General features: G+C 43.6%; 1 pseudogene; it reads right to left on the bottom strand.

Moving 5' to 3' along the window:
* Window positions 1-28446: 28446 nt before the first annotated feature.
* LOC115518243 lies at window positions 28447-44778 on the bottom strand (annotated as a pseudogene).
* Window positions 44779-72089: the final 27311 nt, after the last annotated feature.

Here is a 72089-nt window from a genome sequence, read left to right as displayed (position 1 = left end):
CTCCCTTTAGCAACAGACAAGAGGAGTGAGACCACAGAGCCAGTATGGCAGCACGTGGAAATGCGCGTGTGGAGGACATCATGCCAATTGGGTCTACTGGCTGTGATACATGTGGCATTTTTCAGAGGTTGATCTATGAGAGTGAGGAAGCTGGAGGGGACCATGGCCAGGAAAACGTGGGTGAGTTGAAAAGAGGCAAATCGCGCTCAGCATCAACCCCTGAGAGCAGGAGTGGGGAGCAGAGAGATCTTGGGGGAATTTATTAAGTACACGGGGAGTGTTGGGACTGAATTCAGGGCTTTGGGAGGGTTTGGAGCAGTTTCTTTTCCAGAGACATAAAAATGAAAGGTATTGAACTTGGTATTTTTTCAACTTTTCAATCTCATGAAGTCAGAAGCCATCTTTATGCACGTATTCACTTATATGATAAAGGGAATCATTTTTGCTATTCAAAAAGTGCTAATGAGAACTTACATGACCTGTCCTAGAGCTCATACTGCAGAGTTTCAGGACACGGATCAAACATAAGCCTTATTTCCAAAGGTTTTATAATCTCTTTAGGACAAAGCTAACCCACAGAATACGGTAAGATAAAAAATTAACTGCTGGGCAGTTTTATGCTTGTTAAAAAGATTCCAGTAGGGTTGAGAGAAGGCAGGGTGCGCCGTGGGTAGATAATTCTTCAAGACAATGATAATAGAGCTTTTCTGAGCTTCTGTGCCTGCTGATATATTTCTCTATATCATTATGAGCTCCATTACAATCAGCAGTCAAATTATAGTACCGCTAATAGAGATCCATAATAATAAATTCTTTACGATGGTTATAGACTCACTCAGCCTTAGAGCTACACTCCAAAGTAGGACGATTGCCAAGTGTTTTTAGGTCCCTGCTTTATACTCACTGAGACAGTCAAATTCAATACCTCGTCTCCAGCTTTTTATCATGTCAGTAGCAGAACCGGGGAAAAACAAAACAAAACACATGTCCCCACCTCTGATCACTGGCTCTAACGAACCAGCACGAAGAGTGGTATCAGGTCTGAATATGGAAACCAGCCTAGAAAAGTCCCAAGATATCAGAGACGACGAGAACAACCAAGGAAGTGATATATGCGCCTCTTGGATGGAGAACAGACACAGGATTTTCATCTGTAGACCTTTAGACAATAGGGAGGTATGTGGACCATAAAAGGAAAAATTGGAACTGTCTAGAGAAATTGAGATTAAGGTGTGCACATGGGCTTCGATCTCAGCAGGGAGCAATTCTAGGAATGTTTTAGAGATAGCACTAGGCAGACCAGTTGAGGAAGTGGTGTGGGAATTCAGTAATAATTGAGGGCTCAGCTTTCAGACCCAATGACCTGGGAACAAATTACAGAAAAGGCAAAAAAAAAAAAAAAGGAAAGAAAAAAGACATATTTTGTTCTAAAGTAGAACGTATAGCACATACAGGCAGTAAAGACAGAAAACATCGGTGTGTGTTAAAAGTGACTGAGAAGATGAGTTGGGGAGAAATGCAGATTTAAGGAAGGATCATCATCATCAGAGATACAATAGTGTTTGGGGAAAACATGAGGTTAAATATCAAAGTACAAAAGGTGCAACTAAGCTTAGGAGAGCTTGGTATTGAATGGGCTACAAATTTTAGTCCGACTGCTCAGAGAATATGGGGCAGAACAAATTTCTAAGACCCAGAAATGTCAGTTGTTGCCTGTCACACTGTGGTGCGGACAGGTCACGATAATACATGGTTCTTAGATTTATCAGACTGCTTCATCCAGAAGAAGAAAGAGACTCAGAGGCGCCTGTGTGGCTCAGTCAGTTAAGCAGCTGAATCTTGATTTCGGCTCAGGTCATGATCTCACCGTTTGTGAGTTTGAGCCTTGTGCTGGGCTTCAGGCTGGCAGTGTGGAACCTGCTTGGGATTCTGTTTCTCTCCCTTGCTCTCTCTGTCTCTCTCTGCCCCTCCCTTGCTCTCCCTCTCTCTCAAAATAAATAAATAAACTTAAAATAAAAAGATAGACCCTCCAATCTTGAGTTCCTTCCTCCCTTCATAATTCCTTCCTTCCCTTTTCCATTCATTCATTTAACAAATATTTATGGAGTGTCCACTTTGGGTCATTCTCTGTGTTGGCTGTTCAGGGTATGAAGTTAAATAAGGCCCACACAGCCCTCGTCCTTGAGCAGCTCGCGGTGAAGCAGACAAAACAGATGGCTTGGAAAATATGTATTTACAAAATAACGTAATGATGTGTTATAAGAAAAGAAAGTTCATAGGCAATCACACTGTCTTTTGAAAAGGAGCTTCCATTTCATTTTGGAAATTATATGTTGCTTACTCTGCATCAGAGAATTATCCAAATCCTTTATGGTGCTCTTTGGGACTCTGAGGCAAGGGAAGGCTATGTCAGAATCACTCGTCATCATGCAGAGACAGCACAGATGTGCAAAGGGAGATATGAAGCTCGCATCCGAAGGAGAATTTTCGTTGGGGGAACCATTCATTTTTACAGCATTCATCATATTCAGTATTGAGCATCACTGCTGTAGGAATACTGACATTCTTCCTTATCTAGCAGAGCAGCTCCTGCCAGATGGCCTTTCTGTTTTGCACAATGACATATATCATTATCAGACACAAAGGCGAATACTCTGTTGAAAAGGCAGAGATTCGTTCGGTCAATCAATAGGTTATCTTGTTACATTGATATCAAACAAGAAATTTTATTAATTTAGGAATTGGAAAGACATCTTTATATTCAGAGCATTAAATTAAGTTGGAGGTGTTAGGGGGCATTGAGCGGACAACAAAGTACACTTTTAGAATCTTGTTCAAGAGGGGCAAAGACAGGACTTGCAAGAATTCTGGATTATGTTGGAAATCCATACCACGTGAAATCGATGTAAGCGATAGGATCTGATCTATAGTATAAACTGACGATACATGAAGGAATGTGTTATCATGGGGTTTGTCTCTTCTGGTCATGCCTCTAGCTAACTGGCTTTTATCTACACACTTTGTGGTATGAAGAATATGTCACCCATAAGGCCCAAACCAAAAATGATCTAAATATTCTATGAACAGAGGTTGCAGGAATGCCTGCAAAAGGATGTTAAGAACTGAAGCAAATTTCCGGATAATTCAATAGGAAAAATATCCACTTGGCACATCTGGGTATTATAAGGGAGATACAGAGTGGGGGGAGGGCGCCTGGGTGGCTCAGTTGGTTGAGCGTCCGACTCTTGATTTCGGCTCATGGTTCATGGGATCGAACCCCGCGTCACAGAGCCTGCTTGGGATTCTCTGCCACTCATTCTCTCTCTCTCAAAATAAATAAATAACATTAAAAAAAAGAGAAATCCATAGGTATCTTGGGGGGGGGGTCTGTCATTTTCTTCACATGTGCTTCACATTTGCTTATTCTCAGAGAACATTTTGTTTGCCACTTATGCCCAAATTGCTAGCGGGGGCGCATCTGGACAGGCTCCAGAACATTACCCGAAGCTCATGTTTATAGCACTGATACTGTTTTTACTCAGTTTACATTTTAGGGGTGGTGGCTAAGGGAGGTTGTAGTGATGGAGATTATTGAGGGGGAGCTTTGAAGTGCTCTCAGGTTACCCCATGGCACTGCACCTCTCCTCTGGCCAACACTTGGGAGAAACTGAGTACTACAGCTCCGCAGAGAATCTTAACACCATTTGCATATTAAAAGTAGCTGAGGCCTGCTCCATCTCAACTCAGCATTTCTGAAACTTAACTTTACCACAGAAACCAACCTCCCCTCGACTTTGTCTGCCTTCCCAACTCAGGACGACATCCCAAAGAAATGGGGTTTCTAAAAACTCATTTGTTTGCTTGGGCACTCCCAAATGATTTTTCAAAAACTACGTACTCTCTGGTAGAGTTAACATCTAAAATTTTCATCCTGGATTTACAGAAGTACATTCTTGGGGAAGCCTGGATGGCTCAGTTGGTTAAGCATCCAACTCTTGGTTTTGGTTCATGTTGTGATCTCATGGTTTGTGGGATTGAGCTGGTTTTTGGGATCAAGCCTCGCGTCAGGCTCTATGCTGACATTGCGGAGCCTGCTTGGGATTCTCTCTCCCTCTCTGCCCCTCCCTCGATTTCTCTCTCACTCTCAAAATAAATAAATAAACTTAAAAAAAAAAGTAAAGGGGCGCCTGGGTGGCTCAGTCGGTTAAGCGGCCGACTTCAGCTCAGGTCATGATCTCGCGGTCCGTGAGTTCAAGCCCTGAGTCGGGCTCTGTGCTGACGGCTCAGAGCCTGAAGCCTGTTTCAGATTCTGTGTCTCCCTCTCTCTGACCCTCCCCTGTTCATGCTCTGTCTCTCCTTGTCTCAAAAAAATAAATTAAAAAACGTTAAAAAAAAAGTAAAAAAAAAAAAAAAAAAAGAAGTACAGTCTTTGTAACCAGGAGGTAGAAAACATTAAATATGTTATAATTTGAAATAAGATGATAACTGACTGTAATTAAAAGAAATATTTTATGACAGGTTTGAGAAAATAGATTTTAGGTGACTTCCTGAAATGCTGCTTGAATCAGAAAGAATTTGAAAAGAATCCCTGCTTGTGGGTTTCATCTTTAAAAAGTTGATAATTCTAGGAAACATTCCAAGAACATTTGAGTGATCAATATCATTAATCTATACTGCATTGATTATTCTGAAGTCAGAACCTCCCACACAGGTCAAATTTCATTCTATTTTTTTTAATTTTATTTTTTATTTTTAAAAATTTACATCCAAATTAGCATATAGTGCAACAATGATTTCAGGAGTAGATTCCTTAATGCCCCTTACCCATTTAGCCCATCCCCCCTCCCACAACCCCTCCAGTAACCCTCAGTTTGTTCTCCATATTTATGAGTCTCTTCTGTTTTGTTCCCCTCCCTGTTTTTACATTATTTTTCCCTTCCCTTATGTTCATCTGTTTTGCCTCTTAAAGTCCTCATATGAGTGAAGTCATATGATTTTTGTCTCTAATTTCACTTAGCATCATACCCTCCAGTTCCATCCACGTAGTTGCAAATGGCAAGATTTCATTCTTTTTGATTGCCGAGTAATACTCCATTGTATATACATACCACATCTTCTTTATCCATCCATCGATGGACATTTGGGCTCTTTCCACACTTTGGCTATTGTGGGTAGTGCTGCTATAAACATGGGGGTGCATGTGTCCCTTCAAAACAGCACACCTGTATCCCTTGTATAAATGCCTAGTAGTGCAATTGCTGGGTCATAGGGTAGTTCTATTTTTAGTTTCTTGAGGAACCTCCATACTGTTTTCCAGAGTGGCTGCACCAGCTTGCATTCCCACACATTTCATTCTTAACAGAAGGAACTGAGATGACAAGACAGGAAGCCCCTATGTTTAAGGTGACTTGATGAATGATTAGCTCACCATAAAAGATCTGGCTTAAGAGAAGGGTATGTCTTTCTTTTTCAAGTGTGATTTGGGCTATCAGGCAGTTTCAGAAAAGGACGTATAGAACATATAGGACACCAAAAAAAAAAAAAAAAAAAGCATAGAGGACATAGAGGAGATGAAGATCTAGAAACTGATTCCCTTCAGATGGTTTATTTAGCATCTATACCCCCTGGAAAGTCTGTGGGTCTCTAGGGGTGTAAGTGTTGCTTTGTAGACCTCTTGCCTTAGAGCACACTTTTGGGTGCTGTTACCACAGCGTTTGGCAGTAACACCTGAACTGGTCTCTTACAAGTCTCTTTTTGTCCCCTAACCAGTTACTTCCATCCCCACAAAACCTTTTTCTCCATGGAATGAAACAAATGTCTTGACCAGGGCAGGAAGCTTCTCCACAATATGGTCTTTGCTGACCTCACGCTTTCTTTTCCTGCTCCCAGCCCCAGGCCCTAAGAACCCTGAACTCCAGCCCCAGGGATCTCCAGGCTCTTTCTGGAATGTGCATTGCCCTTTCCTGCCTCCGTGTCCTTGTTCTCTTTGTTAGGCACTGTTATTTTCCAGACATCTGCTTCTCCCTACCTATTAAGAAAGAGCTTGACTCACACCTTCAGAAGGGCTGCTCATTCAGTCTCTCTCCCTTCTTGCATTCTCATGTTGTCCTTTGTACCTCCCGCATATCTTCTGTGTCTCTCATTAGCAATATCTGGACAAGTGTTTGTCTTCTGAATTACAGTCAAGTCCCTGAGCAGCCATGACTGTATTCAACTGTATTCAACTGTATTTCTCCTAACACCTAGCACAAGGCTGGTTAAATGTTGGTCAATTGGTCAATTTAAATGGTTTAAACCCATTTCGAATATGAGAAGGGCGTGGAATCTCCAAGAAGGAATGTTTCTCTTCCTTGTGCCTGGGGAGCCCCCTGGCCTTAGGAGTTGGATATTTTGACATACCAGCTGTAGCCTGAGAGACCAAAAGAACAAGATGGCCGTGCCCCCAATCCACCTTAACTGTAATGGCGGCGGTATGCTGGTGATTGCAAGCTGGCTTAGATTTGTGGAATAGCTGTAAAATTTGCAAGGCTACCCACAAATTATACTTATTTGCAAAGGCAAATAAGTATCTCCTTTTCTTAAAAGAAAAAAAAAAGTTTGCATACCCAAAGTGTTTTAGGTAAATGAAGACCTTAGTTTTCCCTAAAGGGCCTAACAAAGAATTTCAGTCCCTATTGTCAGAAATGTCTTTGTGGCAGGTCCCTAATCTTTCTTTTTCAAATTTCCTTCAAAGGATGGTTAAGGAGTCTTTAATTAACTATTAAAACGGGTGTTCTAACACGGAGGACAAGATTTAGAAAATCCCTTTAATTACTGGAACCAGATTTTCTCTTGATTTGTAAATACCAGTTTACTCCTCAACCAAATTAGGCTTTAATTAAACTGGGGGTAGGGGCTTGGGGGCCTGAGTACTGGGAAGTGCCTTAATTTGCATCAGCCCTAGTTTCAATGAAGTTGGTTTAAGGGTGGGGATGAGAGACTCTTACTGTTTATTGTTTAAACTGGAAAATCAGGCAAAATGGGATTTGCTTTCCATACAGGAACTCATGGAAATTAGACACACCCTTGCCACCTCCAATTTATTCAAATGCCATTGCTAGAGGATTACCATGGGGTCTCTCAGTGGTATGAGTTTATGAAGCAGCCCTGTGTTTCTTGCTTGCTTGCTTTTTTTCCTCTGTATACATTAATTAGGCAAAACGAGGCTTATGGTTCTAGTGACAAGGAAAGAAAAACCAGAGCTTGCTCGACACCTCCCTCAATATAATGTTTAACGTTCAATATGGTGCACAGTTTGTTGAGAAAATAAGGTACATGTTTTGTCATTCCCCTTATGGATTTCAGTCAACACATGGAGGTGTTTGAAATGATCTGCTAATCCAGTTTCCTTTCCTTGAACCATCTGGTTCAAATTCTGTCTACCTGCTTGGAGTGCACCAGTCTCGTCTGCATGTACATATAAGGAAGTCACAACTCATTAACAGTTTAGGGAAAATCCCTGTGGAAATATACAACTTTACTATTGTGGTAGGTTTCCTCTTGGGAGAAAATTAGATAGGACTTTGATGTAAACCAAAGACACTTGAGGGTTTTGGGAAGACATGAGTGGTCCTGAAAAAAATTAAACCACTTTAAAAGCTTTTATTTTAAATGGGAATAAAGTTATTAGCTCACTCATACCACAGCTCAACTACCAGTGGTCATGTGAAGTGATGTGCCGAATGTGGTCTTACTAGTTTCATGATGGGCCCCTTGATCGAATTTTCGGAAGGAACATCCAGCAATAATAAAATTAATGGATAATTGGCTAAGTCAATAGACCTACTCAGTCTTCTTGTGGCCCATTTTGGAGGTTGGGAAATCTTAACACCCTTTTTTTCCAGCGCCCTTGAAGCTAGGAATGCCTGTCACATGGATTTGGCCATTGAATTATAAGTCAAAACTTGTTGGGGGCTTCTGGGAAATATTGCTTTCCTGGTAAAAGGGAAAGATATATCAGACCTACTGCCTTCTCTTTCTTAGACCCAAAAAGAAAGACTGAATGCAAACGCGACGTCTACAGTAGAGGCGATCATTTTACGACCGTAAGAGGAAGTCTATAAACATTGCAGACATCAAACAGATTTTGTCAAGACACAAAACCAAAACCAGCAGCCGCTTCCCTCTAGATTTCTTTGTATTTAAACCACCTTGTTGATGACTTGAAGCTGAGTGCCATCAATATAAATCCTACATACTTGCATGTGCCTTGAGAAAGTTCTTCCTAAGCTGAGTGACTCAGCCAACCTTCCCTCCTCCACTGGGGCCTCCAATGGCTTGGGATGTCTAGGTGAGCCTGGAAGGTAGCATCCGGGCCTGAGCACAGAGCCAATGATATAGTGTGGGTTGAAGGAAGAAGTCAAAGACCCAAGAAGAAAGACGAGAGATGATTACCCAGTCTCCACTTTGCACATGAGGAAATGATGCAAGCAAATGTTGCCGTCTAATGATTTTGCACGATGTAAGTTAGATGAAAAGTCAGAACTCCATACAAGTATTTGCAGGTGCCCCCCCTCTACCCCCCACCCTCATTCACTGATTCGCTGCATTTCTCTCTTCCCACGACCTTCCCCAGCACATGGAATCTTCTCAGGAAGTCAGAGCCTTGACATATTTTCTTATTTATCTCCGTGTTTATTTGTCATGGCTAAACTTTGATACTAGTCTACATCCCCTTCTCAATTCCTCCCACCTTTCCGTTTTTTAAAAGCACTTCCCCTCAGCTCCCCTGGTCTCATCTTATACAAAGTTAGTTCAGAGGTACGTGCAAGTTTATAGTGTCTGACATTTTAGCCAGAAATGAAAATCTGTGGCGATGAGGAAATAAAAAGAGAACCCTTAATAGCACACGCAGATGTTGCATTTCCTGATGTGGAAGAGGATATAATATCTAAAAAAAAAAAAAAAAGCTGTCATAAACATTTTTACTTTTCCTGAGCTGGATTTTGCCTTTTTTTTTTTTTTTTTTTTTTTAAGAGCGCTTCTCATTGACTCGATATATGGAATAAAATGGAAAATAAGGCTACAAAAATCTGACTGTGTTCATTTTTTATTTTCCCCTAGAGGTGCGCTGCTTAAGGACAAAGAGACTTTTCTAAGAGGAGTTTTTCCCTGTGTCCTGGAAAAATCCCAGAGACAGACCCCCAATTCAGCAGGTCAAAGGCCCACTTGAGCAGAGGCGCTGCTAGGGCAGGAAATGGTGGATTTCCTCTTCAATAGGAATCCCTCCCAGAGCCCGGCAGGTTTGGGGGAGGGGAGGCAGCTGTTTTGACCACTCAAATTCAGAATTTAAATTGGGAGAGACTGCCCAGAGCTGAGATCCTGTCCCCAGGTCTGTGGAGATGGGAAAATGTGCCGCCTGGTTTTACAAACCCGAGTCAGCCCTGACAGAAACGCCAGGAGGGAAGCCCAGGTGATTCTGCAGAGCCAGGGGCTGAATGCCCCAGAGACGGTGTTTCCCAAAATGCGTGTAGGTGTTGGGTAAGACCCTAAGATCCTAATTAGAGCTCTGCGAAATGAAGTTTCCTTGGGGAAGCACCCCCTTACCTCAACAAGTTTCTCCACTCTTGCGATTTTCTAAGAGAGGATTTAGTGTCCAGGGTCCCCCAAATGGACTTGATGGCAAACTTAACTGCTTCTGTTTTTCTTTTTTGGTGGAGTGGCGAAATATTCCTCAAGAGTAGCAAACGGTTACTACAATGCAGGGAAATGCTTGGGGGTGGGATGGGGGAGAATCTGCTGCGGGGATTCATCTTCCTCCCCCTTCTCACTCTTAACCGGCTACACAGTAATGACAGCTAACCGTATCTGGCCACTTGTACTTAACGTGTTCCTAATCCAGCTCTCCAGTGAAGAAGTAACCAAAGGGCGACAGCGTTTAATATCTGAAGACTCTTCTAAAAGAACTTGGAGACTGAGTACATTGTTCTGCCTCTATTATTGGCAAAGCAAAGTTTACCTTTTTGAAGAAGGAGAACATGGCACTGTTTACACAGGCACAGGAAATTATTGGCAAAGCTGCAGCTGTATTTTTCAGAGCCTCATGAATTACCCATTGCGTTCATGTAGAAAGATGATCCCTTCCCCCTTTTTGTTTGGTCTCGAAACAGACCCTTGGCTAATTCCTTTGTTGGGAGAGAATGAATTTGAAAATGATTGTTCATTTTTTAAAGAAGAAATTACTTTCTTCCTCTTCCTCTTCTTCTTCTTTTTTTTTTTTTTTTTTTTGGCCAGCTGGGATGATCCATGATTAAGATCTCCGTTCTTTTGAATAGCCCTAAAGCACTACCTACGCTGACAGCTTGCAAATCAAATTCTCAGCCCAGAACTTTCTTTTCTGGACTCCCAACCAATCTCTACAACCAGCCAGTGAACAGCCATTCTAGGATGTCCCAGAGACACCACAAATTCACTGTTATTCCGGTTCGCCTCTTCCTGTATCTCTCTCCTGACGAACAGCCCTACTGTCCGTCTACTAACACGGAACGAAACCTGGGATTGGTCCCCCCGCACCCCACCCACTGACTTTCGGCATCCAAATGTCAATCAACTTCAAAACCGTTCTCAAAAATGTTGCCTCTTCTCCACCATCTGTCCCAGACTTTTCTATAATGATCGAGTAAGTGTCAAATCATCTAGTACAAAGCCTGATACAGAATATGTCCTCGCTGTGAGTTTTGTTGTCTTGCCATTTTTTTAAAGGCAAAAAAAATGAAACTATTTTTTTTTCTTGAAAATCTGCGCATAGGCTATGGGAAGACGATGGTTGCCAGTGTGCAGGATGTTTTGTGTGTATGTTCTTTCCTCTTCCTCAGGCAAACCCCTCTCCCTCCACACTGTTTCTCTTTCTCTTGCATCCCCAGGGCAAGACGTTGCTCCTGCCACGTCCCCTCTGCAGAAGTTCAAGGTTCTCTTGTTGTACAGAACCCTCCTTAATTCTGCTCTGCACGCACTTGGGCTATTTTCACTAAGTGACCTAAGAGCAGGTCTCCTCTTGGGGCCTCTGCATATCATTCCTGTTCTGGCCACTGCAGTCTGGCTGCTGTCCTAGCTATTCATATGACACCTGCTAAAGTCAACTCTGGCCTCCTGTTGGCTAAATTCAATGGGAAGTTCGGCCCTTATCAATGTTACTGCATCTGTTGCCATCAAAACTCTTTCAATTCCCTCTCTGAAGCCCTACCTCCTCTTGGCCGCTGTGACATCACTCTGTCCTTGTTCTCTTCCTACCCTTTGGACAGTATCTTCTCACATTTCCTCCCTTTTTCACCCTCTCTAAATATTGATACAAAATCTCACCCATTCTTTGAAACTCAGCTCAATTTCTACTTATTCCAAAAAAACCAAATCCCATTTCTATACTTAGTGATCGTAACTTAATTGTTCTAATATTACTATTATTCTATGTTAATATTATGATAATATTATTTTCAGATGGAATCAGTATCTTTATCTCATTGTATTTATGAATGGCTATTTGTCTCGGGACTGAGGGATTCCCAAGGTGGCCGGGGAGTTGAGGTGGGCAGCTGGTTTACTCATCATTCCATTCCAGCTATGGTCACATTTTCTGTACCAGATATTGCTCTCACTCATGATAACTCATTCTGTATTATTCAGTATAATAATTGAATGTGGGCATTTCAGTTCGATTCAGCAAAACCACGCTGAGCTGTCCACGGAGCGTGAGGCATCGTACCAGGCCTCGAGATGCACAAATGAATGAGGCTCAATCCTTACCCTCAAGGATTTCTTGGTTGGGCTGGAGCTAGTTTGGGTATGAACTACCTAAACTCCAAACTGACTTGGAAATTTAGCCTTGATGACTGCAATATGGCTGGTCTGGTGACCCTTGAAGGTTGGTTGAAGGGGTAATTCACTATGTGGCCCTCTGTTACAAAACTTGGAGCTATGGCGGCTTGAATCTTTGAGGTGATTGTCTTCTGCTCATGCCAGTGAGATTGTTCAGGTGTGCTTTGTGTCCTAACATCTCCTGCTTCTTCATGGGCACAAGGCTGATTTTATTGGCCGGGCTTCCACAGCTACTGGGTTTACCATGCTAGAAAGTTTGGAGAACGTGTCTTCAGATGTCTCTTTCCTAAGCAGCGGAAGAGAGTTTGGACTAGGTGAGATCTACAGTCCCTTTTGACCTTGAAACTCTGTGGTGGTATAAAAACAGCCCAGAGCCAGAGGTCTGAGTCTCAGCCTCACTATTCATGCTGGCCTGTCTGGCTTGTTAGCGTTAATCAGGAAGCAGGTTGCTAAGACAATATTTGAGAGGTAGATTCTACTGGATTAATGTGGAGGTGGGTAGAAGAAAGTATATTTTGAGGAGAACGGTGGTTACAGGGACACAAAAATAAATCTGGCTTAAGCCCCACTTTTTCCTGGAAGAGTTTTTATACTCTACGAACCTTCAGCTTAAGTAGCTACACAGGCCTTTACAAAATACTCTGCACTTAGACTATGAAGAACCTCTGACATAATGGTTTCTTTCTCTCTCCTCCCTCCCCCTCTCTCTCCTTCCCTTTCTCTTCCCCATCACCTGTTTCATAAAATGATATGTATTTGGTTTGTAACGCCCAATGTATTTGAGGTTAGGGACCATGTCTTACGCATTTTTGGGAAATGCCCCTTCTCTCCTAGTACCTAGCCCATGTTAGACACACAGTTTGGGCTTCAAAAGAACTTGATTGGTTGTGTGAAAGTTTCCAAGGATTTTAACTTAAGCCTTCTGTGCTGGGAGGGCAAGGAATGCTCAAGGCCCTCTCTCCTCAGTACAGGTCCCTGAGAAAATTCTTACAGATTACTGGGGTGCTAGAGTTAGGTGATCACAGTGTAGCTTTTCCCAAAACTTGTGGACCACCAAATCCATTGCCACAGTGAACTGAGGTCTTTCGTGGTTGGTTTCCATGAAGAAAAAACCAAGGACAGAAGATGATGACAGACTTTCTTTGGAGTACTAGTGGAGGCTAGCTTCCCATTCTCCCAGGGCAGCAAATACTTCATGTCCCCAACACTGATTGCTACCTCTTGGTTCAGGTACTGTGAACTCTTGGGTCCAAGGATGGCCACAGGAGTAATGGAAGCCTAGCTTTCCAAAATGTCGTGCAAATGAGTGATGTGTAATCCCATTGCTTTATGTTCTTGAAATTACTGAGAAACAGTACTTTATCCACATTTCTGCTACACAGGCTTTCTGGGGGATGATTTGTATCGGAACATGCACAGATCTTACAAGAGAGGGTGGGGGTAAGCAGGCCATTTGGCCTAGGGCCTGAGGCTCAAAAGGGGAGGTCACACTTTGATTTAAAACAAAAAGACTTAATTTTTTTTAAAGAGCAGTTTTAGGTTCACAGCAAAAGTGAGAGGAAGGTACAGAGATTCTCCTGCTCCCGCACACATGCATAACCTCTCCCATTATCAACACCCCTCACCAGAGTGGTGCATTTGTTAGAGATGATGAACCTACAGTGACACATCATTATCACCCAAAGCCCATAGTACATTAGGGTTCATCCTTAGAGTTGTACATTCTATGGGTTTGGACAAATATATGTGTCCCCCACTCTGGTACCATACAGAGTATTTTCACTGCCCTAAATGTCCTTTATGCTCTGCCTATTTATTCACCCCCCTTTCCATTAACTCCTGGCAACCGTTCATCTCTTTACTGTCTCCAAGGCTTTGTTTTTTTGTTTTGTTTTTCCTTTTCCAGAATGATTCCGGTTGGGGTCATATTGTTTGCAGCATTTTCAGATTGCCCTCTTTCACCTGGTGATAGGCATTTAAGTTTCCTTTACGTATCTTTCCATGGCCAGGTAGCTCATTTCGTTTTATCACTGAATAATATTCCATTGTCCGTTTATACTGCTGTTTATTTATCTCTTCACCCCCCAAAGGAGAGCTTAGTTGCTTCCAAGTTTTGACAATTATGAACCAAACTGCCACAAATGTCTATGCCAGTTTTCCGTGCAGCCATAAGCTTTTGATTCCTTTGTATAGAAACCAAAGATCGTGATCGCTGCATCATAGGATAAGAGAATTTTTAGTTTTGTAAGAAACTGCCAAATGGTGTGCCAGGGTGGCTGTACCATTTTGCATTCCCGCCAGCGATGAACGAGAGTTCCTGTGGCTCCACACCCTCACCAGCATTTGGTGTTGTCAGTGTTCTGCATTTTGGTCATTCTAATACATGTGTAGTGGCAGCTCACTGTCACTTTTATTTGCATTTTTCTGATGACATGTGATAGAGACCATCTTTTTATGTGCTTACTCGCCATCTGTGTATGTTCTTTGGTGAGGTGTCTGTTAAGGTCTTTGGCCCGTTTTTAAATCAGGTTGTTTGTTTTCTTATTGTTGAATCCTAAGTGTTCCTTGTATATGTTGTGTAGCAGATTTTTTTTTTTAACGTTTATTTATTTTTGAGACAGAGAGAGACAGAGCGTGAACAGGAGAGGGGCAGAGAGAGATGGAGACACAGAATCTGAAACAGCGTCCAGGCTCTGAACGGTCAGCACAGAGCCCGGCGCGGGGCTCGAACTCACAGACCGTGAGATCATGACCTGAGCCGAAGTCGGACGCTTAACAGACCAAGCCACCCAGGCGCCCCTAGCAGATCTTTATCAGATGGACCTTTTGGAAGCAATTTCTCCCAGTCTGTGGCTTGTCTTTTCCTTCTCTTGATCGTGTCTTTCTCAGAGCAGAAATTGTTAATTTTAATGAAGTTCAGATTAGCAGCTCTCTCATAGATCATGCTTTTGGTGACATACCTGAAACGTCACCAACAAACTCAAGGTTGTCTATTTTCTCCTATGTTATTTTCTAGGAGTTTTATAGTTTTGCATTTAACATCTATGTCTATGATCCATTTTGAGTTGATTTTTGTGAAGGATATAAGGTCTGTATCTGATTCATATTTTTTGCATGTAGATGTCTAGTTGTTCCTATTTTTTCTCCATTTTATTGTTTTTACTTTTGACCTTTTTAGTGGCATACTTGTTCTTGCACGGAGTTGAGGTCGCAACACTATGCAAGATGAATAGTGATGATGAATCTACTTCATCAGTTTGTCTCCCACCCCCACATTAGGTAAACTGAGGGTAGGAAGCCTGCCTTAAGGTTAAGCGTCTTTCAAACTGGAAGCCCTGGGGTTTCGAGAACTTGGGCACTGTCTGGTTCCAGCAGTGAATCTGGAACAAAGATCTAGGAAAGCTTTTCTCCTTGAAGTAAGCCTGGAAAAGCAAAAGCTGGGAGAAACCTTGCCTGAAAGGCAAGCAACTCATACAATAGTAGGCGCAGAAAAATTAGATAGTAACATCCCAATCCTGTGGCCGGAAGGCTCTTAAACAGAGTTCTCTAGATTTCACAGCACCCTATCTTTGCACAATGAGAGATCTGCTTTTAACTTCCACTTTGAGCCAGAAATCCTTTCTTGCTGAAGAGGGATTGAGCTGCCGCCCCCTTCCCTTTGCTACTTAACACATTAAGACAGAAAGTGCTTAGTTGGGGAGCAGGAACTATAACATTATACAGCCACTCCTGAGGTTAACAAGCAACAAAAACTAAGAAATGCATGTGAGTGGAAACTAGAGCCCCTAAGCAGGTGGTGTGCACCAGGCGTCACTGTCACGGTCAACTTGGGAAATACAGAAGAGGCTCCACATTGGACCATTCCTATTTAGCACTGCTTAACACTAGGGAAACCACCCTGGTTAACACGAGGAAGGAGTTTGCTACTGGTTTTGCACTAAAGAGAAATTAAAACTGAAATCCTAAAACCGAGCCATTGCATATCCCTTTTGTTTATGTCAAATACGCCCAAATCTACCGTACCCAAACTATACATAATTCTCGTAGAGAGTGGGTTCTTTTGTTCCCAGCAAAATATTTGGTTGTCCTCCTAAAGTCATGAGTTAATAAAGAACTCAGAGGTAATATTACCTTGTGTCGGATTTGGTCGATCTTCCAGGATGAGGAAAACCAACATCAGAATTCACATTGGGCTAATGTGGCTAATTAGCCATAATGTGGCTAATGTGGGCTAATGCAGAGTTAGCCCAGAGTTTTAAGATGATGGCTATTGTGTTGAATGTTTCGGTGAGCTCAAATCTTCTTTTTCTCTATTACTACCTCTTTGAGTTTTAGTCCCTCTGGTTAGAGAGATAGGAGGGAGGAATTTTTTTTTTCTGGTATAATTATTGAGTCGCATATTTTCCTAATAATAACAAGATTAAGAAATGGTTATTGAACATTTATTATAACTTTGGTACTGTTTTAATTGCTTTACATTTATTAAATCAGTGACTCCTCACCACCACATGAAAAAATATCGTGATTATCCCCGATTTACAGATGGAGAAACTGAGGTGCCAAGAAATTAAGACCTTGCCTGAGGTAACAGCTAGTAAGGAGCAAAGCTAGGATTCAAACACAGGCAATCAGTTGCCTCACTCATGCTGTGTTTCTCTTCAAAGTATTCAGCCTTCCAATAAGACTCTCTAGAATGTTGTAACGACAATTTTGGTCTTGGTCAGTTCTGTCACTGCTAGGTGAGTGGGCTGTCTTTTGTATCCTGATGAGCAAATGAGGAGAGTGGAGAGAAACCAGGGTCTTCTTCCCAATGTGTGCATGCCTCTATTTAAATCCTAGGGCATCTGTGTTGGGCACCTAGTGTTGGATGAGTAGGGACAGAGAATCAACGTCTAGTGATCTGATTTATTTTCCCTTGTCCTATAAGGAATATTCCCAGGGCAAGATGATGTTTATGGTATGAAGGCAAAATGGAAATCAGAAAATGTGAATGTGGTCAAAGTCTGACAAGCAAAATTTGGTAGAATTGGAATTTCATTTTCTTTTTTTTTTTTTTTTTTAAATTTTTTTTTTTTTTTCAGCGTTTTTTATTTATTTTGGGACAGAGAGAGACAGAGCATGAACGGGGGAGGGGCAGAGAGAGAGGGAGACACAGAATCGGAAACAGGCTCCAGGCTCCGAGCCATCAGCCCAGAGCCTGACGCGGGGCTCGAACTCACGGACCGCGAGATCGTGACCTGGCTGAAGTCGGACGCTTAACCGACTGCGCCACCCAGGCGCCCCGGAATTTCATTTTCTATTAAAAATAGATTACCTGATATGAAACATTAATTTGATATGATTTACGGAAAGACTCCTCCCGTACCCATGCTGACAACCCACCCTTTTCCACACAAACAAACGAGCACAACAGACATGAAGGCACATGGACACCGAAACAAGGAGCTAGCCCAAATCCCCCATTAATCTATCTAATAAGCTTTGAGGCTTAAGCAAATGCCCACCCTGTGGTGAAGCCAGCCTTGCCACAACCTAAATAAGCCTGCTCTTCTGACGTTGATATCGCTCTCCAGGTGGCGAATGGCAGCAGAATGCACCAAGCCCTACGGCCCAAAGGGTGGGCTTTCCAACTGGACTCTTGTCAGAGCACAGTAGAGCTGAGGACTGAATTGGTGGGGGACTCAGGCTGACACTGACTTGTTGTTTTTCTGGAAACCGAGGGAAGTTCTGAGACTTTTGATCCTGGCCAGGGATATTTCCACAGAGCCGGAAACCAACTCCCCCCCCCGCCCTGACCTCCTGTCCCCCCCCACCCCCAACTCTTCCTCACTTCCCTTCACTCCCAGTAGAATACCATAGCAAGATTAGAAGCAGATTGTGTGACAGCAAAACGACGAAACCATTTCTCACAAAGGACAATTTCAAAAAAAAAAAAAAAAAATTGAAGACAGCATTGCTTGAAATAATGGTTACATTAAAGTGTATTTTGAATTTAGTATTGACTGTTGCTCAGAAAAACTGCAGTTATGAGTATGCACTTGGGATAGAAGGTGAAATACATACATTTAAGGATGATGATCTCTTCCTTTTGTAGACTCTATGACCTAACGAGTGTGTTCTCATGCATCGTCTCATGTAATCCTCACAAGTGACCTGCGAGGTAGGTGGGACTCATCACTATTCCACCGGCTATCGTTCACTATGATCACCATTTCACAGACAGAAATCTCAGAAGCTGTGACCTTACTAGGGTCCAAAACCTGTAAATGGAGCCTCAAATTCAGATCCATTGCTGTAGTAGCCTGATCTTCCCTACATAGAGCCTTGATGAAGCGCACTGTCGTACAGGTGGTGTTTTTCTAGCTGCTTCCTAAAATTCTTTACACCCCAGAGAAGTCAAAGACCTGTCCTATTGTAGTTTACAGTGTCAGAGGCTTCTTTTGTCATAGAATTTTCGGTGGGGGGGGGGGTGGCTGAGCAGGAGAGCTTTATTTGCCACATTGAATGCTAACCACCGTCCCCCGCCCCCCCCCGTCCCCCACCACCCACTCCCCAGTAATCTTTGGCTAGCAAAAATTGGAGTAGAAGTAATTCTCGACTCATAGTAACATTGCACTCTTAAGCCAGGAACTTGAATAATGGAAGTGAATTAGGTGATTCAATTATACTATTCAGTTAAACGTCAGTAATTATAGTCATCTTTGTCCTTTGTAATCTTCTTAACCTTGTGGTATTTCCTAACTCTGACATTCTTGGTGTGATTCTATCTATCAGCTGGGATGATGACTAATTCCTCTGAGCTATTTTCTGTCTGCTTGTTCTTATTTGTAATGGGGAACTATCTCTTTGTAAATCTGTACCAAAAAGACCAATTATTATTATCACTTTTATAAATGTAGCTTAACGCAGTACCTGGGACATAGCACCCAATACACGGTGGTTATGATAATGAAAAAAATCAAGGTTTGCTCAGGAACCTGCTGAGTGGGTGATTTTTGAAGCCCGACAGTCACAGAACTTGGGAAATCTGGTAAGTTTTTCCAAAGTGGCTACATGAGAAATCCAAGGAAAAGCAGTCAAACCAGTGCTTTGCCAGACCATCTTTTTGTTGGTCCCTTTCATGTTTTCAACTCTTCGGTGAAAAAGACAGATGAGGACTTCCCCAAATTCACAGGCACTTGATACATAACCACATGTTGCAATAACAATGTGAACATTCTTGCTTGATTGGAAGAGCTTTGACACTCTTCCACTCATCATCCCATGTTGATAAAACACATCCTGAAGGACCATTCCAGGATGGCTCTGCTCACTTTAGCTCCTCTCAACTTCAGTTCAGAGAACATTCCCCAGAGATCTGCTCCACCCTCTTGGTCCTGAGCCATCAGGACCAAACATGACAGAAAGTCAAACATTTGATTCCTATGCGCAGGAGTGGAGTCAGTTTTGAGTGCCTAATAAGCTGTAACCTTCCAACTCCCACTGTGTGTGTCCAGTTTCTGAGTGAGACTCCATTTCCTGCATCCTGTCACTACCTGGAGTTTCCTGTAGCTGTACCTCTTTCACCAGAGTAGACAATGATCGGCACAGTTGCATTTTAAGTGCAGGTCAGTGGGATCAATCCCCCAAGGGTACGAAAAATAAGGGGTGCCTTTTCCAAGTTCTAAACAACTGATTTTTTAATAATTTATGTCAGATGAGCATATGTTTATTATTGTCCTTTAATACACATTATGGTTTGACACAGTTGTGTAATACACATTTTAATATTATTGTCTTGAAAAAAAATTTTTTTTAATGTTTATTTATCTTTGAGAGAGAGGGTTAGGGGCAGAGAGAGAGGGAGACACAGAATCCGAAGCAGGCTCCAGGCTCCGAGCTCTCAGCACAGAGCCCCACGTGGGGCTTGAACCCACGAGCCATGAGATCATGACCTGAGCTGAAGTCAGATGCTCAACCGACTGAGCCACCCAGGCGCCCCTGATATTATTGTCTTTTAATTACACATTTCACAAAAACATGGACTTTAGTTCTGAGGACACCCCTCATTATACAGTTGGACCTCAACCCAGGTGGAAACAGATGTTTGTTTCCTAAATTCACAGCAATTCAAAATCATTTGAGCTGGGTGTAGGGCATAAGTTAGAGGGTCCAACCCCTGTGATAACAGCCATTGCTGCATCTATTTTTTTTTCAGATGTCGCTGCATTTAAACAGTAGATTCAAAATAAAAAATGATGGCATAATGATTGCAAACGTGAAGGAACAAGATCACGTGGAGCTTCTGTGTTTATAATTAAAAAAAAAAATTTTTTTTAACATTTATTTTTGAGACAGAGAGAGACAGAGCATGAACGGGGGACGGTCAGAGAGAGAGGGAGACACAGAATCTGAAACAGGATCCAGGCTCGGAGCAGTCAGCACAGAGCCCAACGTGGGGCTCGAACTCACATACCGCAAGATCGTGACCTGAGCCGAAGTCGGACGCTTAAGCAACTGAGCCACCCAGGTGCCCCAGTGTTTATAATTTTAAACAGCGAAGCCCAGTGGGAACTGTGAGATTCATTACTGTAATAGACTGTAAAAGACCAATATGTACTTATGAGTTACTCTGTTTCCAGAAAATATGCTAATGTAAATTAGAAAGTATTAATATTCATGTTTCCCTTTTATATACTTTAGCGTATTTTATTATGATGACTTTTTACAGGCACAATTATACACAGGAAGTTCAATAAAAGAACACTTTCACTACCTTTATTCCTTTTCTGGCCATTGTTATTTTTAGGTTTATTTTGTGATTACTACTAAAAAGAGCTTTTTAGGTGTGCCTGGGTCGGTTAAGCGCTCAACTCTTGATTTTGGCTCGGGTCATCATCTCGAGTTTCATGAGTTTGAGCCCCACATCGAACTCTGCCATGACAACATGGAACTTGCTTTGGATTCAGGGTCTCCTTCTCTCTCTGCCCCTCCCCTGCTCGGGCTCTCCCTCAAAAATAAATAAACATTAAAAAAATAAAAATTAATAAAAATAATTGTTTGGTGTTGAGGGGAGCAAGGGTGTCAAAAATGATCTCCTCGCTGTGTCAGATACTCTACCTACAGCACGGAGTCTGAGTTCACTGTGCTTCTTGGACACTATGATTTGAATTATAGGCCATCCTTTCCACCCAGAGGACCCCTCCTGTCATCTATCTTACTTGGTCTTTCTATTCCTAGTTTGTGTCTCTGCTGAGATACGAGCACGCCTTGCATCAGATCCACCAGGGTTTTGACACCTGAAATGTCAGACGACCCCATCTCCCTTGTAGCAAACGTCCAGGTGAAAAGAAAATTCCAGTTAATCTTCCAGATCTTTTGTTTCCTTGAAGGCAGGCGTCTGGTTGATTGAACACTTTTATCAGTGTAACGACATGGTCACCGTCAGCACGGGACACTTTCATCTTTCAAATCTATCCGGGGCAGCAGTCAGGCAGGTGTCATGGTCATTGGTGGATGTGGCTAGGCATTGTTGGCAAAAATGAGTCTCTGCGCTGAATGGGCCTCTCGTCTGCCATGACCACAGCATCCTATTTCCATTTTGTTTTGCCACCCTGTGTGGTTTCAAGGGTGATTTGATTATAACTGGCGCCCCATGTGGCCCAGTCTTGGGGTGGTTTAAAGAAATAGTTGTTTCACAGAAAGATAAACCTAACAACGCGTTCCTTTTGAACGGATGCCTGGAGAAACTACAAAAGGACAGAAGAAAACACACGCTGTATGGAGGCCAAATGCTCTTCAAAGTCTAATGCTCTCATTTCAGTCACCTGGGTGCTTTGCAGACAGGGGCGGTTCCTTCCTCTCTCTCTCTCTGTCTCTCCTCACTCTTACTCCTAACCAAAAAGAAACAAAACAAAACAAAACAAAGCCCTTATCACCAGGAAGCAAAAACTCTTGCCCACCCAGCTGGTCCAGCCCTTTTCTTCTCCGTTTGTTTCCTGGCTTTTCCATGACCTCTCTCCCGTCCTCTATCCATGTCCCTCTTTCTGCATCACAAATGCACAGAGCTGGATGAGCAAAGACCACTTCCTCTTAAGCCTAGAGGGAAGGAGGAAATGCTGTGAACATACACATAAATGGCTTTGTCTCATAAGGCTTCCTAGGTGCGCTGCTATCAGAACGACACCTAAGGGCCTATTATATTTGATATAGTGCTATGCAAACAATATAGTTACCTTCTGCCCCGTGGCACTTGTCTCATCCCCGAGGGGAGAGCTCCAGTTTGGGTATCTTGCACTACTGATCAGAAACCATCAAAAGACCCGGGGAAGTATAAGGTTTGAGACGGATGGTAGACTGAGATGCCTTAACAAGTCATTTGATTCAAGCCTAGCTCATCCTCAAGTCATTCCCACTTAATGATTGCTCAGAGGCCTGTGCATGGTTGTTTGTTGGTCTCAATCTAGTCATTGGTGGCCAGCTGTCCATGACCAACGGCCCCATTGTTTGACCGGGAAGTGCTGTCGGTTGAGCTGTGTCAGATCTCCTTTTGTATTCCTCTCCTGAATATGAGCTCAGGTATTACGGGGTGTTGGGGTCGGGGCAGGGGAGAAGTTCGGGAGAGGAAAGGACATTTCGAAAGGTGAAATTACTGTTGGCTATCGCTTGTTTTTTGCCCCAGGGGACCAGAAAAACAAGCTCAACCAGTGTCAAACTCCAACAAGTGTGTGAAGCTGCATGTTAATGGCTCAGGCTGAGTGTAATAAATTGCCTCGACTGGGGCCTTGCCAGGTTGTTGTCGATTCTGAGGGAAAGTGGCATTTTCATAGGCTCCTGGTTATTCTGAGCTGGAGAACTTTTCAAACATGCTAAGGAAATATACAACCGCACTTTCCGCAAGGCTAACCTTTCCAGAAGGGTGTCCAGTGTCATGTCTGGAGACGTTTAATCTTAGCTGCTGTGATGGCTTTTTGATCAGTGAACTTTTTCTGCTTCCTTTTCTCCAATTTCATGACCCAGTTTACTAGTTCACTTCCTATTGTACATCCACGCTGTCAAATGCAGTTTCAGATGACTGGCATTTTGTCTTGATCAAAGCTAAGGAGAATTTTATGTTTGCTGTTTTCCTGGTTGCAAGTCAACAGGGTAATTTCTTAGGAGATAATAGAGAAGTGGCCAGAAATACAAGTCTTTCCTTACTTGGAGATCAGGAACCGAACTCTGTGGACCTCAGGAGGTCCCAATGTGGAAATTATTAAAGGAATATGAATTTGAACATAAAACCCAAGACAAACCAACACAACTTATTCTGGAGGTAGCATAGCCTTTCTGAAAGCAGAGCATCACCTCCTAACTTACTTCAGCACAAATCAAATAAAACGTAGAGTACATTTTCCCATCATTTCCCTACTTTAATTTTTTCCACAGTCAGCGACCGGCAAGTGCCTTTCTGATCCCTGAGTTGGAGGGACCCCGGGGGCTGCAGTCACGCTGCCCTCCTTCTCTCAAGAAAATCTCCCAGGTCAATAACCTTTTATTTCTGACCTTTTAACCAGCGCTAGTGGGCCATGAAAACCTAAATGCCATTTCTTTCAGGTTCCTGGGAAGCTTCAAGTCTCTTGAATCCAATTCTCTGGGGGAGTTTACCCCGTCTGCTCAGGTCATTGATCCTGGAATAACAGCCTCAAGTCATTTGTGCCAATCCTTCCTCGAGGGGAGGGCAGCGCCTGCTCGACAGGGGGAGGATGATGTCATTAGACAGCTGTAGTCCTCCCCAAAGCCAGGAAGCTGTCATTTCTAAGGTCAGGGAGACTCGGATAAGCATTAGGAACAGGGATGTGGACTGTTCTCATGGCGGAGAAGTTTGAAAGACTAATCGATATGGAGCATTGCTGCTTACTCCGACGCTTGCTGAAGAACCCATGGGCAAAATGGGTCTTGAAATAAAGCAGGCGGTACCCATGTTCACATGTGCTTCTGATGCCCACGTGTTCGGACCTTGAAAGTATTTGGATGGAAACCTCAGGGGCTACGACGGTTGTTTGAGATTGTATGACATATTTGCAACATCTGGAACTTCAGCACAGGTCTGGCCTGTAAAGCAACAATATGGCCCAGAGCGGGGGGACTGGGCCACTGAAGGCCTATCGTAAGTGGGAGGTCATTTCTAGCAGACTTGACTAAAACGACCGGGCATGTCATTTCTAGAGAGTTCGTATCCTTTTGCAATCAGGAAGTTGATATTCTACGTTAGCAATTTCCAAGACCTTGATTGGGAGTCAACATTCCTGAATTCTAGCCCAGGCCCCGTCGGTAGATCAGATCAGCTGTCTGATCTTGCACTCTGAAATTTCTGTCACAATTTCTGAACCTGTGCAATGGGAACACTATCACCTGCTGGCATCTGCGTGTCTATTCCATAGGGTTGTTGTACCAACAACAATAGATGTGAAATGCCTTGGAAATAACAAAAGCAATTGTGCCTGTCATGGCCTTAGAATTTATTCAAATTTTTCTTGACGACATCCTGGGGAAATGAGTCTCAAAGGAAGGCCACTCACCATAGAACTGGTGCCTCTTCACCAGTTTGCTTTTTTTTGGAGGAGACGTGGCAGGGTTTAAGCTTGTGTCTTTCAAACTTAAGTATGCACTTGATACAGAACGTCTCTTTAACATTTTATTTACTGAGAACCGTTACCTTTAAAATGTAGGAGAGTGTGCAGCTAAATGACCGAAAAATAAGCAAATCAGTGTAAACGTTATAATCTAACAGCAGTTGGCTCTGTGTTTACAGCTTCGATCACCCTTTATTGTATTCCACGACAGGATATGGAATGAACGGTTGAGATTTTATGAAAACCTGAGGTGAATTGTTCATCTTCCCTACTGCATCCTGGCTGTCCTGCTGTGCGAGATGTGACTTATGCTCCTCGCTTCCATTTTATAAACATAACAGCACTGGAAAATTATTCAGCAAGGACACTGTGAGTGGCAGAGCGGTGATTTGACTTGAATCACTGCTGGGCTTGGCAAATGAATCCTGGCCTGCGTGGTAGGTAGATTCAAATTTAGTCAATGATTTGTGGCTCTCAACAGGTGATGGGTTATCTTTAATTTGACCAGATGGTTAAACCTGATTTCATAACAGAACGGGATCCTTGGATTCCCTTAACTCTTTGCCTCAGGCTTCCCTCCTATGCCAAACAAAATGGTCCCTTTGTTGTTGAAAGGGCTGGTAAATGATGTAAATGACATTGCGGCCATATATATATATATATATATATATATATATATATATATTCCAATTGAGGTTATATATTTCATTAAATTTCCTAATAACCCCTTAAAATAAATTCATATTTAAATATACCAATGATGCACGAATACACTCTAGTTGTAAATACACTCTTGCAAAACCCCCAAATAATACAGGAAAATCAAACCCTCCGGCCAATTTGTGCCATTGCCCTCTCTCCAATGAACCAGACTGCTTTTCCCCTTTTTCTCTACACAGTTACATTTATATGTTCCCATAGAAAAATCATTTTGTTTTCATTTGGTATATGTGTGTACATACACAAATGGGGTTACATTTGTTCAGTAACTTGCTCCCCCCCCTTTAATATGTTCTAGACATCATCCCAAGTCACTACATGAAAATCTATATTGTTCTTTTAAACTACTGGATAGTATTCTAAAATATGGGTGTATAACAGTTTATTGTAGTTAGACTACTTGAGATTTTTCAAACATTAGAAACAATACTACATCTTGCCGTTTGCGACCACACGGATGGAGCTAGAAGGTATTATGCTAAGCGAAATAAGTCAGAGAAGACAAACACCATACGATTTCACTCATGTGGAATTTAAGAAACAAAACAAATAAACGTAGGGGGAAGATAAAAAAAAGGGAGGCAAACCAAGAAACAGACTCTTAACTACAGAAAACAAACTGATGGTTAGTGGAGGGAAGGTGGGTAGGCGAATGGGTTACAGAGATGATGGGGATTAAGGAGGACACTTTTGAGAAGGACCTGGTGTGGTATTGGAAGTGTTGAATCACTAAATTCTACGCCTGAAACTAAGAGTCCGTCGTACGCTAGCTAACGCGCATTTAAATAAAAACTTGGGAAAAAACCCACAATGCTACAGTGAGTATTCTAATACATGCCAAATTTAGAAGTGGAATTTTTGGACAGAAGGATATGAAGGATATAAAGAGACCAAGGGAAAGGTAGTAGTAAGTTACATGTTTGCTGGGCTGGTGACTGTCTATTTATTTTGTTTCTGATGCCAGAGATTCTGGCTTTCGTTTCTGTTTTCATAATCCTCTCCTTCTGCACCCCCTTTGGGGTTATACTTGTGTTCATCTGCCCCTGAAGGAGAGGTCACTACTCAAAGTCAATTCCAGGAGCATATGGGTTACAGGAGCTTGGACACCCTTAACAGTAAAGACACCCAACAACAGAGCTACCAAACGAACAGCTTGGAGAGGGCTTTGCTCTCTCTGTTCTGAGTTGGCAGAGGTGGCTGGGGCCAAGGCAGGGGTGGGACCAGGTCAGGGGTTATTCCTCCCAGGAGCCAATGAGGCCTAAGTGATGGCAGGCAGGGCTGTACTTCCCGGCTCCTGGGAGGCATGGAGACTCTACTCAGAGCACAGGTCCTTGTTTTGTTTTGTTTTTGTTTTTTTCTTTTTAAATTAAGTTATAATCGACATGTAACATTATATTAGTTTCAGGTGTGCACCATAAGGATTCGATGTTTGTACATATTGTGAAATGATCACGGTAAGCATAGTTTAGTCCACATACAACACCACACATAGTTACAAACTTCCTTTATTCTCTCCACGGGAACTTTTAAGATCTACTGTCGTAGCAACTTGCAAAATTGCAATAGAGATTTATTAACTAGGGCCACCATGCTGTGATTACATCCCTAAGGCTTGTTTATTTTAATAACTGGAAGCTTGCACCTTTTGACCCTCTTCACCCTTTTGTCCTCTCCCCATCCCCAGATCGGCGACTACTGATCCGTTCTCTACATCCATGAGTGCAGTTTATGGTTTGTTTGTTTGTTTGTTTGTTTTTTAAGATCCCACATGTAAGTGAGAGAGGACCTTTTCAATGGCCTGTGTGCCAGTGGGAATGACACCCAAGTCTCCTGAGCAACAGCCAAGCGGTGGGCAACACGGTCACAGGCATCCTCTCTAGAAGAAAGGAATCCTATGCTAAGGAATGTCCCTCCTCCTCCCCTTTCCAATTGACTTCTGAACTTATTTTTACTTCTGATAAGAACATTTTGGATAATATCGTAGGTCAGGGCATTTTTGTTTTTTTGGTTTTAGAGAGAAAGAGAGCGTGGGTGAGTGGCAGAAAGGGGCACAGGAAGAGGGAGAGAGACAGTGACAGAGACAGAGAAAGAGGGAGAATTCTTAACAGGCTCCAGACTCAGCACAGAGACTGACGCAGGGCTCCATCCCACAACCCTGGGATCATGACCTGAGCCGAAATCAAGAGTTGGGTTCTCAACTGACTGAGCCACTCAGGCTCAGCCCCATCCATCTTTTTAAATAGAGGGATCATTACATAACAGAGAGAAATCTGGATTTACACTCAGAGTGTCAACTGGTTTTTGTTTGTTTGTTTGTTTGTTTGTTTGTTTTAAATTCAAGTTAGTTAACATACAGTGTAGTATTCGTTTCAGGAGTGGAATTCAGCGATTCATCACTTACATGCAACAGCCAGTGCTCATCCCAGCAAGTGCCCTCCTTAACGCTCATGAACTCTTAACGATGATCATAATTATACTCCTGTACACTCTTGCCTCACTTGGTCTTCAGAGAGAGAATTTTTTTTGCCCGCATAGAATATCTGCCCCAAATCCCCGACTCTTTCTTTAGCATGATGATCCGGGGTGTATTAACCCTAGGAAAACCTGAAGGTCTCCATGCTATAAACTCAAGGGAAGGAGAGACTAATTCTGGTCCAAGTAGCAGGTGAATTCCTTTGGAGAAAAAAGGTGATTTTTTTGAGCTATAATCTCTCTTTTTTTTTTTTTAAAGTTTATTTATTTTGAGAGAGAAAGAGAAAGACGGAGACAGAGAGAGCACGTAAGTGGGGTAAGGGCAGAAACAGAGGATCCCAAGCAGACTCCACACGGTCAGCACAGAGCCTGACATGGGGCTTGAACTCACCAACTGTGAGATCGTGACCTGAGCTGAAATTAAGAGTCGGATGCTCAACCAACTGGGCCACCCCCTGCTTCATGCGCTATAATATCTTGATAAAATATTCCTCCAGTCCAACTCTCTTGGCAATGATTATGCTTACCAAGTAAGCATCTGCTATTATTTTGTTTTCCCTGATGAGGACAAAAGGTTCTAAGAGGTTGACATGCGAAGTCTGGTCATCTTGACCGTTCTATTTATCCCTAAATGAAGAGACCAGAATTTGGGATTTCTGGCTAATCTCTTGGGATCTTGCTAAATAGGACATGGAGAGCATCCAGAACAAAGGAGGGAAGGAAGAATAAGTTTTAGACGACTGTGCTTTTCTCCTTGACCTCAAGCATAGAAGACTCCATGACTGGAGTCTTCCTGGTCTTGAGGAGAAGACTAGGCCATCAGTGGGGCTGCTGGCTGCTCTGCTCCCGGGAGGGCCGCTGGCCACTGTGATTCTACGCCCTGGACTCGGAGGGCGACCCAGCATTCATCCACCAGCTCGTGCTCTGGTTTCATCTGTGTTTTGAATTTATTTCCATTCCTTTCCGCCCACCATTTTGACTCCCTTTGACCTCTTGCCATTCTCAGAGAACCTGAATAATCACATGTAAAAACGAAATCTCTGCAAGGTTCCTGCCCCTGGGGACGCCACATTTAGACGCAGAGGCTGTGAATGACGGATGGCTATAGGCCATTTTAAGGGCCACAGCATCCACTGTTCATTTGTAAAAACTTACTCTCCTGCCAGTTTCCTGCCAGAACTGATGTAAATCAACGTGTCAGTGTCTGGACTAAAATAACTTTTTTCCCCTCTGCGAAAATAGGTTTTCAGATAGAGTTAGCCTGACCCTCACTGTGCCCCTGGGCAGGTGTAATAGCTCTGTGCCCTCTGACACTGCAGAAAGAGTGTGCTCCTGCACCCAGGAACAGCTCCTCCTGGATTCCAGGCTTCACCATGTCCAGGACTGAATGCAGCAGGGACCCAGGTAGCCAGAGCCGACAGCCTCCGGGAGCACACTTTCCAGAACTGCGTGGAAACTTTGCATCCAGGTAGAAGGGCTCCGGCTACACATAGTGGAAAAGGCCAGGGCCTGGCCAGGGTGATCCAACTTCCTTTTTTATTTTATTTTATTCATTTATTTTTGAGATACAGAACGAGTGTGAGAGGGGCAGAGAGAGAGGGAGAGAGAATCCCAAGCAGATTCCATGCTCTGTGTAGAGCCTGAGCCTGAGAGGTCACAACCTGAGTCGATGCCAAGAGTTGGGTGCTTAACTAACCGAGCCACCCAGGTGCCCCAAGAGTGATCCAACTTCTTTTTAAAAAAATTTTCAACGTTTATTTTATTTTTGAGAGAGAGAGAGAGAGAGAGAGCGTGCATGAATGGGGGAGGTGCAGAGAGAGAGGGAGACACAGAATCCAAAGCAGGCTCCAGGCTCTGAGCTCTGAGCTGTCAGCACAGAGCCTGATGCAGGGCTTGAACTCACAGACCATGCGATCATGACTTGAGCTGAAGTCAGACACTTCACTCACTGAGCCACCCCAGGCGCCCCGGGTGATCCAACTCCTTATACCACACTCCATACATTCCCCTAACATGCAAACACACACACACACACACACACACACACACACACAAACTCACACACACACTCTCTCTAAATAGGACTCAAGCCCACATTTAGGTTGGTGTCTTACAAAATAAAGCAACTTTGCAATTTCCCTTCTATAACCTAGCTAAGCTTTTATAATCCTGACTTCTTCTAGGTTCAGGGAATAGACATAGGCTGGAGTTCATCTTCTTAGCTGAGCTATTGAGTTATTAAAGATCTCCCTAACAGACGCCTATGTCAAGTCACGTTCACAGAAATTATGTATTTTTTTTTTCCGTATGAGACCAAAAATGTGCTGGTCTGATTTAATTCCTTTCCTTCTCTCTCATTTATGACTTAGTTTTATCACGAAACCAAAAAGGCGGGGGGTGGGGGGGCAGGGCCACATTTAATCTTTCAGTTGACCATTTCTTTGCAATTCTTTTAAGCCGTAACAATTTTACATTAACTCATCTTTACCAAGATAAATGAAGGTGAAAACAAGCCTGTGGGGTGAGTGGTCTGGGAGGTGAGGGCTGGGAGGAGAGAGAGCTGGAAATGAACAATGCTGAACACGTGAGCGACCTATGCACCTCGTCTCAGATTTAACAGCCATTTGCCACGATTTACAATCCAAGGTACCGTTCCTTGCCTCTTCTATCCCCAAGACATGAAGAACAGAAAGAACAAAAATGTCATGTATTTCTTACATTGATGACTTATGGGTTTTTAAGGAGGTTCTCTTGGACATCAGAGCAAGTTGCCCTTGACAGATGACTCTGCTACTGTATTTGATTTCAAGTTCCCACCAAGGAGTGCCAAACAAAATCGGTTGTTTTAAATTGTCCTATAATTTTTGCCCCTTCCCTCTACTCTGCCATGCCCCCAACCAACAAATAAATCACGCCAAGTTCTTTTAACCACACGCTTTAAAATGAAACAAGCACAAGGGACATTTTTCAACCTGACATCTGGACCCATTGTTCAGGAAGAACTTTACCAGGTGATGTTCAATTTCTCATGACAAATCACAGCATCCAGTCCATCTGGGAGAGCATTCTAGGGTGATTCGGGGAGGCTGAAGGGCTTCCTTCTGCCTCTGATATAGACAAACGACCTGTGCTGACACAGAGGGCTTTTAAGACTATCTAGTCACCCACTGAGCAAATTGAATCATCAAGCATGGATGCTGCCTCCACCAGATGGTCCAGGTCCAGATGATGCAGCTTATAGAAATAGCCTTCTGAACCCAAGGCGATTGAAGATGAAAAGAGAAAAAGAAAAGACAAACTTTGAAACTCAGCCTCCGTTCTTTCTCTCTTGAAGTTCTCCATTAGTCAATCCAAGGAGAGTATGTTCTGGAGAAACATAGTCTCATGTCTGAAAGTCATGGAAGATAGTTAATCAGGAAGTCATTGCTTTTCTTTCTTTCGCTCTTTCCTTCCTTTTCTCCCTCCTCCCCTTCCCTTTGTTCTCTCTTTTCCCCTTTCCCTCCCTCCTTCCTTCCCTCCCTTTTTCTCCCTCCCTCCTCTCCTCCCCTCCCTCCTCTCCTTCCTTCCTTCCTCCCTTCGTTCTCTCTTTTCCCCTTTCCCTCCCTCCTTCCTTCCCTCCCTTTCTTCTCCCTCCCTCCTCTCCTCCCCTCCCTCCTCTCCTTCCTTCCTTCCTCCCTTCTTCCCTTCTACCCTCCCTTCTCTCCTTCCTTCCTTCCTCCCTCCTTCCTTCCTTCCTCCCTACCTCCCTCCCTCCCTCCCTCCTTCCTTCCTTCCTCTCTCCCTCCCCCCTTTGTCTCTGTCTCTCTCATTCTTCTATTTCAGGACTTAAGATAGTTCTGGGCTCACAGAAGTTATGACATGGATACTTTGTGATCTTGCTTGGTTTGATTGGTGAGAACACCAGAGTCAACAGGGGACGAGTGCCCTACTTGAATAGGAGCTATAGCAGGAGGCTCTAAAGGATATTACCCTGTGTTCTCTGCACAAGAAGAAGAAACCAGAGGGTGGGAGGAAAATTCCCAAAGAACAGTCTTAGTTTCTTGCCATGAATGGAGGGAGTCAAAAGCAGCTGAGAAATGAGCTATCAAAGGGGAACCTCAAAAGCCAGATTCCTGGGCAGAGAAGTCCTTACGCCCCAAGTGGGAGGTTTTGAAGGGAGATTATGGACATGGCCTCTGAGGAGAAGCTATTTTTGAACACAGAATTTATTTAAAAAATTTCTTATTGTTTACTTATTTTTGAGAGAGAGGCAGAGCATGAGCAGGGGAGGGACAGAGAGAGAGGGAGACATAGAGTCCAAAGCAGGCTCTGTGCTGACAGAATAGCACAGAGCCTCAGGTGGGGCTCGAGTCTTCAACCATGAGATCATGACCTGAGCCAAAGTTGGCCGCTTAACCGACTGAGCCATCCAGGCACCCCTGAACACAGAATTTATAACCAGATCTCAGTTTTGTTCCTCTTTAGAGTGTATTACCCACAGGGACTTGTGCCTGATGATGACAATAGTAGAATTTTAAAAATTCTTCTGAAACTAATCAGTTGGCTAACATCTGGCAGGTCATGGGCACATGTGACTAGAAGTGAGGAAAATGTGTTGATGTGACTCATGGTTTTATGGAGTGAAGAGAGGATCTCAACCTCATTCCTAGCTTTCCCTTCCTCTGTAGGCAAAGAGTTCAATGTTTCATGTGTTAGAAGCACAAAGAACATGTGATAACACTCGCATGTTTATATTGATTTCTTGGCTTCGAGAAAAGGGTTTCTTGCTATCAAGAGCTTGGCTTTCTTAGGGGTCTCTGAAAAAAAAAAAAAACCAACAAAGAGAAAATGCTTGTGGTGTTTTGAAACTTTTATCATGGAAAGTTCCAAAAACATACACGCATAAAGAGAGCATTGTCTACTGGCCCCATCCTCCCATCACGAGGCATCAGCAATTATCAATTCAAGCCTGAGTATGCTTCCTTAATTCTCCACCCTTTCCCCTGCCCCCAACAGGACTTTCTTGACCAAGATCCCAGGCATCATATTTTTTCACTGGTAACTACTTCGAACCTTATCTCTGAGAGCTATGGACTCTTCCTGTCTTTCTTAAACGTAACCGCAATATCATTATCACACCTAAAAAATCCTAACAATAATTCTTTAATGTCATCCAAATTTCATGACCTTTTGCATTTGATTGGTTTGAGAACCTTCTGGCTGGTGGGAAGGGGCTCTCTGGCAGGTCACTGGGCACCATGTTAATGCTTCTATTATGTGGTGTGATGTCCACAGGTATAATTAGGCCTGTGGCCTTCTCAGCCCCAGGCAGCCACTAATGAAAATGCAGGGCAACAGCTAAAGGAAAAAAAAAAAAAAAAAAGCTCTGATTTAGCAATTCCCCTCAGGCGTTCTCTTTTCCTCCTGGTTGTTATCCCACAACCAGTTACCATTTTGTAATTTCCCCAAACCACCCCCATTCTTGTATTATCTAATCACTTACAGAGCATCATAGATGTTGGTAACATTGTTGTGTTTCCGAGAAAATACTTCTCTATTTCTAAGTCTGTCACTGAGGCGAGAGCCATTGAACTCTGGAAAACTCTCGGGTTAGCTGTAATTATGGTGTGGGGTCAGGGACAAAGATTTGGGGAAAACACCAGGGCTCCTTAGAGCGAAGAAGGGGACCACTGAGGACAAGGCGCCCTCTGTTTCTGGCATATAATTGCTTTAGCATTGAAAAAAATGGCAATCCTTGACCTCTGAGTCTGGAACTTTCTTCAGCATCTCTGACAGAATGTCACTCTGTTTACGACTGTGGTGAGATGATCCTTTACTCCCAGTCTTCTCAAGAGTTGTGGATCACGACGAATATTGTCTGGAGGTCTCACGTTGAGCGTTTTGAACTACAACGAATCTAAAAGCTGTTTGGATCATTGTGTTTTGGGTTTGGTAATTTTTTCCAATTTGCAGGCACAGCCACTCACATCTAAGAGCACCAATTCATCGAGTTAATTGAGGTGGCCCAGCAAGGGCTTTTCGTTGCAAAATGTTAATTTGGAATAGGGCTTCAAACCTTTCTCTTCCTGGTAGAGCCACATGGCTCGACAGAGGCCCGTCCAGCTCTCTGGACAGTGCATGAGGACAGTGTTGATTATACAGTTCCATTTCGGCCACGGAAAGGTTCTGTCCCTGTGCCCTCAGGTAGAGACAGGGGAGAATTACAGTTGCCTTTTGAGTTCCCACGCTGGGCCCAGGCGTGTTCCTCCCTGCAATCCTATTAACTCACTCTGGGAAGGTAAAGGAGGGTGGGATTTGTCCCTTCCTTTTTGCATCACAACTGCCCCTGTTAGACTGGCTTTCCTCAAACCTTTGCTCTTTTATGCAAATATCCAAAGCCAATCAGTTCAGCAAACCTGCTGGCCCTCTCCTACTAAATGCAGGGTCTGTAGTTAGGCTCAGGGAAGCAAGAAATAGTGGAGATTTTTGTCCTCAGGGAAGAAAGATCTACCCCCAGGTAGCCTCGTCCAATACAAACCAATGTCCTGTTGACCCACCCTCTGAAATACCATCGAATCTGTCAACATTTCTCCATGGCCATCTGGCCCAAGCCACCGCCACCACCGCCACCACCATCATCTGCGTGGCTGCTTGCAGGGACTTCTATCTGGTCTTTGTGCATCCACCTTTGCCTCTCTACAGTCCCATGTCAATCCACACAGCACATGAAACCAACTTTTCAAAAACAGACACAACGATAAATCACCCCTCGGCTTGAAGGCTAAAGGTACAAATTCTTAACAAGGCCTTCAAGGCCCCCCTGTCCCCCACCCCCCAACCGTCTCTTTTGCTCCCTTTGGCTCATCTCCCTCACTGCGGTTCACTGTGACCTGCAGGTCCTGTCCTCGAGAGACTTCCTCCTGCCCCAGCTCTCCCTGATAAACTCTTCCTTCCATTTGCCTAATGAGTTCCCAAGCAGCCAGGCGCTCTAGGCTCAAACATCTCTCCTTAGGGACTTTCCCAGAGAGCCACATAGCATCATGTTCTTCTCTGCAGTGTTCCTCACAGTTGTCATCTTCCTCTTGCTGTGTGATTACTTGATGTAGGCCTGTCTCTCCATGTCTTTTGGACCATAAGCAACATGATCCGTGAAGAAGACAGGGACCACGGCTCCTTTATTCACTGTTGCGTCCCTAGTGCCCAGCACAACCGCTGGTGTGGAACGAACGAACAAGGCAAATGCCCTAGGTCAGGGAGACAAGTCACATTGGGAAAGGTGGTCTGGTAGCCTTAGAAATGAAAGGCAGTGCTGAAAGATAAACTGAGGTACATTAAAACTTTTAAGAGCTTGTTTGAACAGAAATTGATCTGGGGGTGCCTCGGCGGCTCAGGCGGTTGAGTGTCCGACTTCGGCTCAGGTCATGATCTCGCGGTCCGTGAGTTCGAGCCCCGCATTGGGCTCTGTGCTGACAGCTCGGAGCCTGGAGACTGCTTTGGATTCTGTGTGTCCCTCACTCTCTGCCCCTCCCCCACTCATGCTTGGTCTCTCTCTCTCTGTCAAAAAGAAATAAACATTAAAAAAAACTTTTAAAGATTGGTTTGAAGAGGGCAGCAGGAAACAGAAGGGGTTAAGGGCGCTCTTCTGACCAGAGCACAAAGAGACTCTCATAGACCAAAGGCGAATGCAAAACAATGAAGTTATTGATTAGCTATAGCTCAAACGTTTGCCCTACTTGGAAAAGCCTAGGTGGCCATTTGTGATTGGTTGTCCTTAGGTTCCCACTGAGTAACCTTGAGGCTTTACAGGCTTCAGTTTTGGTTTGTTGATGTTGGTGGCTGCTAAGCTATTAGGACCACTTCAGTCTAATGACCACCTTGATTAACTAATTTAGCAGGAGAGAAGGGAAGGAAAGCAGAGATGAGAGACTTTGGGAGACAGAGTCGAGGTGACTCGAAAAGCACCAAAGGTAAGAGAGCCTTGACGTTTATGAATTCCCGCACTTGATGGCTATTTCCCAGAATACATTGCTCAGCACACTTATCCCAAGAAGCGTCCCCTAAAAGAAAAAAAGGGGTCCACGGACAAATACTTTTGAAAAGTATTCTCATCCATATCTCTTTTTTGGAGCTTCACAATACGAATGATCATATTTGTACCTGATACTTTAAGGTTACTTAAAGAAAGCCTATTTGACTTGAAATGAGGAAGAGCTATTTGGTGGGTGGGGAGGAGTTACAGGGTAATTACCTTTTCTGATCTGTTGAGTTAAAATGCCAGCGACTATCCGAGCGGGGATGTTAAACAGGTCATTGCAAATGTAGCTCTGGAGATGAGAGGGTAGATATGTGAAAATGCTCAGAAAAATATAAGTTCAGGCCTGAACACGTCCATCTTCTACAGGAATGGGCTTTCTGGGGATACAGTCCTTTAGCCTCCAGATAAACTATCTTGGAGGAAAGTTCAGACAAAATGTGCTCACCAATCTCCCTTGCAGTTAAGGGTGGCCAGTAAAAATAAGTGGGAGTTGGTTGGGACTTCCTGCCCAGCTCTTCAGAAGGGACCTACCTGATATACCTGAGCTCCTAAGGAGTGGTATTCACCACAGCCAAAAAGGGGAAACAACCCAAATGTCTACTGACATGCATGGGTAAACAAAATGTGGTATTGCTTTCTAAAGGGAAGAGCCAACAAAGAACCACGGGCAGGCCAGTGAAGTCTGGGTGCTTCTTGAGCGATAAGCAGGAGAATTACATTTTTTGCATGTTTCTTTAAAGGTAAAACCTCTTGGTAAAGAATTCAACACTATCATAATTTTAGGGGTGAGACTGCCAGGTTCTTGGCTACAATTCACGGTTGAGTATTAGTTGCACTATCTATGATTGAGCTAATTGTAGGTTACCGATGCCGTATGTATATTTATTCAATATCAACCCACATTTGTTTGAGTCCCACTTTGTACGTGTAGTGAGCAGCAAGGAACAATAGACCTGACTGAAGCCACAGTGATGGATCTTATTGCAAACCACAAGCTTTTAAAATTCCCCATTAAATGCAGAGAGTCCTCATGGAAGGAAGGAACTAAGATCCCTATTGATAAATACAGACACCGGATGACCTCATTGCCTCTGCCCCCTTCCACCCGCCAGAGTGTCTCTCAAGGTCCCTGGGTAATTGTGACACTAACAGGCTCCTTTGTAGATCAGCCATTAATTTTAATTAAAAAAAAAAAAAGTCTTGGGGTTGCATTTGAGCTCAAAAGAAGAATGAAGCCCCTGCAACCAAGAGTGATTGTGGGGCAGGTGAAGAGTAATGAAGACATGACCTTGGGCAAGTCTTCTCTGCAAAACCCAGCTCTTCATATATAAAATACAAGTGTTGGAAGAGGTTATTTCAGGAACCTTCCAGAGCTGATAGTCTGTGATGCTAGTTATTGAGCTACTTAAATGAAACGGCTTGTGAGGAATTTGAAATTATGCCTCTCCTGGAATGTTAGAGCCCTAAGTTACGGGATGTTCAGTCACACATTTACTCATCCATACTTTCATCCACCGAGCATTTATCAAGGTCATACTGTGTGCCTGTTCTTAGCCGCTAGAATTGTGTTGATGGATATGACATGGTTCTTACCTAGAGAAACTCAGGGTTCACCTGCCGAGGCACAAACACCTTAAGAGCTTTAACAAAGGTGAGATTGCAAAGGAGGAAATACCTGCAATATGTTTATGCAGGTATTATGCAGGACAAAAAAAAGTTTCTAAAGCAATTAAATGAGAAGACAGGATCTTAAAAAGAGGGGAATGCTCCAGCTTGGGAGCTAGAGAGGGAATGAAAGGGGTGAGGTCGTAGGGACCTATCATGCTAAGAATTTTGGTCATTTTCTGGTTGAGAATAATCAAGGACAATTATTAAATAATCAAATAAACTAGGATAACAATCACATGATGAACAAACAAGGAAATAATCAAAAGTAGGTTCTAAAAGCATCCCACTCCCCTTTTTAAGAAAAGATTTTATTTTTAAGTAATCTCTACACTGAATGTGGGGCTCAAACCGATAACCCCAAGATCAAGAGTTGCATGCTCTGCTGACTGAGCCAGTCAGGTGCTAACATCATCTCTGAGAGCTCAGGATAAGAAAAATCCAAGGAGTTGTTCATATCCATAATCTCGTGGAATGTGACAGCCGAAACTGTAAGGATGTCCCCAGGAAGGTTCCACAAAACTCAAGAGGTAATCATCCCTCCTGCCTCATATTATCACTTTAACAGAGTAACATGACCCGCAAATGGCAAGATTTCATTCTTTTTCATGGCTGAGTAATATTCTCCTGTATATATGTACCACATTTTCTTTAAAAAATTTTTTTTAAAATGTTTTTACTTATTTTTGAAGGAGAGAGAGAGAGAGAGAGAGAGAGAGCGCAAGCATGAGCAGGGGAGGAGCAGAGAGAGAGGGAGACACAGAATTCGAAGCAGGTTCAGGTTCTGAGCTGTCAGCACAGAGCCCAACGCTAGGCTCGAACTCACAGACTGTGAGATCATGACCTGAGCCCAAGTCAGATGCTTAACCGACTGAGCCACCCAGGCATCCCTGTACCACATTTTCTTCATGGAGCTAGAGAGTATACTGCTCACATGTGGAATTTAAGAAACAAAATAGGGGTGGCTATCTGGATCAGTCATTGGAACATGCAACTCTTGGTCTTGGGGTTATGAGTTCAAGACCCATGTTGGGTGTAGAAATTACTTAACAGAGAGAGAAAGAGAGGGAGAGAGGGAGAGAGGGAGAGAGGGAGAGAGAGAGAGACAGAGAGACAGAGAGACAGAGAGGAATCAAGAAATAGACTCTTAATTATAGAGAACTGATCGTTACCAGGGGGGAGGGGGGTTGGGTTAAACAGGCAATGGGGACTAAGGAGGGCACTTGTGATGATCACTGGGTGATGTATGGAAGTGCTGAATCACTATATTGTACACGTGAAACTAGTATAACACTGTATGTTAGCTGACGGAAATTAAAATAAAAACTTAAAAAAACCCCAGAGTAATATGACCTAATGTGTCATGATTCAATGTCAAAACGCTCAAGTGAGGTCCTTCTTTTTTTAGTGTTTCAAGAAGGCAGAGGGATAGCTTTGAACTTGGACTGATGTAGATCAAATAGCAATTCCATGTAACCTTACACTGATCACTTAATCTCTCTGAACCCCAATTTACTCTTCCATAAAATGAAGGTAATACTTCCTACTTTTTAGGGTTATGAGAATCAAATAAATCAATGAAAGTATTTAGAATTTGCTAGTGCAATTATACATTTATTGCTGTGATTTTTAAAAACAAGATCGTTCCCACTACATTAGAAGTTCTGTGAAGGTAACAGCCCTGCTTTTCCTCGTCCTTAGGTGGATGGATAGTGCCCAGCCCACGCACGGACTCTCTTAAACAGTGGTGATGATGATAGATCTTTTGGAAAGCGTACGGGGTGATGAGAAGGGGGAATCCCCTTAGGATGTGTTTCTACAATTTTTGTTAAACCAAGAAGTCAGATGCAATAGCTCACCCTATTTGTATAGACCTAATTTCGGGGCTCTATTCTGCCAGGCAACGTATTGCAAACACATCAGTTAGGTGAGGCCGATGCTCATAAACAATTAGGTTCACGGCATCAGTAGGAAGAGAGTCCTGAGGCAAGGTGATTCATTCCCCATGTTAAATCCAGTATGGTCAGCCTCTGGATCTTTTAAATGATGCTTTCTCAGTCATGACTTCATTTTTCTTGGGGTTAGTCTCCGCGGTAATTTTCTTTCCTTTTTTCTATAATTGAAATATATCTGACGTATCACATCGTGTAAACTTAAAGCACACAACATGCTGATCGGATACATTTGTATATTACAGCATGGTTGCCACTGTAGCAATTAATTATAAGCGACTCTCAGGTCACATAATTATCATCTCAGTGGTTCGAATAATTAAGACAGTTTCTTAAGCAAGTTTGATGATTACAATACATCATTGTTGTCTGCATTCACTATATTGTACATTAGATCTCTAGCACATTGCAAATTTGTACCCTTGATCAGCATCTGTCCCGTCCCGCCACCCTCCATCCCCTGGTAACCATAATTTTACTCTGTTATTACAAGTTGGTTTTTTTTTTTTTTTTTAAGATTCCACATATAAGCGATATGCAATATTTGGCATTCTCCATCTGACATCTCGCTTAGCATAATGTCCTCAAGGTCCATCCGTGTTGTCACACTGCAATTTTCTAAAGTGGATAATGTTAAGGTCTAAGTACTTCGGGTGCTTGGGATAACCATCACATCAAGATAAACTCCTCTGTCAGATTTTAAAGTTACAGACGGATCTGTAGCAGACTCAAATAATAATTTGGGTGTTCTAGGCATTATTCTCACTGGAGTATGCGCAGGGAAATTCTTCTGCAGGCATGATTTTCTGCTTGACACTTTCTTCCTGAATATGGAAGAAAATGGCCTTTCCCCATTTCCCTTTCTTCAAGATTTGGTCCTTCATCTAGACCCTCCTGAGATAACCTCCAGATCACGGTGTCTTGCAAAACACATGGACTTCAAAGTCAGATCTCAGCTGCAATCTGGACTTACTACTTAACCAACTACGAAAATGTGGGCAGAGGCTTTGGATTTATTGTACATCAGGTTCTTCTTCTACAAAATGAAAATAATAATAACGTGTGTTTCAGAGGGTTATTACAGATGTCACCAGATGTAGACATTTTATTTGCCTTAGCTTCTCTTGTAGAGAACACTGTATTTGTCTGGAAGGAATACCGGGGCGAGGGTAAGACCCCTAAGGGCAAGCTCAAGACACCTGATGTGATTAATACACTCAATTGCAGGCAATACGAGGAGGATTTGACTTAGCTTATAAGGAAAAAGGGAAAGGGAAAGGAGGAGAGAGCGGAGATAGGGAGATGGTGGAGGGCTCTATATTGTTCAGTTAGACATTTCCTCAAGCCCTTTTCTTGCCCCCTAGCAAATCTATAAATTTGATTAAACTCACCAGATTGGTTCTAGAAACACGTGAATGGGGCTGGATTTCCGTTTGGGATCAAAGAGGAGATAGCACATGTGGATGTAAACCAGGTAAAAGATTAGACTAATGCTCTGGGAATTCATGGAAATTGAGGGAAGGGCTTGGAACTTCCATGGTTTTTAGAATTGAGGTTCAAGCCAAGTTCACTAGAGGTCAAGGAACAAGGAAATCCTAGGGGATGGCTGGATTCTTGAGGATTTGAGTTAATGTACCTAAAATTGTCTACTACGCATTGTTCATCTAAAAACTGATGGCTACTGGAGTGCCTGAGTGGCTCCGTCCATTGAGCATCTGACTCTTGATTTTGACTCAGGTCATGTTCTCCCAGTCTGTGAGTTCAAGTCCTGCCTCAGGCTCTGCACTGACAGTGTGGATCCTGTTCGAGATTCTCTCTCTCTCCCTCTCTTTCTGCCCCTCCTCCAATTTCTTTCTCTTTCTCTCTCAAAAGAAATAAGTAAACTTTAATAAAAAAATAAAAACGATGGCTGCTATCTTTGGCCACATGCAAATCCAATGTTGAGTATTAGACTTGAATTGCATTTCAAAGCTGGAGCTAAGCCCAGATGGAGAAATTAGATATAAGAAGACTTCATCTGACTTAAAGAGGGGAGGGAGGAGAGAGTGCAGAAAAGAGATGCCCAAAATAGGTATTTCTGTCCATCCAGTCCTCTGTTTGTCGTTTCTAAGTCCAGAAACAAGAGCTGTCATTTTTACATTCCTAGTAACTAGCTCTGGAGCCTTTAACATGCCTTCTAATGTCTCAGCCTTAGTTTGACTCTTTTTGCAAAGTGAATTTCCCTACATTGACCTCAAAGGAAGCATGTCTGGTTTGAATGAAATAAGGGAACGTGAAAGTACTTTTCCAAATATGAAGTCTTACACAAGAGCAATCATGAGCATGATCATGGCTGCCCTGACCACCCACCACCGCAAGCTACTTAAGGGCATGGGCTACTGTCTTATTCATGGCCTTATCTTTTTGCCTAAGACAATGCCCAGAAAGTATTTACTGAGTGAACAAATGACTGCATTCAGCATTTTTCACTTTTTGAATAACCACCACACCTGAAAGTTTATCGTCTATACTGTCTTCATAGCACCTATGCCAACGTTTCTCTGTTCCTCTGACCCCCCACCTCCATTTCTTCTCTTTGAGCTCATGACTTCATCCACTAAAGAAGAGTATTAAAAAAAAAAAAGTTATTGCAATTCTTCCTCTTGAGCCAATTCTGTGCATCTGGGATTTCTATTTCCTACCCATAAACCCAAGTGATCTGGTTTCTGTCCCGACACTCGACTGAAATTGTTCCCAAATAGTCAATGTAAATTCACCGATTGGAAAGCCTGATTACCTTTTCTTAGACTTTATTCTTCTTGACCTCCTTGAAACACAGGACACTCTGGTTACATTTGGCCACTTTATCCTTTGGCCACTGGACTCTACCCCCTGGGGTCTTTTACCATAAATAATGTATATCCCCCTTGGCTTCCCTCCCTTCTTCTATCTGTCCCCATTTCTGGACCAAATTCTCATTCCCTCCTCAATGAGTCTCCAATGGTTTCTACCTTTTCAACTTCCTGATACGTGTGCCCTGCCTGCTTTGGGCACCAGCACCTGGATCATATTTTCCCACGTCATAGACTCTCCAATTCCCTAGTGCTCTAACATGCTGCTCTGTGCTTCTGGGAGGATGCTTGGGATCCACCTCCACCTCTACCTTGGGGCAGGTCTCCCCTTCCTGAAACTGGAAGGCAGCAGCTGAACAGAGGGACATAGGGACAGTCTCTTCAGTCTTCCCCTCTCTTGGAATATATCACAACATCGTCTGTGATTCCTGTTTAGATGACTCAGGGACACATTTCTCTGGCTGTCATGTCACCAGACATCAGTCCACATTTCCCATGGCTTCCTAGATACTTCTATTAGAAGCCCCTGCCACCTTCTCAGCCTCAACTCTATTAAAATCTGACCCACCTTCCCACATAATCTGGATCTCCCTCTTTACAATCAATAGCACTACCATTTTCTCCAGTTTTTAAAGTTTATTTTTCATTTTCAAATTCATCTCTGATTCTTTCTGCTACTTCTAACTTATTTCTGCTCTGTTTAATTATAGTAAAATAACTTGCTGCCTCTTCCCCTCTTCTCTATAACATCCCTCTCATTTTCCCTCCTTTTCATTTCCACTCAATTTCCATTCCAGCCTCACTTTTGTGTAGGTCATCATCTCAGGTCTGAATGAATACAGAATTCCTCAGCTTACCAGGAGTTGGAGCTTGGAGTATTTGGAGTTGGGCTGCCTAGGTTTGTGTCCAGACCTTACTGCTTCTTACTGTGTATTGAGGACATTGTCCTTGTGCCGTATCCCTGGCCAGATATGCATGACCTGTTCCCTCTCACTGCTCAGCTTCTACTCCCGCTGCATGGCTCAGCTTGTCTCACCTCCATGTGGCCCCCGTGACACAGCCATTGCACACTGCTTTCTTTCTCCTCTGAAACACGCTAGCCTTTATGTATTAGTAGCACCATTTCCTAGTTAGGAAAACTTACATCGTACTACATGAATGTATCCAGTAAATATTTACAGAGCGCTTTCCTAGGCACTGGGGAAATAGTGTGGCATAGGGTATATAATGAAGCCTACATTCTAATTATGCAGGTATGGAAGATGTGGTTGGCAATTATGTAAACAAGTCAGCAATCAAGAACAACCTAGTAATAGGTACTATGACAGAAATGAAATGGCGATGGATCTGAAAGTGTTTCATCAGCTATTTTGGATTGGTGGTATAGACAAGGAGAATGTGTTGATTTTCTGAGGAGGGAACAGCGAAACTGAGATCTGAATCACAGAAGAGTTAACCCTGGGACGATCTGGGACCAGAAGTGTCTAGGTGAAGAGACCAGCAAGTTCAGTGCCCCAAGGATGGAACAAGCCTAGTGACTGGAGAAACACAAAGAAGGTCCATTTACCTGCAGGGTATATATAGGAGGAGGCAGATAAGTCAGAGAGGTTGCCATGGGCGTATGGGAGCCCCAGATCAGATACAGCCTTGTAGCCTCAGGTAGGAAGTTTTAGATTTAAGTTTAGATGTGGTGAAGCAGAAGAATGATATGGCCCGATTTATTTTGAAAATCTCACTCTGGCTGCTGTGTGGAGAAATAGCAGAGGAACATCCAAGTGGAGGCAGGGAGGCTGGCTGCGAGGCCACTGCAGGAGTCCCAGAGAGTGTTGGTGGTGGGAACGGCACGGGATGGGGGAAGGGTGCACACTGGGATATGTTTTGAAGGTGTGGTTGGCATGGCTTGCTGACAGATTGATGTAACCGTGGATGGGAAATGACAAACCAAGGATGTTGGGGTCTCAGCTTGAGCAATTCGTGGTAAGAGTTGCTTTTTACTGAGGTGAGGATGACAGGGCTCCCCTCCGTGAGGCGGGCAGAAGGTAAGTGTTTTAGAGGAGAGAGAAGTCCCTATGGGCAAGAGGGCAGGTTGGCTCCTCGGAAGGGGACAAGCTGAGCCTTGAACGATCATCACGGAACTGAATCTAAGAGAGGTTCAACTTATTTTTTTACATTTCGATATCGGGTTTTAATAAGAGAGATATTCAAAATCATTATGGTCGAAATTATTACATCAAAAACTTTTATAATAAATGCTTGTTGTTAGTCTACATACAATTTCGTTTTTTGGTGCGAAGTTCTTTGCCTGCAAGAAAGAATTTTTGGCTTACTTCACTAATAGGAATATCTCTTAATGTTGGGATGGCCTCTTCTTCGTATTTCTTCTGCTGTTGATTTTTAGCCTAGTTATCTGTGATGGCATGAGTGGAGTTGAGCTGAGAGGTACTCATCATGTTTATTCCCAACAAGAGTATGTAACCGATTACTATAGTAATGAGGAGGTAGACGGACAACGCAAACGCCCAATACTTTTGAGGCCAGTAGGTTAAGCCTAAGGAGTTTAGCCAAGATTCAGAAATAAAAGCTCATAGAAGATATAGTATGAAGCCACATTGGGAGCTTAAGAAAAGAGCAAAGCCATACATCGCTCTTTCTGGCAATGGTGATGGTGAATGTTCCACCATTTCCCCTGTGGCTTTAGACAATCTTGGGTCCTTGAAGCGCCCACTCAGGCCCCTCCTGACAGCTCGGCCACCTCAGCTTCAAGTCCCCTGCGCAAGTGCTGCCCTGGGCTTTCGATATGTTAGGGTGAATGGATATATTTGATGAGAAAGCTAAGGACAGAGAGACTACATATGTTAAAACCAAGTCTGTCCTCATTCACACCAACGATTTTGCTAAACTCAAACCTCATTAGGTTTCGGCACTTTACTGGCCCATGTTGCTGAAGCGTTAGCAGTGAGGTGGAGGGAGATGTAGAGATTTGAAGAACGGGATTCGACAGCAGAGGGACTTCAGGTACGTTCTCTGACCTTCTCCCATGGCTCTGACTTCTAAAGCCTCACCTTTTCTATTCATACTTGTGCTGGTTTTATGTTTGTCTGACTTGTCTCTTTGTCTTTGATGGCACCCCTGTTTTTGTTCCCTGGGGGCCTTCATTTAATACTCTTCACTGATCTCCTGTCTCCCTTGCCTGAGGAATTCTCTTTCATCATCAAAAGCATTTCATCAGGCACCTATTTAGCACCCTGCTCTGTGTTAGGAGCTAGACATGTTTCTGGCCTCCAGGTTTCTGACAATTCTTAAATTCCTTTTATATTGTGCCTTTTTGCAGAAATGGTTGTGGCCGCCCAGTCTACACCACCAGACTTCAGAGAGTTGGTGACAGTGGACCTTGCTCCAGCTCTATGGCAGGTGCTCGGATGTGGCTGGTAATTAGAGAAACTCTACGTTTCCTGGGCTCTCTGTGTTTTAGGGCAATGGCTATGGCCAGAGTGCTCATGAGCCAGATAGAGCAAGGTTCGAATGCTGACGGCCACTTTCTAACTGCGTGATGTGACTGACAGTGCTCGTTTTCCTAAATCTTGGTTTCCTCCATTGTAAACAGGCTATTACACAGCTACTTAGCAGTGCTGTGGAGACCTACCTGAGCTAATGTATGTAAGCCCCCAGCACAGTGCCCGACACAGGTAAGGGTTCAATAAATGGTGGAATTTCTTACTGATTTATCAATCTGTCATTATTGATAAAATGACATGCCCAGTAGAGCATTAACAAGGGATAGAAAAACAGACACAAATACGATGAGAAAGTGATGATAGAATCTTAGACGTGGAAGAGGCCAAAGTAGAAGAGATAAAAGTTATTCAGAAAATAAATGGTGAGTGCCTACATGGAAATTTAAAGGCTTGTGTTGTCAGCCTGATTGAGTTCATGGGGGTCTGAAAGGGCAGGGTAATAATATTTCCCAGGACCCACCCCCTCAGGAATAGTAAGCTATAGGACTTCTTTCTTCCCAGATACACAGAAAGGCAGCAGCACAGTGGATAACTTCCCGAAGACTTCTTTAGGAAGGTTTGCAGGCAGGGACTGAATCTCTGAAAAAATCCACTCCAGGGGGGCACTGATGCTCTGAGGGCCAGGAAATGGTTCTCTGAAGGGCCTTCTCTTGGCTTTGCCTCGGACAGGATTGCACTAACTTCTTCGAGTTAGCCTATAGTTTGGCAAAAAGCCTTCCCTCCTGGGTAGCTGAATAATTTTCAGATGATCCAGCTGGCACATTGTAGAAATGGGCTAATGAGTCAGGAATGATCTTCTAAGGCTCTTCCACACCAAACTCGCTCAAGGGTAGAGAATTTCCAGGAAAGTCAGTGGAAGATTTATGAGACGAATCCCGGAACTATTTTCTCCTCCATCTGTTGTTTCAGAAACAGTGGGCTTGCGGTGCGAGGGGTGGAGAGGGCAAATTAGCGTGGGACAAAGACACGACTCCTGCTTTCCAGAGAGAGCTGGAGAAAAGAGTGACTCCAGAAGCCAGCTAATGAGGATTCCATGACAAGGTAATATTCAAGATTGGAATGCGCCTGCCTGCAGGCCCCACAGAGCCTCAGAGATGAATTTGAGGAGGAAAAGAGGTGCAAAACTCAGAGGCACTGAGGGGAGAAAGCTTACTCCAACTCTGTGCTGGAAGGGGTCTGATCAGCTGGCTCCTCTGTCTTCACATAGATGGGGAAGAGGTGGAGGGAGAGAAGAGGAGGGGGAGTGGGAAGGTGGTGGAGGAGGAGGAGGAGGAGGAGGAGGAGGAGGAGGAGGAGGAGAAAGTGGTAGCTGCAGTGCTGAGCCTGGTGGTGTTTCTTGTCACCAGGTGAAATTCCTTATTCACTCCCCGCATGTTGCTGCCTTTTCTTGGAGTGAGATGGTCTTTCCGTTACATCGTTACATGGTAGGCTGGAGAGCTACCGAGGCTTTCATAGAACCCGAGAGTCCTTTACAGAAAACTTAGGGGATATGACTTGGATCGCTATTGGATCATTGGGAGAATATCTACAAGAGGGTGCTGCTCTTTGGTAAAAAGGGCTCCTACAGGCACTCAAAATATGGGGACTTCTGGGGTGCCGGCCTGGCTCATTTGGTGGAGCGTGCGACTCAATCTTGGGGTGGTGAGTTAGAGTCCCACACTGCGTGCAGAGATAACTTAAAAATAACATCTTGGGGCGCCTGGGTGGCGCAGTCGGTTAAGCGTCCGGCTTCAGCCAGGTCACGATCTCGCAGTCCGTGAGTTCGAGCCCCGCGTCAGGCTCTGGGCTGATGGCTCAGAGCCTGGAGCCTGTTTCCGATTCTGTGTCTCCCTCTCTCTCTGCCCCTCCCCCGTTCATGCTCTGTCTCTCTCTGTCCCAAAAATAAATAAACGTTGAAAAAAAAAATTAAAAAAAAATAACATCTTAAAAACCCCCACATTTATATTTTTAAGAAATACAAAACGGCAAAAGGGAATAACAAGACTTGATTAATTTGGTTCCATTTCGGTCATGCAGGGACAAAGGGGATAGATCCATCAGGCATGATTTATATGGATAGATTGTCCAAAGAAGCTTGATTGTGCCACAGCTTTAAGGTTTCTTCTTCAAAAAATCTTGTAGTTGTAAAGAGTGGAACAATTGAATTATTAGAATTGCACCTCCTGGATGTCCCCCAGCCAGAAATAGTCAAAAAGTATGCCAACACTGGGGGAGACATCAGGCACATGTGGAACCCACCAGTTGGATAACCAAGATATAATAAGCCATAGGCAAGGCCTTATCTTGGTTAACAAGGTGGTCACAAGAAGAAGAGGTCTTCTGGAGGCCAGGGACAGTGGTTGGGACTTTCAGTTCAGATTCCTCCTAGGCCCGCAATGGCTGCTGTCACATGGGCACAACGGTGGGCTTCCCACCTACTTCCAGCTCCACCCAAAGCTTTCCAAACATGGATGAACAGTTTAATAAGTAAAACTGAGGGGCGCCTGGGTGGCTCAGTCGGTTGAGCGTCTGACTTCAGCTCAGGTCATGATCTCGCGGTCTGTGGGTTCGAGCCCCCTGTCGGGCTCTGTGCTGACAGCTCGGAGCCTGGAGCCTGCTTCAGATTCTGTCTCCCTCTCTCTCTGCCCTCCCCTTGCTCATGCTCTGTCTCTGTCAAAAATAAATAAACATTAAAAAAATTAATAAGTAAAACTGAGCTTTTCATAATATAGTAGGCTTTAACTACTGACAGTCTTGGTAGCAGAAAGGATGTTCACATCATTTCCCTTCCAGACATTTCTAAGAGGTCTCCAACGCTCTCAGAAATGACTCTTCTTTTCTTTTCTTTTTTTTTAATTATTATTTTTTAACATTTATTTGGTTTTGAGAGACGGAGACAGAGTATGAGCGGTGGAGGGGCAGAGAGAGAGGGGGACAGAACCGGAAGCAGGCTCCAGGTTCTAAGCTGTCAGCACAGAGCCCAACATGGGGCTCCAACCCAGGAACCGTGAGATCATGACCTGAGCCGAAGTCGGCTGCCTAACTGACTGAGCCATCCAGGTGCCCCAAGACTCTTATTTTCAAATAAAAGGAGTTTTCTTGGATGAATCCACCATTTTTACAGTTGATTTTTTTCAATACTTAAGGTCTCTAAAATGTGTTTGTCCTTCCCACTAAATATGAAATTTTGTGATGGCATGCATACGTGTGTGCATGGGAGAAGTGAAGAAAGGGCTCAAGTATAGCAAAGAAAACTTCAGTTTGACTACAGGCCTCGGGCCCTAACCATGGGCTCCAGATTGGGGAGCCTTCAAAACTATTCCCTTCAAAACCAGAAATAATAATAAGTAATAATCTTCTGTTAATGGTTCATCCCGTATACCATTGACTTATCCTTTGGAGGAAGATTGAAATGAGTTACCATGTCAGAACTGGCAGCCACAGGTCACATGTTCAAGATTCGATTATGAGAACAAAACTTTTAATTAAGACTTTTAATTTTGACTTCTGTTTGTAAGATGTGCAGGATTCCAAGCCTTGCAACACTTGGGAATACCCAGTGGATTTTTTTTTTTTTTCATAACTCTAAGTCTTTGCTAACAGGAAACAGAAAAGACTGATTAAAAATTTTTTTGGAGCTGGGTCTGGTGGGAATTAGAATGACACCCATGATGCATTTCACAGGGGCTGCTAAACAGCTTCAGATAGAAATTACTTTCGGTGCTTTTTTCCCTTCTCGTCCTGAACAGGAGCTTGTGTTTCCTGCTGATTACAGAAAAAAAAAAAAGCCGCTGTGTTTACCAACATTGCTGATCTAGTCAATCCCTCTGGCCTCTGTGTTTTGAACTAATGTGTGGTTTCTTTGAGTCTGAAGTAGGCTTAGAAGCAGAGGTTCAGACCACCCACTTTTAGGATCGCTAAGGCAGTGCTAGAACTAAGTTGAAACTGAGGTACTTCATGCAAGTACCTTGCATGGGTTTGAGCAGAGGCAATTTTAATGGTCAGAAAGCATTTTGAAGCCATTTTCATATTAATGTCCCCAGTGGATGGGGCCAAGCCCGGGCCTCCTGCCTACCCATGCTGTGTGAATCAATCTACCTGCATATGAAGTATAATTTCAGTTTCCTGACTTGTCAGCAAATGCAAACATTATTTAGGCATTTTCATTAAAAAAAAAAAAAATGAAATCAGGGGACCTGGGTGGCTCAGTCAGTTAAGCATCTGGCTCTTGATTTCGGCTCAGGTCATAAACGCACGGTTCCTGAGATGGAGCCCCGCCCGGGGGCCACCCTGACATTGTGGACCCTGCTTGGGATTCTCTCTCTCCCTCTCTCTCTCTGCCCCTCTCCCACTTGCTCTCTCTCTCTCTCTCTCTGTCTCTCAAAATAAATAAACTTAAAAAATGACATCAGAATGCCCAACATTCTCCCATTGATTACCTATTTTCTCTCTCTAGTAGGAAAACTCTATTTGTTTTTTAAAGTGTATTTATTTATTTTGAGAGAGTGAGCAGGAGAGAGAGAATCCCAAGTAGGTTCTGTGCTGACAGCACAGATGGCAGGGGTCATTCTCAAGAACAGTGAGATTGTGACCTGAGCCGAAATCAGGAGTCGGACGTTTACCAAACTGAGCCACCTAGGTGGCCCTCTGTGTAAATCAGGCATACTCAACCCTTTCCGGTGAGCAGCTAGCTTTGAGCTTGCCAAGTTTTCCAATAATCATAGATTATTCAACCTGGATCCTTGGCTCGAATTCTTTCATCTTATTGGTGTGGCAACCACGGTCTTGGCTACTGCATTTATTCGTTTAGTAATTTCTTCATGCATCTAAGTTTTATAGATCTACTATGTGTTGGGCCCTGTGTTAAGCACTGGGTATACCATCATGAGCAAGACAGAAAGGATCCCTTAAGGAGTTTGCAGTCCGGTCAGAGAGGTAGATGCTAAGAAAATAAACGTTACACATGTTAATGCATTTCATGAATTGAACAGGCAGGTGGGGTCGGGGGGTGGGGGAAAGGGAGAACCTCTCTTGGGTAGAGTCTTCAGGTAGGAAGACCCTGGAAAGTGATGTTTTAGGCACTGGGAGAGGAAGGGGTGTGTTGTGAGTACATTGCTGATAGAAGGAAGAATGGGAGTTATGGTGAAGAAGCGAAGACATCCACGGGCCATTCTCAATTCTCCAAAAGGAATCCTCGTCAATTTTCCTGTGGGTCCCAGGGGACTATCAGTGTTGGGCTGGTGGATCTTGAATGGGCAGTGGGGTTTATTATCAGGTGTCACTCTAAATTACTGAGAGGTCCCCCACCCTCTCTTTTTTCATCTATTGTAGAAGAAGTGGTATAAAGATTAGACTAGGAGAGATTTGATGTAAAATACAGATTCTACCACATCCTGGGATGGAGAGAGGAAAAGCTCACCCATGCCCACACGCTTGCTGAGTTACAACGGTAGAGGTAAATCACTCACTCTCGAGTCTAACATACATATGAGGACAACTCAACACAGCCCAGTCCCTGATTGTTCTTCCTCAGGTAGAAATAGCCTTTCTTTCCGTCTAGCTCCAGGTCTCTGGAATGCTACTTTGGATCACCTAGTTTTTATGGGCACTTCCAACCTCTGTCACGTCTCACAAGTTCCTTGAGGGTAGGATGCTATTGAACCCAGCATCCGCTAGCAAAGCCAGCACCCGGCATATTGCCATGGGCACAAAAACCACTCAGTGAATATTTGTTGAACGGATCATATAGAAAGATTTAGTCTTCAGGAAGAGGAGTTAGAAAGGCAGTACCACTTTTCTTCTTTCTGGCTTTTGCACCGTGACCGGAAGTGGGAGCCCAGTATGATTACTCTCATTACCAACAACAAAAAATGGCTATCACAGGATCCCGGCTTCATTCCTGTGATGAAGCCATTGGCCTGGTGACAAGAATATCACTGAGGACAGAGAAGCAAACGTTGAGCTGTTTAACAGAACCCTCAGCAGGGACGTTGTTGCATCATTCTGCTGAGATGTGAAGTAATGTCTGAGCGCTCGGTTCCCAGCGCTGGGCCGCCTCGGTCCCCGCTCCCACTTCAGACAGTGGCTAGACCCTGCATCCTGTCTCCTGACCCGGGCTCTGCCGGCTCCAGGCCAGTCCTACCAGAGGCAACTGGGCAGCAAGGCCCATGAGGAAGTGCACGCAGCCCCACGAGGCCCTCATAAGCACAGGTCAACGCTGTGTCTGCCACGGAAACTTTGGGGGAAGGATCACCACGCTCCGTGCAGTCCTTTCCCTTGACACTGCTCAGGCCCCACTCCCCACTCCCAAGCAAAGGAAGAGTATTGCAGCCGGAAATTTGAAACTCTATTGTTCTAGGGCTATCCACTGAGAAAACCACTAAAGATCCCAGGTCAGTTTCCCGTTCGCGCCAAAGCCAAGAACTCGCTCTGAAATAACAGCGGTGGGTGGTGTTTCCAAAGATAAAGGAGTTTGGGGGTGGGGCCCAGAGGCAGGCAGTCTGTCCCTGCCTGGTGGGTGCCGGGGTAGGTCCCTCCTGCTGTATCACCACTCCAATAAGGGTGCTTCACTTCGGTCCTATGAGAAAGATTCATTTTTACTGGCAAGGGAAGGGGTCCGTTCTGAGCTGACAATGTGGAGTTGTCGGAGGTCAGAGGTGGGACATGAGATGAAAGATGGTAAAAAGGATTAATGTCAGCAATGTGCAGATTGGCACCCTGCCTCTGGAAACCACTCAGCCAACAGCAGGGAAACTGGGCCACAGTTAACTGGACATCTGCGCCAGAGGCACGAAGAGGTGTTTATCACGTAGAGGATTCCTGTGCTCTTGGTGAATGAAGACTTCAGGAATGACAAACTTCCCTCCTCTTTTGGTTCTTCTCGAAGATACTGTACGGTCGTCTGATTGACTTTGGTTTTAATGGCCTACAATTAGCATTAGATGAGGAGACAAAGGTCTGTTTGTTGTATTTCGTACTACTTTCTTTTGCCTTTACCCTTCCCTGAAACATAAGCTGAAAAGAAGAAGAAAAAGAAAAAACAAGCCCAGGTAAGAAGGCTCAGCACCCTGGGACTAACACTGAGGGCAGAACCTCTTCAGTTGAAAAGAAACCACTACCGGTTATTGTGTGGGGGGCTGGAATCACCCAGAGACCAATTAACACCTTGTTTTGGGGATTACCCCCTGCAGTATTTGCAGATAGTTTCTTAAACAGCCGTGTTTAGAGTCCACATTGTAGGAGTGACTCAAGTGCTGATGAAAGAGCTTCCAGAACAAATAAGGAACCCTACGGGAAACTCTGGCGGAGGTGTGGAGGGCTTCAGTCTTTGGGTTAACAGCTTGGCACTACATTCATTGCTGGAGGAATCTGAGCCTCACAAAAGACAGCTTTTCAAGGAAAAAACTCTTTTTCTTAGAACTGGTTAACAGTCTATTTGTTCTCCAAAGGCTGTTTGGTTAGGGCCCCCTAACATGCAGTTCCTCCAGGCGCCTGCACCTCCCGGGACTTGGAGCTTGTGTGTGCCAATTGGCTTTGGGCTGAATCTATGAGATTCTAGCTTGGGAATCGAGTCCTTGTTGTTCTCAGCGGCCACCGTTTTTATTTTAAACTGCTCTGCACAATTGCCAAGGTACTTTCCAATTAGAGGAACTTGCCCGCATTTTCTTCACTCACCGTTTGCTGTATTCGTTCGGTAAACTGCTAACCGGGGGTGACTGGGACTGGGAGGATGGAGATAGGAGTCCGAGGGGCAGTTTGGTGACATCTGGAGCCTGCTTCTTGCAGTCCTAATGCTAGTGAAACTGTCCCCAAACAGAAGCTGTTCTGGGGATTAACTGACGTGACACATTCCCACCGCTATCTCCCAGGGAAATGGGCTAACTCTTCTTTCAAAGAACGCATAATGATGAAATTAATTACAGCTCCACACTCCAGGTACATAAAACTCATAGAGCCCCCCTTTCGCACAGGAGGAATCTCGGCGTGTGCCCGTTTTCTTTGTATGGTCACCTTGTTGCTGTGCCCAATTTGGTGCCTAAATGGACATTAAATCAATAAACATAAATAGAGGTTTTGATCTATAATGCTTTTACACAAAGTTTTTTATTTTAATAAAACATTTTATTCTAAAAAAATTTTTTTTTTTTTTGAAACTCAGTGCCAAAGATCATTAGAGCTGGCGGGGATTAATACAGTCTTATTTTATAGATGAGGAAACTGAGTCCCAGAGAGGGAAAAATAATCCTTCCTCACCCCTTGCTCAAAGTCTTAAAGCTAGTTACTAGCAGAACTGGGATAGGACCAGGTCTTTTGACTTCTAGAGTAGGATTTAGCTCATTAATTAGAATTGTCAGAGTTCCAACCTAGATTTCTCCCAGAACGCATGACACATTTTCATGTTTGGTGTTGATTCCCTCAGGGCTGCCTGACTAGTTTAAACTTTGAGCCAACATTTCAGAAATTATAGTCTTTCTACCACCCATGTAAGAATTACCTGTTAAAAATGCAGAGCCCTAGACTTTCCCAACTTTCAGGATCAGAATCTGAGAACTGTATCTGCAATCTGGATTTTAATGAGCTTCCCTATGAAGACTCTTATGCATTTGAGAACCATTTTACCTGGCTCCAAATCAAGTTAATAAACTTTATTGATTTAAAATGCTAATTTAAAATAAAAAGTCAACAAGTGGGACTACATGAAACTTAACAGCTTCTGCACAGTAAAAGAAACAAAACGAAAAGGGAACCGACAGGATGGGAGAACGTTTTTGCAAACTATGTATTGGATAGGGGGTTAATATCCAACAATTACAAACGATTCACATAACTCAAAAACAATGACAAAAGAGCTCAAATAAGCTGATTAAAAAATGGGTTGAGGGACTAAATCGACATTTTTTTCCAAAGAAGACCTTCAAATGGCCAACAGGTCCATGCAAAGGTGCTCAACATCATTAATCATCAGGGAAGTGAAATCAAAACCATGATGAGAAATCCCATCACATCTGTAAGAATGCTCCCCATCACGAAGACGAGACATAAGTGTTGGCAGGGATGTGGAGGAAAGGGAACCCTTGTGCATGTTGATGGGAGTGTGAACTTGTTCAGCTGTTGTGGAGACTGATATGAAGATTCTACAAAAAATCAAAAATGAAACTTCCATAGAATCTGGCAATCTCACTTTTGGGTATCCAAAGGAAACGAAAATGGCTTATTGAAGGGATAGATATATACACGCCTGTGTTTATTGCAGGAGTATTCACAATAGCCAAGATAAGGAAACAAGCTAAGTGTCAATGGACGAATAGATAAAGGACATGGATGGATAAAGATGAATGAGAAAAAAGGAAATTCTGTTTCAGGACATTATGCTAAGTGAGGTAAGTCAGAGAAAGCCAAATACTATAGGATATCTCTTGTAATACGGGGAATCTAAAAAAAATTTCACAGTACAGTGATTTTAGGCCATAATCCTGTAGTTTAAACATTAAACTTACTAAGACACTACATCTCCATTGTTCCCACCACTAGAAGATACTTGTGTGACACAACAGAGGTTTTAGCTCATGCTACGATGGTGATCTTACTTGAATATGAATGTATCAAATCAATGTGTTGTACGCTTTGAGCTTACACAATGTTGTATGTCAAATATAACTCAGCTGAAAAAAAATAAAATGCGTAATGTTTCTGAAATTAGGTGGCACCTTACAATCAATGATTAATGTAGACAAAAAAGTGTTTAAGTGAATGGAGTCATAATTAATAGCAACTTCAAATTGAGGACCAAGTTTTTCTCTTAAATCCTTTAGTTACTGAAGAAGCAAAAATTTTAATTTTTATCTGACTTCAATTTCACAGCATGTGATGCTTTCACTGCTTAAATTCCTTTTCAGTAGCAAACAAGAAATGTGGCAAAATTTTGTTTCCTCAGGCCCTGGGCAGTCGGTGGTGAACCGCTTCTCCACACCTTAAGTTCTGCCCCACAGAGGGTTCGAGTCCATTCAATAGAAGACTTTGACTCCTATATTTTAGATTTTACTTTCTGTGATTATATTCAAATCTATGACTTATATTTATGATCTATAATATATATTTGTTATATGTATTTTACGTGTTTACTGCAAAATTTCTAACAAAATCTTGAGTTACCCAATATCTGTACCTTCTTTCTGAAAGATTCAAGGAATTTAGCATTTCCTACCCACCGAATATCACTCCCCTCTTTCAGAGTATCTCTGCCTAGATTTTTAGACTTTTATTTATTTTACTTTGTGGAGTGAGTGAGAGAGAGCCCAAGCACAAGTGGAGGAGGGGCACAGGGGTGGGGAGACAGAGAGAGAGAGAGAGAGAGAGACAGAGAGAGAGACAGAGAGAGAGAGAGAATCTTAGGAGGAGCCTGATTTGGTGTTTTGATCCCATGACCCTGGGATCATGACCTGAGCCAAAATCTAGAGCTGGACACTTAACCTGCTGAGTCACCCAGGCACCCCTAGATTTATTTATTTATTTTTTAGAACACAAATTAGTTATTTAAAGTCAGTGGCTAATTATATTCGTCCAAGTATTTCATCCATTTTGGGGGGCTTAGCATGTGAGTGGTAACCCACTTAATCTTTTTGTCTGAAAAAGATTTATTTGACTCTGTTGCAAATAATATAGATATAGAATTCTTGGTTAATAGTTGTTTTTTGTCAAGGCTGTGAAAAGATTGCTGTCTTCTGGAATCCGTTGTGCCTGAGAATTAGTTTACCTGTCATTTCTTTGCAGCTCATCTGTCTTTTCTTGACGGTAGGAATTTTTTTTTTTAATTTTTTTTTTTTGAGGAACCTCTGCTCCCAACTTGGGGCTCAAACTCACAACCCCGAGACCAAGAGCTGCACGTTCCTCCGACTGAGCCAGCCAGGTGTTCCCTCTCCAGGAGCTTTTAAGATTTTCTCTTATCTTCAATGTTTACCAATGTCACTATCAAATGTTTCTTGGTTAAGTTCCCTATTATGTATTCTGTTTGACATCTGGTGCTCCCTTTTACAGACGTAAAAGGTTTCATGTATTATTTTCTTCTGAGAACACATGTCATTTCCTTTGTTATGAAAAGTTCTCAGCCGGTGTCTCTTGGGCTACTGATTCACAGATATTTTCCTCTATTCTATTCTTGAAATCCCCCGTTAGACATATATTAGAACCTCTCAGTATGTGTTCTCTGTCTCTTAGCTGCAGTTCAGCCCCCTGTTTAATTCTTTATGTTGCATTCTGGGTAAATTCCTCGATATCATCTTCCAGTTCACCAGTTGTCTCTATTACTATTTCCAAGATGGAATTAATCCTGTCTATGGCACTTTTAATTAAAGTACTATGCTTTTCATTACCAGGATTTCCAATCTGATCTTTTCCATACACACCTGTTTTGTTCCACAGTTTACTGACCATTTTAATGGATATTCTTTCTTTTTCTCTTTGAAGATTCTAAAAACCCTTATTTTAAATAAACTTTCAGGGGCACCTGCATGGCTCGGTCTGTTAAGCATCTGGCTCTGGATTTCAGCTTAGGTCATGATCTCACAGCTTGTGAGTTCAAACCCCGCATCAGGCTCTGTCCCGACAGTGTGGGAGTCTCCTTGGGATTCTCTCTCTCTTTCTCTCTCTCTGCCCCTCCCCCATTCACTTGCACATACTCTAAGTAAATAAAAAATAAATGAACTTTCAGATTCTGCTATTATTCTCATATAATGTGGCATGAAAGTCTCCCAATATTGATTTTATTGGCTGCCTTTCTTAGTGCTAGTTTTTTTAAGTGTGTTAGCATTTTAATGTTCGTGATATACATCTGGAGGGGTGTCACACAGAGTTTCTCTTACTTTCTTTTTCTATCCCTTTCTCTTCTGCCTGTTTACTCTTTCCTGTCTCACAGTTTTGCAGTTGCTTCCAGTTAGGACTCAGGGTCCCTGTCCACAACCTGGTTTTGTGTTGGTGGCTATGGACTCCTTTCTTATGATGACGCTGGGACATTTCGGATTCAGTCACTGGCAGTTTGGCCCATGTCCTGGCCACAAGGTCTGGCTTGTTTATTCCCGCTTTTCTAGATTCACATTCATCTAAGCCCTCACCTCAACTGCGTATTTTTTTCTGGCAGGCACGCCCACCCCATTCAAATTCAAGCAATAAACTTGGAATCGGGCTTCATCCATGCAAGACAATACTTTATCCCCAGTATTTTTTGTTTGTTTGTTTGTTTGAGAGAGAGGAAGAGAGGGCACGAGTGAGGGGCAGAGAGAGAGAGAGAAGCAGCGCTCACCCAATGCACGGTTTGTGTTTTACCAAAAGTAGGGCTCGCCGGATGTGGGACTTGAACTCACAAACTGTGAAATCATGACCTGAGCGGCAGTCACATGCTAAAGGACTGAGCCACCCAGGTGCCCACTTTATCCGTAGTACTGTGGAGGAGATCTAGCATATCTTGGCTTACCTTGAGAGTCTACCAAGCTCACAGCTTTAGGAACTTGTTGTGTTAGATTTCTGTTCAATTACTAGTGCACAAATACTGATTTCTTCTTTATGTATGCATGTGTGCATGCTTTACTCCCCCCGCAGCTATCTTTTTTTTTTTTTTAATTTTTATTTATTTATTTTGAAAGAGAGAGAGAGAGAACAGGGAAAGGGCAGAGAGAGACAGGAAGACAGAGAGAATCCCAAACAGGCTCCATGCTGTCAGCACAGAGCCCGATGTGGGGCTCGATCTCACAAACAGAGATCCTGACTTGAGTCGAAATCAAGAGTTGGATGCTTAAATGACTGAGCCACCTAGGTGCACCCCCCCAACTATCTTTTAAATTTACTTAAAAAAAATTTTTTTTTAATGTTTATTTTTGAGAGAGAGAGAGAGAGAGCGCGCGCATGAGTAGGGCAGAGGCAGAGAGAGAGAGAGGGAGACACAGACTCTGAAGCAGCCTCCAGGTTCTGAGCGGTCAGCACAGAGCCGATGCAGGGCTCGAACCCACAAACCGTGAGATCATGACCTGAACCAAAGTTGGATGCTTAACTGACTGAGTCACGCGGGTGCCCCTAAATTTGCTGTTTTAAAATAGGTTATCTGTAATGTCCTTTGTTTCCCATATAACATGCATTCCTCTCTGAATATGGCTCAGTGCCTGACAAAGCCCAGTTGATGTAGTTGAGTTTTCCTTTAAATGACTTTATTAAGCCCATCAATGATTCACTTAGCAAGCCCTTTTGTAATACATTTGTAATATCCTCTAACGAAATGGATCTGGAGGACAGCCAGACTAATTTAGTAGGGAACATGGTTTAAAAATGAATGAATCATTCTCAAAAGCACACAAGATGGTTATAGAAATATATTAATATGTGTCTCTCTTTCCACACATTAAACTAAGATTCTTCACAGATATTAAAACAAACAGAAAATTCCCACAGATTAGGAATCCCAACCAAGCATTCAATGAGCTTATTTGCTTTAGCCTGGAGAGAAAAGTCATGATATGCTGCTGAATTACATCAGCGAGGAACCAAAGGTGAGACTGGATTTGGTTCTAGAATCCCCTTAGGTGTGCAGTATGCAAATCACTGCAGCAGTGTAGAGATGCATGAATTATTCAGGGATTTCTTAGGGCTTCCCAGAGAAGCCTCCATTTCTTTCATTAAAAATGGTTTCGTAAGGCAGTCCAAAAAATCATTTTTGGCAGGTCACTATATTTAAATCAGTTGTTTGAAACGCATCTGCATTTTTTTTCAGTGTTACCCTTGGTGGTTAAGGATTCCTTGGCAGTTCACAAGGGGCCATTCAACTCATAATCGTGTAAGAGGACAAAGAAATAATTTCAGCCTGGTATGATGAGAGCTATAATGAAGATATGCAGAAGAGGGGCCCCTCACATAGACTGTGGGGTTCAAAGAAGACATCCTAGATGAGGTAATGCAGAGCTAAGCTTCCCAGAAGAAGCAAGAATGCATCAGGCAGGATGAGGGTGGTAATGGTGGGTGGGAAGGGTGGGATGAAGTGTTTCAAGAAAAACAGCGTCGTGACATACACAATTGTTACTTTTCGGATGACCAGCAGCTGCACCCCACACTGATTTATTCTGGGGACTTAAACTCTCTCCTTACCCATTGCCCACTGTTGTACTATTGACAGGAGGGAATACACAGGTCCCTTTCTCCTAGAGACTTGAATTAAACACCCTTCCTTACGTGATCTCAATAGTACAATGACAGCAAGCTGAGCTATGCCATTCAGATTCTCTCTCCTTGAACTTCACTTTTGACCCAAGGCTGGAATGAAGACTTGGAGGTAATTCACTGCAATACTGGCATGCCTAGTGGATTGTTCCCATTGGAACACTCCTGCTGTCCTTTCTATTTCCTCCTTAGTATCCATGGTTCCTGCCTCTTCCCAAGCCTCAGCCCCCATATCCTTTCAGTAAATCTCCTTTTGTTTTAACTGGTTAAACTATTCCATTTTGGGGGAAGAGAGAGAAGTAGATCAGAAAGTGTCTTACATGACACACAGAGGCATTTCAACTTTATGCCTGAGGCATCAGGAAGGCTTGATTGTAAGCACGAGCAGCTTTATATCATTTTTGTGGCAGCTCTGTGGCACGCTATTGGGAAAAGGATGGGTGAAGGAACAGACTGGAAGCAGGGAGAGGGTAGTTACAGAAGATTTCAGTAATTGAGGTAAGAAGTGATGTGATGATGCTTTGCGTCTCTAAGGACTTGGCTGATTCAGATGTGGGAGGTGAGGGAGAGGTGCATGTCTTACTGTCCGATGTGGGGACTTGAGGAGGGTACAAGTCAGGGTTTTCCAGGGAAACAGAATCGATGGAAGATTTATTATGAGGAATTGACTCATAGATTTTAGAGGCTGAGAGGCCCCATGATCTCCATCTGCAAGCTGGAGATCCAAGAAAGCTGGTGGTGTCTGAAGCCCTGAGAACCAGGGGAGCCAGTAGTATAAATCCAAGCTCTAGGGCTGGAGAAAATGAAATGAGATGTCCCATCTCAATCATCAAGGCAGGAGGGAAAGGGCACAAATTCTTCCTTCTTCTGCCTTTTGTTCTATTTAGGCCCTCAAGAGATTGGATGGTGCCCACTGTTGGTCTGTTTGGACTGTAGTGATGCACCACAGATCTGGTGGCCTATAACAGAGGACATTTATCTCTCACAGTTCTGGAGTCCAGAAGTCTGAAATCAGGGTGCCAGCAATGGTCTACTTCCGGTGAGGGCTCTCTCCTTGGTTTCATACTATTGACTTCTTGCTTTGTCTTCATATGGAGCAAAGGGGCAAGGGAGTTCTGCAGGTCCTGTTCTATAAGGGTACTAATCACCTCCCAACAGTCTCACCTTCTAATACCATCAGCTTGAGGATTAGGATCTCAACATAGGAATTTTGGTGGGGGGGACACAAACATTCAGACCATAATACCCACCCACACTGGGAGGGCAGTTGACTTTCTTGAGTCCGTACATTCAAATACTAATCTTATCTGGAAATATCCTCACAGACACTCCCAGAAATAACATTTAACCTGGGTGGGCATCCTGTGATTATTTAAGCTGACACATAAAATTAACCATTATAATGGAGCTATCCCAGAGATAAGAATATAGGAGGAAGTAGGAGGGGTATATGTGTGGTAGTTAAAGAGCTCAGTTAGGGTTTTAAGTGCTCACTTTGGACGAGAAAATTCTCTCCTGCTGCAGCAGCAGGGAGGAAACATCCATTTGCTAACCACGGTGTTGACTAACTTGGTCCACGTTTGAAATTCCAGCTGGGCAGGTCTGGTGGAGGTCTAAAAGCAGGGCATGGGGCCCATTGGAGAGACAGGTGGGTGTAGTGGGGTGTGGGTTGGTAAGAGTCCCTGGAAGTTTAGGTGGAAGAAGCTGGACCTCCTGCCAATGTAATACACTTTTCTAGGATTCCTCTTCTTTACCCTGCTGGTGGATCCCAGGGTTGAGCTACCTTTTTTTTAAAAAAAAATTTTTTATGTTTATTCATTTTTGAAAGACAGAGAGAGACAGAGCACAAGCAGGGGTGGGGCAGAGAGAGAGGGGGACACAGAATTGGAAGCAGGCTCCAGGCTCTGAGCTGTCAGCACAGAGCCCGATGCGGGGCTCGAACTCACAAACTGTGAGATCATGACCTGAGCCGACGTCGGAAGCTCAACCAACTGAGCCACCCAGGCGCCCCCCACGGTTGGCCTATCTTATTCTCTTTGCCTTGCCCACACCTGTTGGCACTCAAGGTTTCTATCTCCCAGTGACTTGCTGTGAGAGGTTCCTGTGATGGGGAAGAGAATGGTTTGGTTTAAGATTGGATGGGTCTACACAAAAAGGGTTTGGCTTCCTGGGGAACAAATGTAGGGCTAGGAAGTAGAACTTAGGAGTCATCCAGTTACTAATGGATCAGTTGGTGTCAAGTTGGTCTAAGGAACCAGACTGCATGCCCATATTTTGTCTTACCTCAACGGAGCTCACACCCTGAAATTTCTTTACACTCTGGCAAAATAGTTTCTGTGTTGCAAATTGGTGACTTTTACAGAAAAAGGCATTCTGGAAGCAAGGGGGAAAGATTACAATTCCAAGGACTGTCTGTGGAAAAAAAAAGAACAACTCTCCTTTTCTTTTTCATTGCCTTGGAAGTGGAAAGGTATTACTGTCTCTATAGCCAAAATGCTCAGGAGGGCCTATCCCTGGACTTTACCATGAAATGCTGTGATCCCAGGAAAATTTTCATGTCAACTTTGACTTTTGAGTCTAGGAAGAACAGGAGGTGGTTGTAGACAGGAAAGGGCAGATCCCAGAGATAATTTTAAAGTAGGACAATCTGATCTTCAGAGTGGGATGTGTTTTCTTGAAATTTATTTCTCTTCTGGGGCGCCTGGGTGGCTCAGTCGGTTAGGCGTCCGACTTCGGCTCAGGTCATGATCTCACAGCTCTTGAGTTCGAGCCCCGCGTCGGGCTCTGGGCTGACAGCTCAGAGCCTGGAGCCTGCTTCTCATCCTGCGTCTCTCTCTCTCTCTGCCCCTCCCCCACTTGTGCTCTGTCTCTCTCTGTCTCTCAAAAGTGAATACATGTTAAAAAAAATTTTTTTTTAAAAGAAACTTATTTCTCTTCCGGCTCCCTGTCACAGAATGAACATGCTTATCATTTTAAATCATATTTATCATTTATACCTTTCCTTAGATTAAGAGCTTCTTAAAAACATGAACTCAGTTTTATTCATTTTCCTCCTCTTTAGAGTCTCGTCCAGAGAGTGGCATTCAATAAAAACTCAACCAGTGTTTGTGAATTAGATATGAATAATTTCCAGAAACTCCTCTATTCTTCATGATTTCTTTCCTGCCCTTTCCTTTCTGGAAGGCCCTCACCCATTCAGACTTAATAATAGAGGGAGAGAAGGAGAGCATATTCGAGGATTTTAATAGATCTAACATCATTGTATTCCTTACCTACCTCTGATCCCTCCTTCTGAAAAGGAATCTATTATTCAGGAAAGCCTCTGAAACTCACTGACATTAAGGACCTAATAAGTGATAGTGGGTACGTGCTAATAAGCAAATCCTTTTGTTGATAGTATAGGGCTCTAACAATTTTTTTTCTTTTCTGTTTCACCCCATATTCTCTTTCTCTCTAATCTCCTCTGCCTCTCTCCCTAGTCACCCAGGCATCAAGAGATTGAATAATTTTCAGCCATTTTGGTTATTAGTAAACTCTCCTTTTTTTAAAAAAATATTTTAATGTTTATTTTTGAAAGAGAGAGAAAGAGCACGTGCATAGGAGGGGCAGAGACAGAGGGAGACAGAGGATCTTAAGGAGTCTCTGTGCTGACAGCAGAGACCCCGACGCAGGGCTCAAACCTAAGAACTGCAAGACTATGACCTGAGCTGAAGTCAGAGGCCACCCAGGGGCCCCTTCTTTTTTTTTTTTTTTTTTTTTTTTTTTAATATTTATTATTTTGAGAGAGAGAGCGCGTGAGCTAGTTGGGGAGGGGCAGAGAGAGAGGAGAGAGAGAATCCCAAGCAGCCCGGGCACTGAGCCCGATGAGGGGCTTGAACTCACAAAACTGTGATATCATGACCTGAGCTGATATCAAGAGTTGGACGTTTAACCGACTGAGCCACCCAGGAGCCCTAGTAAATTCTCCTTTACGTTATTTTAAGAGAGAAGCGATGGTCTGTATCCATATGAAGAAATCCAAGCAGATGGCAAATTGTCTAAAAGAATTCCACTTTTAAATGAAAGAAAGCAGTTAATCTAAGGGACAAAAGAGAGGAGCCACGAAGGAAGGCATGTGGGTCCACACACCTGCATGCAGGCCCAGCCCGGGCGTGGCTGTCCTGGGGTCTCAGAATTGGGACCTGTGCTATGTGCTTTGATGCTAATCTTTCCAAACATTTTTGTTTTTTTGTATGGGTTTTATTTCCGTTTCTAATTTCTCCTTAGATTCGTCGTAAAATTCTTTTGAAAAGTGTACCATGTATCGGCTGAACCAAAAGAGGAAGAAGAGAGTTTTGTGTCCCTTTAGACTGGAAAACAAGACTCGAAGTAAGAGTTTGCTATAATTCTATGGCAGTGACTCTGAATTTGGGGGAGGTGCCAGACGGCTTTGAGAATCTTAGTGAATACTTTGGACTCTTTTAGAAGAATGCACATAGGCACAACATCCTGCATTCAATTTCAGAGAGTTTGAAGGGTCTTTAGATCCGAGGTTAAAAATCTCTGCCTTGGCGGTGGGGCGGGGAAGGCGCGGTGGCAAGCTGAGGAAGAAAGCCTCTGATGTTTGGTGCCTTCATCACGTCCAATCTGAATCAATTCCTTTGTGAGCTCACTTGTTTCTTGGATTATCTCACTTCACCAAGTTATTATTGTTAATAGCTTACATTTATTGAATATATGTTAGCACAGGATCTCACATAATTGTGCCAACAACCTCAGGAGGTAGCTGTGTTATTTTCATTTTATAGGTAAGGAACCTGAGATTTAGTGAGGTTTAGGTACTCGCCCTCAGCGATTTGCTCAAAGCAAATAGTCCAAATTACGTTCACTTTTTTTGTGTGTTCTGTTATATTCGAATCTGAGATTTCTTGACAGGTCTCAGTTATCCAGAATGCTACGGTGCCTCCTGGCTTACCAGGGGTCATTAAGACCCCGTAGAGCTGCATGCGTTTTTGTGAGCCTCATCTTCTTTGGGGGCAAGTTATTTTCTGAATTTCCAGCTGTCATTTTCCTCCTACATTCTTGGCAGACCTGTAGGGAATACAGGGAATATTTTCCTGAGGTGAAACGCGAAGAGTTAAGTGATCTCATCAGATGCAAAGAACATAGTATTGTTTTCTTTGGAGGACAGCCAATCTCCTCCTTCGTGTCAACCGTCGTTAATTGAGCACTTACAGCATGCCATGCACCTTGCTGGGGCCACAGCAGAACTGTCTGCTCTTTGCTCGCATCTTAGTGGGCAAACAAGTGCTCTTCTCAAACAGGTGTTGGTCAAAACTGCCAGAGTTTTGAAGTTTTAGGAGACTTGGAGTTTACCTCCTAAATAATACAAGTGGAGTGATCAGAATTTGGGGGAGGTTTATGTCTGTATTGGGGTGTTATTCTCATTAAGGGACAGAGAAAAGTGAATCGGAGAGGGATTTGCACTTGGGCTTGTAGTCATAGCCCTGACATTAACTCACCGTTCTGGCTGGGGACACTATCAGCAGTTATAATGGGCTGTGCAGGACAGGTCGGTGCACATCCACTTTATGCTGAGGGCCATTCATAAATGGGAGTCATATTTTATTGATAATTGCAGTGCATACTATAGAGTTTTTAAAAGTTAAGGGACAAAAGGATGACATTAAGAGTGAGTTGTTAGGGGCACTTGGCTGGCTCAGTCAGAAGAGGATGCGACTCTTTCTTCTTGGGGTCCTGAGTTCGAACCCACGGTGGGTGTAGCGATGATTTAAATACATAAATAAACTTAAAAAAAAAAAGGAGCTGTTACACAGAAGACTTCATCACTTTCATTTCCTACAAAGCATCACCATTTAGGGGCGCCTGGGCGGCTCAGTCGGTTAAGCACCTGACTTCAGCTCAGGTCATGATCTCACAGTTTGTGGGTTCGAGCCCCACATCAGGCTCTGTGCTGACAGCTCAGGGCCTGGACCCTGCTTTGGATTCTGTGTCTCCCTCTCTCTCTGCTCCTCCCCTGCTCACACTCTGTCTCTCTCCCTCTCTCAAAGAAAATAAATAAACATTAAAAAAAAACAAAAACAAAGCATCACTATTTGCTTTATGAGTTTGTAGTCATTTTAAGAAGATGGCTTAACCCATGCTATTGCAGTCGGTTCAATTATGTATCGCTCTGGGAAGCATTACTTTTCCTTTAGGTGAAAGGGCTAGTCTTCTAAATCAATTTCACTTCTTTTTGACTCTGTGTTTTCTTGCTTGTGTAGAAAAACTGCAAATGTTTTGGCTCATTAGCTGAGAACCTCAGATGTAATTGAATGATGCATTAGACATTTTGGAAAGGAAATTGCTTCTTTGAAGAATTAGTTTTTTCCTCCTGTGGTATAGGCTAGAGGACAGAAAAATCCCTGGGGTACCAGTGGGAGAAAAAAAGAGGGCAGGAAAACACAAGGATAAACTGGCTTAGTATTCCCAGATACACCTGTCCTCACTGAGAAGGATCATCAGTTTCTCCATCTGTCCCATTATCCTGCCATCTTATCAAATGCTACATCTCTTTGTATCCTGTCCATTTCAATAGTCAGCACTGTGGCTTTTACTGTCTTTTGTGTGTGCTATTACAGTGTCATCCTAAATCTTCACTGACTGTAAATAAAAGGACAGAATGGCAAATAAACATGAAGTCAATGCTAAGAACTGTGCCTGACCCGTAATACTTACGGACTAAATATTTGGCAGAAGAATAAAAGGGAAAGACAGAATGTTGAGGGAAATTAGACTTAAAAAGGATGTACAATAAACATCAAGCGCCTTAGAAAGCACATACCTGAATCGTTAACTTCAGAGCTGAAAGAGATTGTAAATCATTGGAGGAAAAATTTAATGTAGCCAAATTTGATGTACATGCAACATCTTGGGATCATGATAATTATAAACAATGGTTTGCATGAAGCTGTTTGAAATGAAAACCTGTTTCCATATTATAAGACCTGAAATATTGCTCATTTAAATAATTATTTGCCTCCTAGTGTCCCCATTCTCGCTATGTGTATATGGTTCATATAGATTCTATTCGAGTGCTCATTCTGCTTAGTCTATTGGGCATGGTCCTGCTAAACCTAGGGAAGATGTTTTCCTGACACAGCTCCTAAAGTTTTAAAAAAAACTTTCATTAAGACTTAATTTTGGGGGGCACCTCGGTGTCTCAGTTGGTTAAGCATCTGACTCTTGATTTCGGCTCAGGTGATGATCTCACAGTTCGTGAGATCGAGCCCTGTCGTCGAGCTCTGCTCTGACAGTGCATAGCCTGCTTGGGATTCTCTCTCTCCCTCTCTCTGTCCCTCCCCCAATCTCTCTCCTTTTCTCTCTCAAAATAAATAAGTTTTGAAAAAAAAAGTCTTAATTTTTTAAAGCACTTTTAGGTTCACAGCAAATTGAGAGGAAGGTACCGAGATTTCCCATGTACCCCACCCTGGCCCCACACATGCAGAGCCCCACCAGAATGATACATTTGCTACAACTGATGAACCTACATCAACACATCATAATCACCCAAAGTCCATTGTTTACATTGGTGTTGTGCATGCTGTGGGTTTGGACAAATGTGCAATGACATGTATCCATCATTATGGTATCACATGGAGCATTTTCACTGCCCTAAAAATCCTCTGCACTACAATGATTCATCCCTCCCCCTGCTCCCGCCCAAACCTCCGATTGCCACTCATCTTTTCACCGACTCCATTGCCTTTTCCACAATGCCATTTAGTTGGAATCATATGGTATGGGGCCTTTTCAGGTTGACTTCTTTCACGCAGTAATTTGCATTTAAGGTTACTCCATGCATTTTTATGGATCGATAGCTCATTTCTTTGTAGGGTTGTAGAGTATCCCATGTCTAGATGCCCCACTGTTGATCCATCCACCTACCGAAGGGCATCTTGGTTGCTTCCAAGTTGTGGCAATTACGAATAAAGCTGTTAGAAACACCCACGTGCAGGTTTTTATGTGGACACAAGTTTTCACCTCCTTTGGGTAAATACCAAGGAACACAATTGCTGGATCGTATGGTAAGAGTACATTTAGTTTTGCAGGAAACTGCCAAACTGTCTTCCAAAGTGGCAGAACCATTTCGCATTTCCATGAACAACGAATGAGAATTCTTGTTGCTCTACATCCTTGCCAACATTTGGCGGTGTCAGTGTTCTGGATTCTGACCACCCTGATAGATGCGCCGTGGTGGCTCAGTGTTATTTTTCCCTCGTATTTCCCTGATGACATACGATTCATCCATTCACTTTTTTAGGCTAGTAAGATGCTCACCCAGTGGGATCCCTTTCCACCTGCTTCAATCCCCACCCTTCCCCAAATCATTAGTGTGGTTAGGATTCCTGTTCAGTGTGTCCTCTAGCCTTTTAGAATATTCTGACACCCCCTGCATGCTGGATAACAGGCCTGCCCACATTGTTCCTCTAACACAAATGGTCTTCTAAGACCTTGGGTCGTGTAAAGTATAAGCATAAGGCTTGACCCAGTGTGTTGAGCCCAAAAAGCATTTCCGAAGAAGCAGCTTCAATAAGTTGTTTAGTTCGGCAAGTTAATCCATATTTCCCAGGGAGAACAGAGCTCTGCCAAGGCTGCCAATTCCTTTTCCTTTTCATTCGTCCATGGTCCCAGAACCCAGTTAAATTCTGTTTGCTGGTGTGCGTGCTGTGACGCAAATGCAGAGAAAGGAGGAAATTCACTTCTCTGCCCAGTTGACATTGGTTTTTCCAGGGGCGAGAGCCCAGGATGGCACCGATGTTACCTCTGAACATCCTTCCCTGCACAGCAGGTGCCTGCCTAGGAGACTGAACCATTTGCATCTGCCATTTGCATATATGTCTTGTGCACTTAGTGTTGATGTTGGCAGCATCTTCCGGTGCAGCCATTTCCTAACCAGCCTGGCAAAAACCAAGGCAAACCTTTACAAAAGGGCCGAGTGGGGCTTTTGGAAATGCAAATGTACATATGGGCTTGGGACAGAGGATGGCTTATAATTAACGATCTTTTGTGTATTGCTCATTAAGGGGGTCGACTCAATAAAAAACACATTGCTTCTTCTATGTCAGTGACAGATACTCTTATCAGAAACAAGGCTTTTATTGTGCTAGTTTCCCTCTGATGGGAGAACAAAGGGGTCGCTGTGCACCGGCACTGATGGGGACAGTGAGGGAGAGGGAGCCCAAGGCTGGGGGGGGGGGTGGGGCGCTTCACCCTAAACACCATTTAAACACACTAGCATATTTATTGGCATAATTATTAACACACTGTTTCACTTCATAGTGCAATTTGAGGTCTAGTGTATGTGTTAAGGTGTGGATTCCTCTCTGCCGTCCTTTTTAAGGTGTAAACCTGCCAACCTCTTAAAAGAGACTAAACACCCATCACCCACTTTTGTAAATGGTAGACTTTTTAGAAATTGCAAACAAAACACATTTCTCTCCAGGCGCTTTCTGCATTACCCTCTCTTTCTTGAAATTTAGCATCCTCCACAAACATTCAAGAAACAAGTCAGAAGAACACCAAGAAGGAATTCAGGGGCTCAAAGCAGAGACCTTGTCTCAACTAAAATAATGGCTGAGGAGTGAGGTTCTTCCTTGGTGGGGAGCAGGTCATGTGTTTATCCTCATGAGAGCTGCAAGTGAGAAATACTGTCTGATCTGGTAGCTAGCTTTAGGGATTCTATAATTGAGTCTCTCCAACAGGTTGCAAAATTGACATGGATGTTTTCCTCTTCTGGATTAAAACTAATTCTAGAAGTTTCCTTTTGTTGAAGGCATAGGAACATTGAAGCTCTCTGAAATGGATTTCAGTAAGTAATTATAAGTGCCCTTTGATGTGCTGAGCAGCCCTTCACATTTGTCATCAAACCTACCCAGCTCTGGGACTTGGCCCAGCTCCCTGAACTTCTCTGGTCCTTTTCTGTAAAACGGGGATCCTGGTAGTGTCTACTTCATGGAGCTGTGAGCATTACAGGAGTCAGTGGCTGGAAAGTGTGTGGTGCATAGAAAGTACATAGGAAACACTGCGTTAGCCTTTCTCCTCCTCTTCCTCTCCCCTCATTTATCTGCCCCTCTTATCTTGACAAGGTCTGTCCCTTGTCAACAGACCACTGAGAACGCAAATGTTCTTAACACAAGACTTAGGTGTGCTCATCATTTTCCAAAGAGCGGGGGGAAATCCCTTGAAAACCAGATAACCAAAAGAAGACAGAGAAATAATGTAGAACGTGCAACATTTCTCTATAGGCTCACAGCCTGCTTTTCTTCAGGGTCTTCCGTGCAATCTCAGGAGCCAAAGGGCCGGCTAGTTGCCTATGGTTCTGCCAATGAGGTTAGCCTGGCCCACTGAGGCAGGGAATGAAGGCAGGAGCACTGGGCTGGCACCCTGGCCTGATTCCGGTCTTCACTCTGCTGGAATTCTGGAGGGCTAGGCAAGTCATCCTACCTCCCTGGGACTTGTTCCTTCTCCTGCAAATGAGAGGTGTGCGCATATTGAAACTTAGGCATCCTTTCAGCAGGGGAGCCTGGGGATTCAAACCCTGGGAACCTGGGACATGCTTGTATAATTAAATAACTCCTGATTTGAGAACTTCCTGTAGGGTGAGGGTGTGGAGGACAAGGACCACCTTCTCAGTGTCAGACTTGCAGGCCGTCAGCCTATTTCAGCAGCATTAAGACCTGTATTTAGGATGGGAGCTTCGTCGGTCCCAGGGCCGTGCCCTCATTCACCACTGGGGATCTGAAGTGACCGTGGGCTACCCCACTGTCACCCGTCTCCACCCAAGTGCTTGAGACTTGCCCTGCATGAACAAAGCAAAAAATGATCCGGATAAAGGAGCTGTTTCAGAGTGAGCGGAGCCACCGAGCCCGGAGTGCTAGTGTGGCACCCCCTTCTGCTTGGTGGAGCAGGGATGATTGTGGAGGGTGTTTCTGAGGGAGGGGATTCATTAGCTCTCTTTTTGCCCCTGGAGTCCCCATGGACTGAAACTCTTCTGACTGGTCCCAAGAGCTGCAAACAGAAAGAGTCTGTGACAGGCCACTGGGGGTTCAGGGGTAGCTGCCGAAAGAGCGGGTCACACCTGGTGGTGTTATCACTTATTCCCATCCTGAAGTGGTTCACTGAACTGGAAGGGCATTGATGGTGGAAAAACCATGGGGCAACGGAGGCCTGGGGGAGCGGGGAGGGAAGGGTTAGAAGATTGTGCACCGGGAGTAGATCCAGGGGCAGGGAAGTGGACTTTCTATGAATGTGTCTGTTCTCATGTTACAGTGATACATGTCCATGGTTAGGCCAATTTTCGGGGAGCCTGGAGCCTGTCTTATCTTTGGAGATCAGGTGCCCTCGAGTGGGTCTACTCATGTGGCTTCTCCAGCCCTTCCTCATCTCTGCCTTCCTGTCCTGGCTCATGGGTCTCTCCACTTGCTCTTCAACCTTCAGACCATACTGTTAGGTTGTAGGTTCCCTTAGAGATAGTTTGATTTCATTTCTTCTTGCTGGTAAGGAATCCAAGGTCTGGAGATATGAAAAGAGATGCCCAAGGCCACATGGCAGGGCAAAGACTGGAAGCCACATCTTTGACCTCTAGTTCTGTGTCAAAGGGAGAGAGAGGGCAAGGGAATTCAGATTTATTCAGAGCTTCTCTGGGCTCAGCACTGTGTCGTAGTTAGCTCGGCTCTTTCATTTAATTTTACTCTATCACAGAGGTTTTGCCACTCACTTTACAGAGGAAGGAGTTGAGACTTTGGAGAGGTTAATTCGTTTGCACTGATAAATTGCAGACCTTTATCAGACCGGTTCCAAGCCAAGTCCTTTGGAGTTTCCCACTCCTGTTTCCTCCATACCCTGCAATACGGACGCCAGGCATTACCCTGACTCGTGCAAATGGTGGATCAAACTTGTATTGCCTTTCTCTGGCTTCTCTGGGTTCAAAAGGTTGCTCATCGAGGCTGCATTCTTTTGCTCTTGTTGGGACTAAGGATTCTGAACATCTTCGAATATTCCGATACTCCTGAACAATGAAGAAATGTTCTACACAGCGTACCTCTGTGTACCTCTTGAAAAAGCTGCACTCATTTAAAACACACATGCCTTCCCAAAGACTCGTTGTGATGTTCAGGCTAGAAATTTTGAATGGAAGTGAGCTCTCAAGAGAAAGACTTGAAGTCTGGTGAGCCTTCCTTCATTAGAACATAGTGGGAGATGACTTCATAATCCACGTAGCAATCTGGCCCTGCAGAAACATATCCCGTTACCACTTTCTC

The sequence above is a fragment of the Lynx canadensis genome, chromosome A1, assembly GCF_007474595.2.
Source record: "Lynx canadensis isolate LIC74 chromosome A1, mLynCan4.pri.v2, whole genome shotgun sequence".
NCBI lineage: Eukaryota > Metazoa > Chordata > Mammalia > Carnivora > Felidae > Lynx > Lynx canadensis.
The sequence above is the reverse complement of the archived record's forward strand: the minus strand, read 5'-3'. Positions and strand labels throughout refer to the sequence as shown.